The sequence below is a fragment of the Plectropomus leopardus genome, chromosome 5 (assembly GCF_008729295.1).
Source record: "Plectropomus leopardus isolate mb chromosome 5, YSFRI_Pleo_2.0, whole genome shotgun sequence".
NCBI lineage: Eukaryota > Metazoa > Chordata > Actinopteri > Perciformes > Serranidae > Plectropomus > Plectropomus leopardus.
The window spans coordinates 2528080-2600168 of record NC_056467.1 but is presented as its reverse complement, the minus strand read 5'-3'; the positions used below and the strand labels follow the sequence as shown (position 1 = coordinate 2600168).

At 40.3% G+C, this 72089-nt stretch overlaps 3 protein-coding genes across 3 annotated transcripts in view; 1 reads left to right on the top strand and 2 right to left on the bottom strand.

Moving 5' to 3' along the window:
* The window catches only part of zbtb44 (zinc finger and BTB domain containing 44), a 20510-nt gene extending 817 nt beyond the window's left edge, over window positions 1-19693 (bottom strand). Inside the window, exons 1-6 of the mRNA XM_042486350.1 lie at window positions 19581-19693; window positions 13769-14872; window positions 12297-12381; window positions 11651-11802; window positions 8874-9174; window positions 1-4062 (exon numbers count right to left, since the gene is read on the bottom strand). The exon at window positions 1-4062 is cut by the window's left edge and continues 817 nt beyond it. Coding sequence (XP_042342284.1) covers window positions 3660-4062; window positions 8874-9174; window positions 11651-11802; window positions 12297-12381; window positions 13769-14834 — 2007 coding nt within the window. The 5' untranslated portion in view covers window positions 14835-14872; window positions 19581-19693 and the 3' untranslated portion in view covers window positions 1-3659. The remainder of the gene's footprint in view (window positions 4063-8873; window positions 9175-11650; window positions 11803-12296; window positions 12382-13768; window positions 14873-19580) is intronic.
* Window positions 19694-25050: 5357 nt separating this feature from the next.
* Window positions 25051-45678, bottom strand: LOC121942985 (A disintegrin and metalloproteinase with thrombospondin motifs 8-like). Its single transcript, XM_042486324.1, has 9 exons — window positions 44663-45678; window positions 40905-41144; window positions 35181-35313; window positions 34447-34614; window positions 33318-33610; window positions 30450-30636; window positions 29152-29324; window positions 27814-27989; window positions 25051-26113 (listed from the first exon to the last, which is right to left on the bottom strand). Exons 1-9 carry the CDS (start codon window positions 45386-45388, stop codon window positions 25369-25371), a joined length of 2841 nt encoding a protein of 946 aa, XP_042342258.1. The 5' UTR covers window positions 45389-45678; the 3' UTR covers window positions 25051-25368.
* Window positions 45679-47855: 2177 nt separating this feature from the next.
* Window positions 47856-64572, top strand: LOC121942986 (A disintegrin and metalloproteinase with thrombospondin motifs 15-like). Its single transcript, XM_042486325.1, has 8 exons — window positions 47856-48764; window positions 50959-51091; window positions 54026-54193; window positions 56874-57157; window positions 57244-57427; window positions 59017-59192; window positions 61585-61760; window positions 63706-64572. Exons 1-8 carry the CDS (start codon window positions 47868-47870, stop codon window positions 64481-64483), a joined length of 2796 nt encoding a protein of 931 aa, XP_042342259.1. The 5' UTR covers window positions 47856-47867; the 3' UTR covers window positions 64484-64572.
* The last annotated feature ends 7517 nt before the right edge of the window (window positions 64573-72089 follow it).

Here is a 72089-nt window from a genome sequence, read left to right as displayed (position 1 = left end):
AACGATATGAACATGCAACTTTCGAAAAAAAACGAACAGAAAGGAGCTGAATAGAAGCAGTCGTTTGATATCAAAGCTTTGTTCCTCGTTTCACAGATCAAATGGGGTCCTCGCCTATTTGATTTCACCCTTCAGCCCAATTTGAAAAAAAAAAAAAAAAATTATACATTCTTTTTTTTAAATATATAATTCACCATTCCAAAGACAAAATCTTTTTTTCTTTTTTTCTTTTTAAAACAACACCTGTCCATTTATTGCACACCATTGGTTCACAAAAATATTTTGGGCACTTTTGCGTTTCAACAAACAGCAGCATTTTCATTATAAAAAAGTCGTTTGAATACAGACACCGAACACAACAGATGAAAAGCATGACGTACAAATGGAGAATAGAAAAACGTTTTTTAAAATTTTTGACATTGTGCAACTAGAGTTAATAGGTCCGTTTACTAAGGCTAGCCTCTTAAATGCACAACATCATACAGTGTTTTTAAGGGGCGAAACAGCAGGACCCCTTTGCTAAATAGCATGGACCACTTAGAAATGATTATCTCTTTCTTTTATTATGTGCAATTACTGATTGCCATGGCAAATCCCCAATGAGATAGAGAACATTTGGTCCTGTAGGAAAAAGCATGATTTATACCCCCCGATAAAAAGGGCAAATGGCACAACTTTGAAAAAAGTGACTGATAGGATGGCCCAGGGTGACGCAAGCTCTTATTAAGACAGCTCTCAGTGAATTTTAATGATCGGGACAAGGTTATATTAAAGACGCCCTCGTCACAACAGTATTCATCTTTACATTTACAATCAACCCTGTATATGAGGACTTCCATCCTGCTGGGAGAGTCCTCGGTGTTGGCTCTTTGTACTACTTTCACGGGGGCGACAGAAAATAAAAAAAACAACACACCCAGTCACAGTCAGTAGCATTCAACTCATGGGTTATCACCACGAGTGTCATTATCTTCTTAAAATACAGGCACGACAATGTCCAAGTAGACAATTACAACCATGTTGGCACAACACAGGTAAAACTAGTTGGAAGTTTGACCCCAAATCTGTGTTAAAAAAAAAAATAAAATAACTGCCAAACCGTGCTATCAGTTTAGAGATATAGTTCCGGTTCTTTTAAACAGGGTTGTACGGAGCACTTCTCTTAAGTCATCAATATCAGTCCGCACAGGCTGGAGTCCGACACAGCAGCTAAGCCACGTACTGGTGAAGTCAGCAGAAAAGTGTGATTTAGCCACCTTAAAAAGTCTGACCCAAGTGTGTGCAATGGTTTGAGTATTTTCACTTCATTATCGTTCTCTTAAACAGTTTTGACAGGCAAGCCAGTACTGGCTTTAGTTCTCTATCAATGCTCTCCACCAGACTCCATTCAAAAAAACAGTAATTTAAGCTCTCTGAACACAGGAGCTATTGGTCTGCCACTGCTCCAATCAGCTCGTTAGTTTGTGTTACTGTGTGATTCTGGTGAATTTGAACTAACCTTTCCGAACACCAACGTCACACAATAACACAAACAAACTAACTGATCGAGGCAGCTGTAGAGCAGCAGCTCCAGCGTTCAGCGATGGTAAATCACCGTTTTTCTAAATGGAGTCTGGCTTTGAAGAGAGAGATAAAATTGCTTCATTTTTCTGTTGGAAACCACTGTCTGGCATTTGGGTAAAGCAGTAAAAATACTCTCAGTAAAGCAGACACCATGTGGGACTCTTTTTAGGTGACTAAAACACATTTTTTTGCTGGACCCCATTGACATTAACTCGCTTCTGTGTCTGACTGCAGCCTGCTTCTCCAAACAGAATGCGTGCCGACCGCCAACTACTACATTTAATATATTGACTATGGATAAGTACCTCATACAGCACCACTTCAAAAAATATGAACTACCCCTTTAAGGTCAAAGATAAGCTCTTGCCTATCACAACATATTGATCATTTATAATGACTCAACTCACAGTATTTGCATTCACACATCAGCACACTCCTACTGCTTTTAAAGCAATATTATCACGTAACTCCAACATCCCGGTAATCTGCTCCGACTGTAAACTGGCCATCACAGAAAGCCGTCACAATCTGTTTGCATCACTTGCTGCTTCCCTGGCTGCAGACGTAGTTATTTTAAATTTTTCACAATGTAGTTTTCCCACTTCTGTGACAACTTAGGTTAAAAAAAAGAAGAATGCTGGTGGTTAATCCACACTTAAAACATAAAAGTTGTGGTTTTTCTCTCACAAAGTCACACGAGGAAAAAACTTTTAAAAAGACAATCATGTTGTACCTAAGTGAAACATCACTTCAACAGTCATGCAATAGAGTATAAGCAGTGTACCTGCTGATAAGTCAGGACGACCATAAACAGAAAGCCGTGTCAGATATTAATATTTAGCACACACGCCGACTTCAAAACCGAAAATAAAATCCATTTGACGAGTAGGCATACGTTCAACTGGGATGAAATGCTACATTATCATCTTTGAGCCCGTCTGGGAAAATAACACTGCCCTCCAAATTTGAAATTTGTGTATTACATAAATTTCAGTCTTATTTTTATTATTTATTGGATTTTGAAACAAAAGCTGCATCAGTGCTGATCCAAGTCTTACTAAACTCCTTGCGTTTAGTTTTTTTTTTTTTTTTTTTTTGGAGATGTGAGGTTTGATTTAACAACAGTGTTCGTTCAAAATAAAAAAAATGAAAAATAATAGGTTAGAAAAATGATATACTGCACAAATGTCTTAAGGGAATACTCTGTCGATATAATTTCAAGTTTTAAACATTTAAAAATGAAAAGTACTGTGTTCATGTAGATAAAAAGAAATGCACATACACACACCTGACGTATCATATTTCACAACACCCAACATACACAGCATTCAAATAGTAAAACTACAGTACAAGCTATTGCAATATAGATAATATTGACATTTAACAGTTTGCCTATAGCGACGGCACTGAAGGAATAACACAGTCTCTGCCCATACAAACTAGCATTATCACTACAAATGAAATACAATGTTTGTTTGTTGTTTTTTTAGTTAGCTCAGTTTGCAAAGACTTGATTTGTCACTGTTGGCAAAGTCAAGACCTCTTCTTCCTCTCTACGCGTTGCTTTGTTAAAATGGGAACTCTCAGGCACTTTCCAAAAAGTAGGGCAAGGCTTGGATTTAACAGACCTCAAATTGGCTAAGACAGAAATGACTTTAGCTAGTGCTGCGTTCACGTCATATGGGAAAAAAAAACAGCCTTCTTAAAAAAAACGACTCTTAAAAAACAACGTTCGCTTGCTTCACTTAAAAAATACTTATTTTGAATCTCAGGTTTCGGTTCCGACTGATTTTAGTCACCAACAAAGAAATTGCTTCGGTCGAGTTTAAGGGGGAAATTATTTCAAAATAAACAAAATAAACTTTTGTTGGATTTTGGTTTAAAACACGAACTTAAATAAGTGCAATCTGTGTTGCATGTGGAAAATCATCATCAAGGCAAACTGAAGTCTTCAGAAAACTTGGCGTCTTGATGGCTTCACATGAGGTTTCAACGCGAGTCCAAGTCGTCCCTTGTAGCCGCCGAGGCGTTTGGACAGATATTCCCATATGACATGACTGCAAAATAAGACATGGTGGGCAAGAAGAAGGCTTGAATCACTCGATGGTAATGGAAGCCAGCTCCTTGGCTTGGGCATGCTGCTGCTCTTCTTCAAACACCTCCGGGGAACTGCCTCCTCCACTTGTGTCCATCTTGGTCTCCTCTGTCATGGCGGCCGTCTCGTCGGCGTCCATCTTGAGGGAGGCTGGGGCTTCCAGGGGGTCCAGGGGCTCGGGTGAAAGGAAGCCGGAGGAACTCTCGCAATTCTGAGTAGAGGAGGAGACCTGGGAGATGACGGGCATCTGGACTGAGGAGGAGGACGAGGCTGCGGTGGAGGTGGAGGTGGAGGTGCTGCCCGGGTACACGGGGTGATGTTGGGACTCCTCTAGCTCATACTGGACTCCCAGCGCCTCCTCCTCCTCCTGTACCTGGCTCAGGTAGTCGGGCACGAGGAAATCACTGCAATGACGAGGACAACGAGAGGAGTTCAATGACCTTTCATTTGCTTCCCTCACGCAATTCTTTGATTTAACCCTTTAAAACCTGAACGAATTGGATTTCCATTTAAAAATGTAGAAAGAAGGCAATGAGCAATTAAAGACAAAATTTTCCAGAAATTAGCAAGAAATTATTAAATAAGCATACGAAATTTAGCGGAAAATTAGCAAAAAACAAAGTAAATAAATAAACAAGGAAAGTGCTAAAAATTATAACAATTCTGTAACATTATTTTAAATATGGGATTGTGATAACTCTAAATACAGTTTTCCCTAGCTATTTTTAAAATAATTTTCCAAATCTACATTGCTTACCGAGGTTGCTCATCCTTTTGAAAGAAATCTCACAAATTTGCGCAGGTTTCAAGGTTTAAACTCTTGAAAGGCGTCCGAAAGCACCACAGTCGCAACAGGTTTCAAAGGGTTAAACTGAACATGCTGACAATTTAAAACACGTTATATGAGCTAAGTTTAACATTTTACCAATTTTCACAAATAAACATGCCTCAGGATAAGAACAAACCCAGATTTGCATGTGACATTCAAAGTCTTCCAGGAAGAACTGCCTCAATCAAGGAAATGATATTATCGTCCCCGTTAGTTTGCCTCTTTTCACTGAATACCTAAAACAAATACGAACAGACTGACTGCTATGAAATTTGGTGGATTGACCAGCCTCAGACCAAGGAGCAACTAGAAACACAACTGGGTTTGGACATTTAAAATTTTTACCCTAAAAACGCTAAAACTGAACTGACAGGAGACGGTCGTGGCTCGTGGTAACCCTGGATTTGCAAAACTCTCACAAGCATCTTCATAATATTCTAGTCTCGCTGATGTAGAGTTTGTCAATGCTGCGGTTGAGTCCTAGTTAGGTTTCAGCCGAAAACCACTTGTTTAAGCGCAGCATACACTGTCTCAGACAAAAGATGGCCAACGTGAAAGAAACGATATCTTTGGTCGTGGCGCTAAAACGGCGTTCCTACGTCACAAAGTGAGAGATTCAAGGTTGGCTGTTGTCGAATTCTGACAGTGTGTGAAATTTGGGATGACTGTGTCACTCTGTGACTGCTGTTGCTACCTACGTCTAAAACAGAGCGACGTTACTAGTGAATGCTAGTAGATGCTAATACTTACTCCGAGCTCTCGTTGCAAAATTGGCGTGCCAAGTTGGCCTCTTTTCTCCAGCCAAGACCGCATCCAAATTCTCCTCCTCTTCTTCTTCAGACTTTTTCCGATGCATAAAAGCTACTATAGCGAAGGCTCCATTTGCTTGTCAACGTTTTGCTCCTACCGCTAAGGTGGCGTAGATGAATAAAACACGTCGAGGACGTTTGTGTTGTGTATTGACGTCGACGGACGTACGTCATAACCTGCAATTCAGCAGGCGCCGTCATCGGACGGTCTGCACACGTCAAACTCGATGTCGTACCCAAAGTTTATCAGATCCGTGTCACACAGTGTCGCTTGTGCTAAATTTATAAGATTTCTAAAATCTCTCAGTCTGCAGGAGGTTTTAGGGTCAGAGGAAGATCATGACCACTTGAAACATGGAACATCATATTTCACCAAAGATTTTGCAAATCTAAGGTTACCGTATAAACACGACCGAACGGGACTTCATTCCAAATAAAATATGGTATATATGGATGATTTCAACGAAAATGTTAACAGCAATTATTGTACCATGAAGTCAAACATATTATTTTAAAGACTTGCAATAAACAGCTGCTCCTCCCCAAAACTCCCCCGTTTATGTTTTGGTTTGGTTTGGTTGAGTTTTGTGTTTCTTAATTATATTTCTGATACTAATGCAACTTGTACAAAATGTATACAAGACTGAAGTCTAAAGAGGTCAAAACTGCAGCAACGTAGAGTATGTAGAGCAACGTTAAAGTAAAACCAACATGTGTTGGCTAAAAAAACGTCGACAATCTTTAAATGATACTCTATATGAAATACGTACTTCAGGTAATTTATACTGCTATTCTCCATGTGTCGCTTGTCTACATGTATTGTATTATTGCTACTATCTTTTTAGATCTTTGAGTAAATTTGAATGTTTTGAGTTTTAGATTAGTTAGGTTGCAGAATGAAATTTATTTTATTTATATTTGTAAACTTTCTATGCCATTTAATGTCTGGGCCCCTGTTTACGAGCTTCAAGCAGCTGATAAGATCGTCTCATTTCACTCGGAGAATTTTACTTGAAATTTTGTTTGTATCAACATTTTTATCAACTCCGAATAAACTGAACTGAACTGAACTGAACCTTTCGATCAGCCAGAGGTAAAAACTGAAGTGATTTATTTATTCATTTTTAAGTCAATCAACAGAAAATTAATCTGCAACCATTTTGATAATTGATTTTTGTTTAAGCCAGTTTAAAACAAAATTGCCGTCAGCTTCTAAATTATGAGAATCGGCAGCTTTCCTTAGTCCCAAATGAGAAAGTACAGAATATATTACGCTTTTGGACTATTGGTCAGGCAAAACAAGAAATTTAAAGGCATCACATTGTTTTTTTAAGAAGTAGTGATGGCCATATTTAAATATTTTTGGAGTAAAAGATAAATTGAGAAAATAATCAGCAGATTCGGACCTCATAATTTGACAGTTAAGAAGTACTTTTTACTTTTACTCCATCCATCCATCTACTCCTCCGTCAGTAAGTGATTTACTATATTTCCCAGAATGCAAGATGGATGCAAGTTTTGGTTCTTCAGATGTGAGTCAGACATGTCAATGAATCAAACTGCAATGCATTCTGGTCAATGGAGTCTACTGCTGTAACCCATGTTAGTATATTTACTTTGTTATTGGTGGATTTTTCACTGTATTTCTCGATTTTAAGAGCAACAAAAAGGATGCAGGTCCAAACAGCTTTTGCTTATCTAAAATCTTTTGCTCCACTACTGCTGGGATTTACATAGCTGATTATTTTGGCTATGATGAAACTCATCTTCGAGGCGAGCTACATCTGTGAGAAGGCAGGACAGGCTTAAGATGGGTTTTTTCCTTTTGTCTCCTGTTATCTCGAGGATATCAGTTTTGTCTCACAAAGTAATGATTTCAGTACATCTGAGCAGTTTCTCTCGTGAATAGACGTAAAGTTATTCCATGATCTTAAAATGTTTCCTAATGAATAAAGAATGTGTTTTGTTAACTTCAAATTAAGTCAGACCATTTCCTTTTCGTTGCATAACAACTATTTTGAAAACACCGGAAAAATAAACTTTTTTTTTTTTTTTAAATTCACAAACAAATTCCTCTTAAATCGCACTGCCCAAAGAAATTACACGCATGTTCTTTCCAACATTATTTACCTTTGACGCATGCCTGCGGATGTGCGTCAAAACAAAATTAACGAAGGAATCTAAGATGCAGTGGCAACAACTTTTGTGATGGCTTAAGTGTAATTATTTTGTTGCCATGGATATTTCCGTCTAATGCTGCCAACATATTAAGTGGACCAGAGGATGTTTGAAATAACCCACGTAGATATACACACATTTAAAGTCAACCGAGATGTTTGTTGCCTCAATTCTTAGATGATTTTAGATCTATACACGAAGTCTTGTTTGGTCACATGACAAGACCCTACACAAATACATTTAAACTTCGCTGACAGAGGCCTTTTAAAACGTGTGTGCACAGTGTGACCATGGCTGTATTAACAGAGCCCGCCGTCCTTAAGCTTAATAAACTGCCCTCACAGTGGGAATTAAAGTATCCAGACTAAAAAGTTTAGGTCAAGTGTAAGTGTCCTCAGACGAAAGCAGAATGTGACAAACTGTTCTGCAAATCAGCAACACAGAAAGAAAATACAGCGTGGTTAACATGTCTTTTTATGTGAAGACTGAGGATGGCAGTTAAGAGTCTGACTGGACTGCCAGAGAATTTTCCACACTGTTATGATCGCAGGCGTAGACTTTCTACTATAAAACTCTTGAGGAGTCAATGGCCCGTTTGAGTCCTGCCGACCTGTGAGGGCTTGAGTTGATTAAGAAGTGGAAAAGTCTGGGAAATAAAAACACTCTTCCACTTTATAAAGACACTGTGTTCTGACTTTCACGAGGCTTTGCGGGCTGAGCTGCTGATAAAAACAAACAACCCTCTCCATTTGGTTAAAACACAATGATTTCAGCTGTTTTCGCAGCTATTGTAAGGCCCAGCGTTAGAGAGACAAAGCTATGAGTGATTTAAGCAACACTGAAGTTATCCGAGGTGTGTTTTTGTTTTTGACTGGGTTTGAATATTGGCAGCTGATCAGCATATTTGAAAACACTTAATTCATTGAATAAAGTGTACTTGATAAACCCACTTTAACTTCACATCACAGAGCCAAGATGGACTTCAGGTATTTGCCATCTCTTGGCCATGTTAAATAAAAACTTCAACATTTTGGAAAATGCGCTTATTTGCATTCTTATATAACTATGTCTTGATGGTATTATCGTTCTCATCTACGTCTCACGGAGAAAATGAATAAGCATATTTCCCAAGATGTCAAACTAAGCCTTCAAATAAGTGAAATTAAATTAACCCCCCCCCACCACCACCACCACCATAAATACAGTCAAATACTTCAGGTACACTTGATCTGAGCACTCAAATCAATCGCAATCATCTCAAAACAATGCTACACAATCAAAGTCATGAAAGGAAAAACGATCAAATGAACCTCAGGTATTAGAATCTAAACTGAAGTTCTTATCTGATCCAGGTGAGATCTAAGTAAATGATGGGGGTCAGCGCCCCCGGACTCCTCACCTGCTCTGGAAGTAGTTTGCTAGTTCGGATGCCTCATGGTTCAGACTCCTCAGGTGTACAATTAAATTGCCAGAGTTGGTGAACATGGCCCCGCACGTTTTGCACTCGTAAATCCGCGGCTTGCGGATTATGTGTCGGGAGACCCTCATGTGGTGCTTATATTCACCGAAGGACGTGAATGTGGCGCTACAAATCTGGCACCGGAAACAGCGTTTACCTTCGTGCTTCAGCCGATGCATCTTTAGGGAGTAGGCCCGTGTGAACTTTTTCCCACAGCGGTCACACTGGAAAGGCTTAATGCCTGTGGGGGGAAAAAAAAAACACATTCAGCTGATTTTAATATTAGCAGCACACAAGTGTCAAAACTGCAGTTCCTCTAACGGCCACTTGAGGCTGACTCCAAGAGTGAGTCAATCCTCGAAGTCCTCCACGTTAACATGCACAACTTTACAGCAGAAATAAACATGTTTACAGCCTGGTGCAAGAACTCACTTTTGGTTAGGGATACACTTTAATATTGGCACATCATTGGTATTGGCCAATATTGGCTTTAAAATAAAATATTGGAATCTGCCATTTCATATCTGCCGATATCAGAAAGCATTTTCTTTATTGACAAAGTGAACATGTGCAAAACATCAATCCCAAGTTGAAGTATTCGTCTTTTTCTGCACAAAAAGTGAATACTGCATACACTGAAAAGCACTGTATTTTATGTCTCAATCTGCTGTTGGTCCATCACGATAATCGTACACATAAAATGATGTTAATTCAACTACAGAAGAGATGTGATGATCACTAACATTACGCAACCATAGCTCTTTTGCTCCTACACTGTTTTATAGCAGTTGCTGAAAGTTATGAAGATTTCTTGGCTTTTGTGTTGATGTGCACTTTAAACTGCCAAGCTTTGTGTCAACAGGTTTGTCTCTCACTAAATCACACAAAATTAATTACGTTCTCTACAGACAAACTGCAGTTAAGGTCTGAAGAAAATCCCAAAGATGATCAGAGGAAAAAAGGTTGCATTTCTTAATATAAGTGAATATTTATATGCTTCATTACCTCCTTCAGGGTGTTTCCAGGTTTCAGACACTTAATTTAATGCCTTTTCAGATCATTTTAAACTAAATTTAAGACAGATTTTTTGGACAAATGATCTTTTTCATTTTATTATTTTTGTAGCTTTTATTGTGTTTGCAGTGGTAGGATTTTTTCTGACTCTCGTTTTTTTAACAATGACAATAAAGATCTTATCTTATCTTGAAACACTTTAGGTAAGCACAAAGGTGCACAACATGATTTTGTCGATGGATCAACATCCACATTGCGACCAACCAATCACAGCCCTCTGACGTCGCCAGGGTGCTGTGCTTCTGTCAAACTGAACAAAAGTATAGTGTCCTGAAAGGAGTAGGCAGAAGTAAAACTTATATACCCCTACCCATTTCTTACTTTTCCCTTTTAACTCATATATCATTTTAACAAATTACTAAATTTATTTACAACTGATGCACGAATAACTGCAGTTTAATTACCACCCAATTAAATAAATAATGTCTGTGAACAATATTTTCGCCTACTGGCAAGCTTACTTGTTAATATATCCTATCTCGTTATCAAGCTTATTTGCAAACCCTGCAGTAACTCATAAGGATTTTGCACAGTATTAAAGGATTTTCTTTAATTGTAAAAACTTTTTTTTTGAAAAAAAGCTTTGCACTGAAGAAGCAAAAATGAATTTGGAAAGAAGCACAGACGCAGCACCCTGATGATGTCAGAGGGCTGTGATTGGTTGATGGCGGGGTTGGTCCGGGATCGCAATGTGGGATGTTGATCCAGGAACATGTCCTACTTGGCAAAATCCCTGCGTGTGAGTAAAGGTGACTAGTATATTGGTCCCATGCAGAGGCTGGTTTTATGTAAGAATGTGGTTATTAGAGTGAATGAGATTAATCTCCATTTCCCAACGGTGTTGTAACATGAGCAAAGAGCGCCAGCATAGCAATTTGTGAAATTTCTTCATGATCTAAAAATAAGCAATGACAGAACATCCAAAACAACTTAGGCGGGCATGCTTTCAAAAGTTTCCTCAAAATTTCCTAATATGTAAGATACACAGCCTGTAAAAGGCTTTCACCCCGATGGAGATGATTTTTTTTTACTCTTTTTTGTTTAAACACTGACTCACAGTGATTGTAATTTGGCTTTTTTACAGTAATAAATATATATAAAAAAGAAATTTCACTGTGAGAAAAAAACTTGATTGATCTTAAATAAATACAAGTAGAAAAGTTGAACAAAGCCCTGTGTGTCTCCAGAGAGCTGAGCGATGATGAAGTGATATCAGTGAATCAGGAGATCTGAGGACTATAACATTAAAAAGCGTAACACGCCAAATATCCTGTTCGGCTGTTTGAGGTCAAATAACATAATGGTACCAGTTTTTTTTTAACATCATTTTATCAACCACTTGTTTTCAGAACTTAAAATAGCTGTGTGATATTGACCAAACGGATTAAAACCTTAGACACTGGTCAGGTGTTTCCAGTGTCTGTATCTCTGCTGATCAGTGTCAAATAAGGTGACTGCGTCGGCTGTGAAACAGTGCTGTAATGCAAAAAAATTAAAGATGTCCTGAGGCGGGGTGAATGTAGGTGAATAACTGCTTGTTTAGACATCGCTTGCGCTCTACAGTGTTTCTAACTTAAACGTATGTTATATTCGAAAGTTGCCCAAGGTCAAAAGATTGAATTCAGCTTGAAGTTTTTACATACCGGAGTGTATCAGCATGTGCTGCTTCAGGTTTTGAATGCGTGTGAATCTGACTCCGCAGGTTGGACACTGGAAGGGCCTGTCGGGGCCATTGGTGCCGGGCCTGGCTGAGGGGCTGATATACAGGTGATACGGATACTGAATACCTTCTAACCTGCAACACAAAGAGAAGAAACATCCGAGTGATATCCATTCAAAAACAGCTCCATTTTTCATTGTTACGTACACAAACAATACTGAATACTTTACATCAACATGTCAAAACAGCCTGTGAGTTCTGAGTGGAAAAAGGGGCCACGATTAATTTCAAGTGACTGGTATATTAAAAAAATATGCTGGCAGGTGTTTTCGAACATTTGTTTAACACTGAGAAGTTGGTAATGACAGTTATATGCCTCAGATTGTTTGACGTACATGGATTTCCAGTTAGATGCCACGTTAACGTTCACATAAAATTCATCACTCATGTTTGTCGCTCGAGGCCTCCAGCGAGCAGCATTCATCACGTCTTTGACATTTCAAACATGACCTCGATATTTATTATCTAAACAGGCGTGACTCAGACACACAGTTATGAGGTTTGTGTGTATATATTCTTTACTGCTTACAACTTCTTGCCTTGCTGCAAGTTGAAACAAATCGCGATACCTTTCATCGTCCTCTGCGTGTCCTCCAGTGTTAGAGGTGCTCTGCATTGACGGCAAGCCCTCAGACACTCCCTCATCCATCGACCCTGCAAAGTGGAAGAAAGAAAATGACTTATAGGCAGCTGTCTGCAAAATATCCATTTACAGACTAAAGTCTGCTGGATGGGCTTAGACTGAAGGTCTTTGAGGGCTGATCCCACATTTAAGGACAGATGCTGCTAGATTCCAAGTTACTGTGCTATTCAACAGTTTAGGGAAAAAAACTGCAAGTGTTTCCATTTTGTTTTTATTTATGGCAGGGCAGAGAAGTTTTCAAACAGCATTTGGACCACTGGACAATGAAACTTTCCACTGAGGCTGATACAAATAATAAAATCAAGTAGGTGAGGTGTGAGGGCTGGGTGAGGTTAAGTGTCATAAAAGTGATAAATACAGTAACTGTGTTTTTTATCCAACATATACATGTAACTGCTAAATAAGTGCTGGCCACCCCCGTAGTTACTACACTTTACAGTCACACATGATTGCATGTAGTTTCTAACAACTGAGGCAGATAAATCATAAAAATGTTTACACCGCTTTTCTGTTTCAAATATTCAGAATCAATATCTATTGATAAAAAATGCTTAATTAGATAAATGTGTCGCTTTTACAAGGGAAAGTGTAGCAAACATGTTAGCTGAACGTGTTTACAGTTCATGTTACGGCAAAAAAAACCCTATGTTTCTTTCATTCCTTACACTAATGTTCTTGCAGTTTTGGTTTTGGACACGTCCCTAATAACTCTATAAGGTTTCCCACACATTCATTTAATTGTGGCGGCATGCAACAATTGAAACATCTGCCACCAAAAACAGATTTTCTATTTTTGGAGTTGGACTGTTCATTAGGAGTGCTGTTGGAATATAATGTTTTATTATAAATAACTCAAGACTCTTGGAGCGCAGAGCGTACTCAGGGCAGAGATGGAGCGGCTGAACGTCAAGCACAGTTGAAGTGAAACTTATAAGTTCATTAAGCCAGATCTAAAAGTTTGCTTTCACTAGCAGCAGCTGCTCCTCTTATCCATGCATCTGATTTGATCAGCTGTGATCAGATCTATAGATCAATTATCCACCGTGAGAGTCATAAACTGCTGGTTAAGGAAAAAAAATGATGAAGAGCTCCACCTGCTCTGCGTTCACGACCCACAAAAAACTCAGAATTTAGAGAGAGGACACAGAATGATACAAAGGGACACACTCACATTTAAAAAAACAAACAAACAAAGTCCACCAGCTACCATCACACACACTTTAATTCTGTGGGAAACACTGACAGTTCAAAGTTCAACCGCGTGAACAATAATTCAACCTGTGGACAAATCCAAACACTGACAGACCTGCGTTAATGACGGTACGTTATGATTGGACGTTGCTTTTCAGTTTTCAATATGCAACACTGTGGATCATTTAGGTAAAAAAATCGCCTCACCTATAGAGGAGGACTGTGGACTGATGAGGAGCTCCTCCTGGACCTGTTCGCTCCCGGGCACCGTCTGCTGGTCACTCAGCGAGCTCTGGGAGGCACTGACCGGCTGCGAGGACGCCTCTTGGACCTCCTCATCACTGAGACGCTCCACCTTCACCCTCACATCTTCCTCCTCTGCCGGCACTGGCGACGACACCGCCTTAGAGCTCTCACACGTTAGGAAGTCACTGAGCCGCCGGCCGACTACCACCTCCGACGTCCCCGCGGCGCCCTGCTCTAAACACCGAGGGCTCTCCGGGAGCTTCGATTTGTCTGAGTGGAACCTCCTGTCGATACCGAACGGGAAAGTCCACGGGAAGGCCAGGGAGGACTCCACGGGCTGGGCTGTGCTGTCTGAGAAGGACGGGGACGGGTTAGGGATCTGAGGGGAGGTGGTGACCATCTGTGTAGTGCATTTGAGCGGACTCTCCGGCGATGCCATTGTTACAAAGCTTTTGCGTTTCCGTCGCGATTCGCGGCATATAGGAACGTTTCTCTCCATCACGCTGCAGTCAGACGAAACGGGCGACACGCTGCCGTCCAGTGGCGTCAGGGCACAGTTTGATGAGGCGCTCTCTGGTGCGGATTCGTGCGGTTTATCTGCCGTTATGTTGTTATTGTTGCTGTTGTTCCCCGGGCCCCACAGAATACTGGACTTCATGAACTCTGAACATGTGCTAGCAACAGCAAACATCTGCATGTAACTGGCAGCAGCCAGAACGTCGATGATGTTCTCCGTGCTGATAGAGAGGGTGGACGTGTAGGCGTACTCCAACAGAGGAGCGAAGCCACTGACGGTCACGTGATGAAGGTCCAACACAAACTTGTCCTCCTCCTCTGGCCGGCCCACCAGCTTGGAGCGGAAGAATTCACTGCAGCAGGCCAGGACCACTTTGTGGGCCAGGAAGAGCTTGTCTTGGACCCGGATGGTGACATCACACAGGTGGCCCTCGTTGCGTAAAGCGTTGAGCTTCTCCAGCATCTCCTGGCTGTGGGAGGTCGAGCTGTGGGTGAAGGTTTTGACCCCCATGTTGGAGTCAGTTTATGACTGTGTCGAGGAAATGGGTCCTGCAGAGAGATGGGAAAAAAACATTTCAGTTTGCAAAAGCTGAACCATATGAGCTGCAAGAAAAACAGAACAATCAGATCACTGTTCAGAGAAATATAGTTTAAGCTTTGTTATTATTTTGTGTCAGATTCTTTACATCTCTTGGGTTTGTGTCTAATGATTAGCTAACTAAACAAAATCCAGGCTCAGCAGTTAACCCTTTCAAACCTGAGAAAACGGGCTTGATTTCTTTCAAAAACAATGGAAGGCAATGTAAGAAGAAATGAGCCAAACATTAGCAAGAAATTGGTGGAAAGAAGAAAATTACCTGAAAATTAGTTTAAAATGAAATGAAAAAAGTGCTGAAAAATTCTAATTTTATAAAATAATTTTAAAAATGTAATAACAATCATTATATAGTTTTCCCTAGCTTTTCCATTTTTATTTTTTTATTGTTTAGACATTTCCCGTAGCTTTTTAAAAACAATTTTCTAAATCTACCTTTTTCTTGCAATTTGCAGGACATTTCTTACAAAGCTGCCCCTTGCCTTTTTCCCCCATGTTTTTGAAAGAAATTGCACCAAACTGCTCAAAGCTCAAAGATTAAATGCTTTTGAAAGGCGTCTGAAAGCAGCACAGGAAAAGTGACGTCGCTCCGGGTTTCAAAGGGTTAAAGAACCAGGTGTGAAATAACAGATGTCACGGTGGACTCTCACTGAACCACAGGAAAGAAAAGTAAAGAGGATGTCAAATATCACTCTGCAAAACACCAGTCCCCCGGCAGAGACAGGATCAAAAAAAGCCCAGTGAAGGCTGCGAGTGTAGGTGGAGAAAAACACCGAGGTCCTCTCCGAGGGGGAAGGCAAGGTAAGGGGGGGTGAAAGCAGGGTAGGGAGCACGGAGGACGAAATGCCAAGTTATGTAACAACAATCAAAGCAGATGCGCAGCGATGCGAGCCAGACCCATGTGGAGGCCAGTGCACTACAGGATGCTCAGCAGCTGTCTGCGAGACATGTGGATCCTCTGAGGCATGAGATTTTCCATCAAACAAAAGCTCGAGTGAAGGGGCTCTCGCAGGGAGAGCGCGCTCCCCTTTACACACACGCAGACCACAGGAAAATACTCTTGGGCTATGTTGGCCCAGTAAAGGCAGCGTGAATTATAGACCTGGGCTGCGGAGGTGCAACAGGAGACGGCCTCGTCTGTACCAGCACACAGAGCCGAGAGAAAAGAGCTTAACTTCCACCCCGGGGTTTTCTAAAGGCTAAAACGTCTCCTGTTGGAGGGTTATTTAGCTACATGATCTCTATTAAGTTCTTCCTGACAAAAAGAAATTTACAGTACATGAGCCTGAGAGAGCAATGACGCATAAAAAATCTCATTTGGCCTGACTGTTCAATAAATTATTCTTAAACTGTCTGGCATGTATTACATCTCACAGAGAGGACATAATCAATTATTCTACTAAATTTAGGCACCATACTGGATTTTTTAGCTTCTAAGTGATACTCCAAAATATAACAACTTTTTTGGTCGATACCAAAATTGATATATCCACTTTTTTTCACCAACATAATGTTAGTTATTATCAAGTCTCTGTTGTTGTGGGACTAACATCATATTATTCACACTCTTATCACGATGGCCGAGCAGCAGATGAAGACGTAGAATACAATTCTTTTAAATGTTTGCAATGTTCATTTATTGTGCAAAATGAGAAAAAATAATTCAACTTGTGGTGGATTTTGTATATGTTCACTGTGTCAAAATCAATGAACGTAAGTTTGTAATAGCGGCCTAAAATTAACAGGTTGGTCGATTTCCGCACTTCATTTTAAAGCCAATATTTTCATGCTTCTTAACTATGAAGTTATACTGAAGGAATGTCGAGTACATGAACTTTAGAGAGCAATGATGCATTCAAAGTAAAATATGACCTTTCGTATATTTAAAAAAAAGAGAATGAAATAAAATATAATATAGTTAACACAAATATACAAATATATCCGAAAAGGAGTGGGAGGAAGTAAAAACATTAAATTCTACCCCTTCTCCATCAGTTATTGAAAAATAAAATGCTTCGCTTCCATTTTATACTGAAAATAAATTTCTAAACAATATTCTATGTGCAACATATTTACATTGTCAGTTTTGGTCTAATTCCTGGTTAAAGACAATGTTAAAGGCCACATGGTGACTTAAATATATATATACCTACATATACAGCCTTAAATTCATGAAACGACTATTTTGATCATAAAGTAATCAGGAAATATGATCAGCCCTTTAAATGTGATGATCTGCTGACTGTTTTTGTTTCACTTTATTGTACTGAACACATCTGCTTTGTTTTGTTTACTTCTAAGCAGACGAAGACATAAAATACAGTTATTTTAAATATGTGCAATATTCATCCACTGAGCAAAATAAGAAAAATACTTCAATTTATGGTGTTTTTTTGGACATGTTCACTGTGTCAAAATTAACAATTAAAATGTCTTGTGCGTTTGTCGTATTGGCAGAAAATTAACATGTTGGCCGATTCCGATGCTTCATTTTTGAAGCCAATATCTGCGGTGACGTGCCGATATTATCGTGCATCGCGCTATCAAGTTCTACTAACAAAAATGAATGTAGAGTACGAGAACTTTAGAGAGCAATGATGCATACAAATCAAATACAATCTGATTAAAAAAAAAACTTTACCATCCCACATAGATTATGTCTTATAGAGAGCATACAATCAATTATTCTACAAAAATATTTAAAGGTTTGCCATACAGATATCAAATTAGTGTCTAAATTTGCTCTAATTCCTAGTTAAAGAAAATCTTAAAGGCCACATTGACTCAAATATATATTTACATATATATATATTACTGTTAAGCACTTTTTAACCCCGTTTTGAAAAGTGCCAGTTATTATTATTATTATTATTATTATTATTATTATTATTATTATTATTATAGGTTATAGGCTATTATTATAGGGCCTTAAATTGACCACTGAATTCATTTGCTTTGTTTTGTTTACTTCTAAGTTGTGACAAAAAAGCTATTTGAGGACATCAGTGGGCCACTTAGTTATAAATAGTTTAATATACTCACGGATCGACTGATTGATCGACGATTATGCAACTAAGAGTCAACACCCACAGTTACAAACTACTCCAATTCATCGCAAAAATATTCATGATGGCGACAGAGCAGAGGAGGCGTAGCCGTCAACATGGTACTTTTACTGTGTTTACATCGCGTCAGCAGGTGACTCGAAACGCTGCGATCACGCACGCTGTCGCGTGCTGACACTCCTCGTGCACACCGAAAACAGAAACGCTGTTTGAGTGCGAGGCGCGAGGGCTAAGTGTCTGTCCAAAAAGATGCTGAACCAACATGTTTGCAACAATCACAGCTCAGCAAACAGCAGCTAACGGAGTCACGCTGATGCGTCAAGCCCGCCACGAGATTTACACCACATCCGCTTTGTCGCTGTCAAAATAAAAGAGGAGTGCCCGCGCTGATGCTTTTTAACTTCGTAATATCATTTAAGTTAAAACGAGGACAGTCGTGCTCTGATGTTGTGGTGCAAATTAACAAAAAATGTGTGTGGCTACCAAAGTTGAACTAAATTTACCGATCATGTGTTTTCGACCCATACAGCTCTGTTAAAAAAAACAACTTCTATTATAGTGTTTGATATTACAATTAGGCATCAACTGATTATCAGCCCGGCTGATTATCAGAGTCGATATCTGGCATTTTGCAATTATCTGAACTGGCTTTTTATTTTAATAATTTCCAATAAAATGAATGAATGAAAGAGTGTGCATGTTACACTAAATCAAGGCCACAGAAAGAAAAGCATGTGAGCATTCAGCATGGGAGCAACTTTTAAAAACTCTGTGCTCTTGGTATTTGGATTTTTTTAAATTAAATTTTCAGAGATTTTACTTTAAAAAGTTGCTGGGAACTTGCTGCATGACATGTTAAGATTTTTTGTTTTTAAACAAAAAAAAGCATTTAAAAGTTTTGTAATGAAGTTTTTTATATTTTCCAAATTTCAACGGAAATATTTTCATTGTTTATCGCAAAACCATATTGGCCCAAATATCAGTTATCGGTCTCATTATTATTAGAATAATGAGATTTTTTGGTCCCACAGTGGGGAAATTTGCAGTGTTACAAATGCAGAATACTTAAAAATACTAACACATACTTAAAAAAAAAAAAATAAGAAAAGCGCAGAGTAGATAAGACAAACAAGGTGCAAAATAGCAACATAAAGTTAAATGGAGCCAACAATTCAGTGTAGAAATATACATATATATATGTACAAACACAAACCTAATTAACTCCCAATAATCTGTATCGGCTCTAAAAAGAAAAACCAATATCGGTCGATCCATTATTACAATATATATTTTCCTTTCAAATTAATTGAAACATGAATCATCAATATGATAAACTTTACAATTAAGCGAAAAAATTATGTAGCGCATTTATTTTGAAGCCGGATCAGTCCCAGTTCCGGTTTGACCGTGAATAACCCTGGATACGTCGACGCAGCTGCTAGCACCGTTAGCTTCGAAGCTAGCGCTAGCCGACACAACAGAGCGCCCGTAGTTGTTTCCTTCGCCTTTATCGACACTTATTTAACAAAGTAGCGGGATTAAAGTGCTCACAGCGGGGGCTGCGGTTATTCTTCGGCCCGTACGGAGGGGGTTTTACCTTCCGGGACGAGGCCCGCGATGTCGGCCGGGGCCTCGGGATGCTAACAGCTCAGCTGACAAAAGCAGCGTCGGAGACAGACAGCGGTGCGCCGTGCCGCCTTCACTGCGTCCTCTCACACATTCCCCGCGCCTCCCCGGCAGTTGTCAGCCTGCCAGCCGCCTGAAGTCACGGTTTAACTAGCGCTCTCGGGGATTCACATCACCGCAGGCGGAGGCTGAAAGTTTCCGTGGCGCTGTTTTCATCCCTTTGTGCTCCGCGCGCCGTCCTCTCTCTGCGCTCTGTTTGTGTCCCCACAATGCAACGCGCACCTCACGCTCCCGGACGGTGAGAAACAGGAAGTGTGACACTCAGCAAAACTCTGAAAACCTCCCAAATACTTGGAAAAAATGATGAAAAATTATAATTCATTCATACAGGGTTAGGGGTATGTGCATGGATTTTATGATGCTTTGTTACTACTTTTTAATTTTTTTTTTGTTAATTGTCATTTATTTGTTATTTATGTTTTTTTATCGTTGTTTTATCCCCTCTGATGTCTTCTTACACTACCTCTTATATTTATTAATTTTATTAGTTTATTTTCTTAAATCGATTATTTCTTTAACTGCTGTTTGAGATCTGATATTTGGAATTTTGCAATTATCTGAATTGTTGTTTTTTTTTTTTTATTTTAATCTCCAATAAAATTAATGAATGAAAAAGTGTACATGTTACACTAAATCAAGGCCACAGAAAGAAAAGCATGATGTGAGCATTCAGCATGGGAGAAACTTTTAAAAACTCTGTGCTTTTGGTATTTGATGGATTTTTTAAATTAAAATTTTCACAGATTTTACTTTAAAAAGTTGCTGGGAACAAACACTAAAAGCATTTGTGCTGTTTTGTGCTGAAGTTTTTTATATTTTTTTTATATTTTTATTTATTTATTTTCTTAAATTGATTATTTCTTTAACTGCCGTTTGAGATCTGTTTTTATCACTTTTATTCCTTTTAGTGCTGTAATCTTTTTGACCTTTTGTCAACACATTTTGTTCCTAGTTTGACTGTTTTCATCCTTTCTCTGTTTGGCGTGTTTGTTTATGTTTATTTTATTGTTCTGCCTTTGCTTTGTTTGTCAAAGCACATGTAAACAACTGTTTTTAAAGGTGCTATATAAATAAAGTTATTATTATTATTATTTGTTAAAAAACATTTTTTATATCTCCCTCATACACTTGAATTGTTTTTACATTGTTTTTATTCTGTCCTTTTAATTTAATGTATTGTAATTTTATTTATTATGGATTCTTTTTTCTGATTTTGTTTTTTATTATTTAGATTCTTTATTTTATTTTATATTTCATGATTTTTTTGATGTTGTTTGACATGTACCTGTTAAAATGGTCACGGTTCCTATACAATGTATTGCAGTAAGAAAAGTTCTCAATAAAGAGTTGGGAAAAAAGGACAACAAAACTCTAATTTGTCAAATTCTGCCGTGACAATCTTTTCGTGAATTATAGAGAAATCAACTGGCACAAAGTGTGCCTGGTTGGTGAGAAGTTTTGTCTTGGTAATAAAGTTAAGCAAGTGTCATTTAAAATCTTACATAAATTTTACCCAAAATTGATAATGAGCACTTGTGGTTTTTGTGGACGAGAGGACAAGGACACAGAAGGACACAGAGACTCATTAAACCCATCTCTCCGCCTTCACAGCTTTACGGTGTCGCACTCGAACTTGTAGATTCATCTGTTTATATTATCTCTCGGTTGTGTTTTACCGTGTTTTTACAGCGTTCGTCGTGATGATGTACTTCGTTTATAGCCTAACAATAGTTTTTTTCTTCTGGTGACTTCATTTACGCTTAAAAACACAAAAGCGGCGTTCATCTGTGAAGATTATCACGCTGAACAAAACCTGTAAGTCTCATAAACTTGTGTTCGCCAGAGAGCTTATTTTTGGCGATAATCGAAAATCCCGTAAGGTTTTTGACGAGAAAACCAGTGCGATGCTGTCGTCGGGGTTGGCCTTAAACACATCGACCCTTCATGGCTTTATTGAGGCCTTTTGGTATTTGTAACCCAAAAGGTTTCACATCCACCGATCTCAGCCAGCTGAGAATAGACCGGCATTAAACAGGATATTATTAAGTCGCTGCTGTTGCCCGTTAAACGGAGGTTCCTCCCAAACCGCTGCTGCTGAGTAGGTTTTATACAGCTGTCTTTATTTCAGAGGAGTTATTCCACTGTGGGAGGATTTTACTGAACATCTTAAGGGCTTTCAGTTTGTAAAACCAGCAATGAAATCTGCCTCGCCCTGCTTTTATAAGCTGCCTGCCCGCCTAAAAGAATTCCATTAGTCCCGCCTTCACTGGTGGGTTTTAGGAGCCCACAACGGTCCAAAAGAGCTCTCTGGAAAACATGGAAAACTTGAACACTGGAATTTATGGCTCATTTTGAAGCATGGCTCTTCCTGAAATTAGTGATTGTTGATATGTAGTCACCAGAGGATCCCCAAATAATGAAGAGAAGGAAAAGGCTTGCACAAAGTTTCCTTTTCGCTCTCGTGGAGGCTGAGCTGCAGTAACAGAGACTCTTACACTGACATAAATGTGTTTATTTAACCATTTTTTATACACAAAAATCTCAAAGACAGCAGCACCTGCCATGTTAATTACATGTCCAAGGTAAAAATCTTACAAAAATAAATAGCTTAAAAAGGAAGCTGTAATAATAAAATAGTATGGTCCTTCACTGAAGGGATATAGGCCTAATGCTCCATCTCTTTTGTTTTATGACATAATGTAAATTAACAACAGGAATGAAGAGATCAAATATACAAACAAGAGTCTGGAAACAACTGTGAGCATTTGCATATGATGCATCAAGAAATAAAAGTCTGGAAATGAATAAAATTAATGTTATTTTTCATATACATGATAGATAGTATGCTTATCATTTAGGTTAGTAATATCTCCTCCAAAGAAACATTTGTTGTATTTCAGATTTCAGCTGCTTTAAAACGCACCTGGGGAAAGGCTAAAATTAAACTACCGGGCAGAGGAATATTCCCTGTCTGTGTTTCTCTTGTCATTATCTAGGCTAATTCATTTCACACACCGTGGAAACTCAAAATATATATTTCAGTATTTCTATCTAACAAATCTGTATGTCTAGTCACGACAGAGTTTTAGAGCCAAATTATGGAAAAAGTTTTTTTTTTAAAGAAAGTCAGAATATTATGAGAGTCGTAGTTTAACGAAAAAAAGTCAAAATTTTACGATAAAAAAGTGGCGATTTTTTGAGAATAAAAATGACGTAATTTTCCGAGAATTACGTCGTAGTATTATGAGAAAAAAAGTCGGAATATAACGAGAACAAAGTCTAGTTTTACGCTAAAAAAGGTGAAATTTTACGTTAAAAAAAGTTGTGATTTTATTAGAATAAAGTTGTAATTTCAGGAGAAAAATGTCATAATTTTAAGAGCATTAAGTCGGAATTTTCCGAGAATAAAATTGCAATATTACGAGATAAAGTCGGAATTTTACGAGAAAAAAAAAGTCATAATTTTACGAGAATTAAGTCGTAATTTTACGAGAAAGGGTTTTTTATACTACAGAAATAAACATATTGCCAGCAAATTAGAAAACAGGCGGTCTCCTTGGCAACTACTGTCCCCGGTGACATACCGTGAGAAAACCAAAACGGTCTAGTTTCCTATCTAGGTCGGCACTGAAACATCCTGTTCTGATAGAGCTTTTAACTATCACATTTTTAAAGTCCAATAAATTGTAGGATTTAGTGTCACTGAATGTTTTTTCCAGAGGCTTAAAATTTCAATGCATCACTCATACGTCGCGACCTCGATGAAAGGTCAATGGCTCGATCAGTTTTACAGGGGTTCGAGTTCTGTGGAGGACAATAGGAGGTATATTTACACACTGTGCTGGTGTTTGACAGCAGGTTTCATGCCATTGTTCTCGCCCCACTTTAAACGACAGCTAACGGACGTCATCCGGAAAGTTAGTTTTCGTTTTTTTGTTCAAAGTGGGACGAGACACAACTTCTCTTTCTGGAGAAAACACACACGCAGCACCTTCATCTCGCATCTATACATAGCATCACATGTACATCCTGAGGTAGATTTCCACCGTTTCAAATCTCTATAGTGGTTGTCAAATGTCAACAAAAAAAAAGACCAAACAATATTCAGGCGAATGCCCCTGATGTGACTTGATGTGACCAGTTGGTAACATGGACGGATTATGAGGCGATGGGCCCCTGGGCACAGACATGTAAAAGCCCCCCCACCACCCCTCCTACATAGAAGCAAGACCTCCGGACTGAAAGAGACACAAAACCAAAAAAAGGTAAGACGCACCTGAACAGCATCTTACAGCCGGACCAGAACGCACAAAAACAATGAAAAGATGTTGTTTGTAGTTGTTCTGCAGCTTTTGTAGTCTTTCTGTGTGTCTTTGTGGTCATTTTATCTCAATTTGCGTACGTTTTGTGTCTCCTTGCAATTGTTTTTTGTCTCTTTGTGGGTGTTCTCTGTCTCTTTGTGGTCATTTGTGTCTATTTATGGTAATTTTATGTCAATTTGTGGAGGTTTTGTGTGTCTTTGCAGTTGTTTTGTGTTTCTTTGTGGTCGATATGTGTCTCTTTTTGGATGTATTTTTTTTTTCCTTTTTATGGTTGTTCTCTGTCTCTTTGTGGTCATTTGTGTGTCTTTATGATAATTTCATGTCAATTTGTGGAAGTTTTATGTGTCTTTTCAGTTGTTTAGTGTCTCTTTGTGGTTGTTCTCTTGGTCTTTGTGGTCAATATGTGTCTCTTTGTAGTTATTTGTGTCTCTTTATGGTCATTTTATGTCAATTTGTGGAAGTTTTGTGTCTGTGGTTATTTTTTGTCTCTTAGTGCTTGCTTTTTGTTTCTTGTGGTTGTTTGTGTCTCTTTGTGGTAATTTTATGTCATTTTGTGGAGGTCATGTGTGTCTTTGCAGCTGTTTTGTGTTTCTTTGTGGTTGTTCTGTGTCTCTTTGTAGTCATTTGCGTCTCTTATGGTCATTTTATTTTATTTGTGAAAGTTAAGTGTCTCTTTGCAGTTATTTTTTGTTGTATTTTTGTAGTTTTGCATCTCTTGATGCTTGCTTTTTGTCTGTTTGCAGTTATGTGTCTCTTTGTAGTTATTTGTGTCTCTTGTGGTCGTTTTATGTCAATTTGCAGAAGTTTTGCATCTGTTTGTGGTTATTTTTTGTCTCTGTTGTTTTGCGTCTCTTAGTGCTTGCTTTTTGTTTGCGGTTGTTATGTGTCTCTTTGTGGTCATTTAATGGAAAAGTTTTATGTCTCTTGGTTTTTGCTTTGTGTCTCTTTGTGGTTGTTTTTTTTGTGTGTTCTCTCTGTTTCTCTTTACAGTCATTTTTGAAGTTTTGCGGTTGTTTTATGTCTCAGTGCTAACTTTTTGTCTCTTTGTGGTCATTTTGTGTCTTTATATGTTTGTTTTGTGTCTCTTGGTGGGCTTTTTGTGTCTCGGTGTGTGTCTTTGTGTTTATTTTATGACAATTTGCAGGAGTTTTGTGTCCCTTGGTGTTAGCTTTGTGTCTCTGTGGTTGTTTTGTGTCTCTAGGTGTTTGCTTTGTCTCTCTTTATGGTTGCTATGTGTCTCTTGGTGGTCATTTTGTGTCTCCGCCCCCTGCCCCCTCGGGTCCCTGGGCCTGTGCCCGTTGTGCCCGTTCAGTAATCCATCCATGGTTGGTAAGTGCAGTCAGACCAAAAAGGGAAAGTTCACTATACTCATGTTCTTCATAAGCACTCTTGGTTGAGACATTCTGCGGAGACGGGCTCTGGGATTTTGTTCGGATCGCATTTCTCCGGCTCAACAGTCTTCCCAGTGTAGTCTATGCAGACGACGCTGCGGCGGCGTTCCCCCTGACCACAAGTTCGTGAGCAAACGGACCAAGGTCCCATCTGCCAAATGGGGCACGGCAGATCGCCGCAAGGCTTGATGTCTATGGGCTTCAGGTCTTTGTCACACTGGCTGGACAGGAAGCCCGCATTGTCTCGGCATTCAACGTTCCTCCTGGACCATCCGGAGCCGCAGCTCTTGGAGCACTCGGACCACTCCCCCAGCACCCAGTCGGGCACGCCGAAAGGATGGATCATATGCAAAGATGGTGACGAGACCTTCCTCTCCTTGGACTTGTTGAAGGTAACATCTCTCGGGATGAAAAAGGTATATTTGACCTTGGGGGGGTTGGCGTCCCCTGCAGTGGCAAGCAGTTGGATAGTGATGGCTTCCTTCAGCTGCCTGAAGCTCTGGATCCTCTCCAGCGTGGTGGAGGAGCCGCTGTACTTTAGGACAGCACCCAGCACGGGAATGTCCTGCTCCACCGTGGACACGGAGAAGTTACCGTTGAGTATGTAACCGCCACTTTCTCTCTTTATAGCCAGGTAGTTCCCATCATGCTTTATTCCTCTGTGGCTCCGCTGTTTGATGTCAATATTTGTGGCACCAATAGGAATCGTGACAATATCGCTGTATCCATAGCTGCGAGAGAAAACAAAAAAAAGGTGAGATATATAACATCCTTTTTCCATGACTATTGAGCTTTTTGGATATTAAATATGCTTTTTTTGCTTTCCTCTCAGGAGTTAGATGATAAGTTGATAAAGTCTTACTCACAGAGCTAAAGCTCAGAGGTGGTGACTTAGCTTAGCGTAACAATTCAAGAAAGAGGAGTGCAGATAGCCTAGCTCTCTCAAGATCAAAAATTTGCCAAACCAGCACCTGTAAAGCTCAGTGCAACAGTCTGGCATTTTGGGTAATCTGCTTACAAACAGGGCTAGCTTTTCCCTGTTTTCAGTCTGCGTCTAATGCTGAAATGTTAATGCTGTTTGGGTCAACGACTCACAAGTGGCCTTAGCGACTCTGAAACTCAGAGTCCACATGTGACCTTAATGACCCTGTAGGACACACCTCCACAGGGGTTAAAAACTTGCAGCTAGCTTCTTGGATGAGAGTCGAAACGTCTTCAAGGAACTGAAACAAGTTCATTTGCCACGAAATAGCACTTATGGGTACCATGACCTAATGACTGAGAACCTTCCTCAACACGTCTAAGAAAAATTGGAAAATACTGCCGCTGCTTTGACAGTGCTCTTGGCGTAAGATCTCGAAGCCAAAAGCCACCTTTTGTGTCTGAACAATACGCCACTGGACAGAACCAGCAGACGGCCGGACAGCACCTTGCCGCATCTGCATTATACATGGACGGGCCTGCCGCGTCTGCATGATACATGGACGGGCCTGCCACGTCTGCATGATACGCAGCAGGAGCAGGACGGCGTTGGTTTGCAAGTTTGCATAATATAAGGAGCACGAAGGTCCCTGTACGACGGGCGGGGTGGTGGATGGATCGAATAAATCCTGGATGTTCAAACGGTAGTCCAATGTTAAATAAATTAATAAAATATGTAGTGTTTTTTTACGCATTTTTGGACTTTATATTTAGAAAACAAAAAGGGTTCATATCATTTTTGCTATTTTCGATGAAAAACTGTGAAGCTCAACATCTCAGAAAGCAGATGAAATCTTATATTTCTAAAGTGGTGATATGTGAGGCTAGCTGTGGCTCAGGCGGTAGATTAGTCGTCTATCGGTTGGAAAGTTAGTGGTTTGATCGCTGGCCCTTTCTTATGTGGCCACAAAAACCTTTATATACAATCATATAATAACATGACAGCCAGTATATGAAGTACAACCCCAATTTCAAAATAGGTTGGGGCCAAAAACCAGAATGTAAATCCTTATTTTCAAACTATATTTAGCACAATGCAGCACAAAGACAAAATATTTAATGTTCGCTTGAAACTGGTGCGGAAAAAGGGCACACTGTCAAAACACTGAAGGCCACAAAAACTGCACAATAAACTGAAAGTACACTGAATGGAAAACTCTTTAGGCATTTGATTCTAAACCATTTACAAGCAGAATTACAGTATTTTGCCTGATTTAAAGTAACTGCTTTCATTGCTCTAAAATTTAGACATCAAGATCAGCAAGAGGAAGCAAGGGTTTTCCATTCTGCAGTCTCTCATCAGATAAGAGGATGGTAGCGTTACAAAGAGGCTCAAATATGTCCCTGGACTTGTCTTACAGCTGAATTCACTCTGCAGACGCATAAATACATTTCACTGAATCTGAACTTTATCATTTTCACATGTTGGTGATTATTTCGGAGCACTTACGTTGCTCTGTTGTAGGAGCCGTTGATCTTTCTACAGGTGAGCCCACTTCCTCCACACACCCCACACTTGTCCACTCTCTTGTTGGATCCGATCACCTGGTCGCAGCCCGCCTTCACACACTGGCCTTGGACACACACTGACGTGGTGTCAGGGCCGCAGGTCGTCCCGTCAATCACCTGCAGGGACACAGCGTGAGGTGTTGTCACTTTCACCTGGATCTTATTTCGAGTTTTTTAAAGTTCTGTAAGCGACATTTACACAGAAGCAAATGTAAAGATGATGAGGAGTGATGGCGTCACGCTCCCTCTGAGTGTGTTAATCTGAGCTTCTCTGTGGTTTGTTGCGGTCCGACCACATGAGCATGTTAGTGAGTTAGAGGTCTGCAGCCCGACCCGAACCCGACAGAACCTGATTTTTAAGTCTTTTATGCAGTTTTTAATTGTGTGCAAATAAAGTGAAGTGAAGTGAAGTGAAGTGAAGTGAAGTGAAGTGAAGTGAAGTGAAGTGAAGTAAAGTAAAGTAAAGTAAAGTAAAGTGAAGTGAAGTGAGGTGAATTAAAGTAAAGTGAAGTTAAGTGAAGTAAAGTCAAGTCAAGTCAACTGAGATGAAGCAAAGTAAAGTGAAGTGAAGTGAAGTGAAGTGAAGTGAAGTGAAGTAAAGTGAAGTAAAGTGAGGTGAGGTGAAGTGAAGTGAAGTGAAGTGAAGTGAAGTGAAGTGAAGTGAGGTGAGGTGAGGTGAAATGAAGTGAAGTCAAGTCAAGTCAAGTCAAGTCAAGTAAAGTAAGGTGAGGTGAAGTGAAGTGAAATGAAGTAAAGTGAAGTAAAGTGAGGTGAGGTGAAGTGAGGTGAAGTGAGGTGTGGTGAGGTAAAGTAAAGTGAAGTAAAGTGAAGTGAGGTGAAGTAAAGTGAAGTGAGGTAAGGTGAGGCAAGGTGAGGTGAAGTGAAGTGAAGTAAACTTTTTTCAAGGTCAAAAATAACTTTTATACTGAAGTGAAGTTTTAAGAGTACCACGTGTGTCTCACTGACTTGAGGCATGTTTACAAATGCTACATATTCGGCTTTAATTCCAGTTATTCTCCATGCTAATATTCATTTAAGAAGACTGGCAGACTTCCTACGTGTCATATGTGTATATAGGGACACACTGTCACCCTCGTTATCCGTTTTTTCATTTTTTTTATTTGAGCACAAAATCGGGAAAAAAATCTTTTTTTTCCTCTCTTGGTTTAATTTTGAAAAAAAAATGAACGGATGATACACAGATTTGTTGTGAAACGTAACGTGTATGTTGCATGTTAGCAAAATGTTTGTATTTAAGCTGTGAGTGTGTAAACTGTACCTTGGATTCAAACACTTTGAATTCACTGCTGCCTCTGGCCCTGCAGAACAGCTTACATCTGTCTCTGGGAGAAACACCCGCGTACTTTGGGATCCACTGCTTCACGTTACCGTTGTAGTCCAGGTAGTTTGGGCTGTTGTACTTCTCGCACTGCTCTTCTCTGAAACTCTTCCCTGTGGTGAGAGATGCAGTAAAGCTTAGTGTACGATACACTCAACTCTTAAAAATTCAGTCATTCCTAAAATATGAAGCAAAATGTATTGACATAGAAACAGTCATACAGTTAAATATGTTGAATATGTCAATAATTATATTTATATATCAGTAGAAATTTCAGTTACACATTTGGATGGACTGCCTGTGCTGTTTATGAAGAGAAGTCAACAGAAAATCTATTTGCAAGAATCTTGATGACCAATTCATAATCTGGGTCAATTTTTAAAACAAAACACCAAACGGGTCATTACGGGAACAAACTGTATCAGGCTGTTCCTTGGTGATTTTTTTTTTTAAATAAACTGGTTTGTATCACACTGTGTTTGAATCCGCCTAGATTTCAGGTTTCTAACTTCAAACAGCAAGTATCCATTTCTTATTTTATAAATTATTATTCCAAATACAAATGAAACGTTTGGTGGCCTACTAGAGGAATAAAATGAACAGATTTGTGTTTGTGAGATGAAAACAATTTTTTTCCTCGTGGCCAACTGCCGGTCGGTAGGTGAAAAGCTGACAAACCCATGACGGATATTTGCATAATTAAGGTGGAAATGTAGGAGGAATAGGAAAACGAGAGGTAAATGTGTCTGAGGAAATAAATGGAGAGGAAGGCAAATAGGAAAAATTATACATAAATAAATGCATAAATAATTACACAAATAAATAAATAAATACATTTGAAAATGAATAATTAAATATGTAAAATGGGAAATCAAATGGGAAATTAAATAAATAGGGGAATTTATACGCAAAGTGGAAAATACCACATAAATAAATAAGCTTATAAATATGAAAATGAATAAATTGAAAAAAAAATGGAAAATTAAGTGGGAAAATGAATAAACTGATACATAAAATGGAAAGTTAAATGGGAAATTTAATAAATATTGGCATTTTCATTCAATTATAGACACATTTATTTATTTATTCTTGATTTTGTTGGTTTTAGTCCTCCATATTCTTCCCATGGCTGAGAAAAAAATGAATTATCTCAGGTTTCGAAGGTTTAAAATATATTATCAAGACAATCAGCAGCTTCAAGTAAAATTTTTTGAAGACTGCAAAGCGCTTTTGCTCACCGTCGTTGTCGTCGCACGGCTGCGTGTTGCAGGACTGGTACTGCACCCTCTGCCCCTCGCAGTACTTGCCTCCGTTCTGAGGTACAGGGTTAGTGCACTCCCTGTAGGAGAACTCCACCCCGCCTCCACACGTCCTGGAGCACTGCTGCCACGGCCCCCACAAACTCCAGCCGCCGTCCACAACCACCTGCGGCAGAACACAGCGAGGGAAGAGGAGGAAAAAGAGCAGAGTAGCTGGTTAGAGCTCGGTGCCAAAGGCAATCTCAGCTGTGTAGCCTAAACCGCAGTCTGGGCCTCTGGGTTTGGGGCCGCACAGTGTGCTGGCGCGCCGATACTCCAGGCTAAATCTGTGTTGAAGTTCGGCACGCGCCCGCTGTCTGCCTCTACCCACATTCCTGCCACATGTGTCACTCACCACTCGTGGAACCTGCCATGCTGCAGCTTTGTACGGCACAATTCAAAGTGTGTGTGCATGTGAGTGTGTGTGTATGCATGTGAGCGTGTGTGTGTGCATGTGAGTGAATGTGTGTGTGTGTGTGTGTGTGTGTTAGTCGCGCGAGTGTCCTTTCCAGAAGTTTTATGAGTTTGGAGCAGCTAACATCCCAACTGCCAGCACGTCTGGCTTCATAAACAGATGTGTGATCATAACACAAGGAGAAGATATCAGGGCGAGCGAGCTGAAGCGAAACACTGAGATGTAAAAACGCTCTTTAAGGAAATATAAACAGGCGTGATGCAGCAGCCGGATTTAAACTCACCCAATTCAAATGATGCTGTAATCCATACTTTTACACTAGCCTGTACTTTTCATTCATGTATTCTTAATTATGACCGCTAACAGCTGCAGAACTGAAGAAATGTCCTGTGTCCACTAACTGAGACGCTGGACGACCACGTCCCTCCGCAGGCTAACCTGCAAGCTTTTCCCTAAACAGCAGATTTCTTATGGAAGTTTTGTATTGGGACACTGATTTTAAAAAAGGTCTGAATCAAACATCATATATGTAGGATGTTTCTAGGATTTTAGGACATTTTGAGGATTTTATGACATTTCTAGAATTTTTGGACATTTCTAGATTTGAGGATATTTCTTGGATTTTAGGACATTTCTTGGATTTTAGGATGTTTCTAGGATTTTAGGACATTTCTAGGATTTTAGGACATTTCTAGGATTTTAGGACATTTCTAGGATTTTAGGACGTTTCTAGATTTTCAAGGTACAAGGTACTAGGTAGAATTTTAGTTGTTTAAATTTCCTTTTTTCTGAGCATCTAAAGGATTTCTCAGCCCTGCTGGCTTTAAAGTTAAAGTTGAAGTAATGACAGTCTAACTCCAAGGTTCATGTCGGAGCTGCTGTGGAGCTTTTCTTCAAAAATGACACTTAAAATCTTCTGATGTTTTTGACCAAGAAGAAAGCAGGCACTTCAGCACGTGTAAAGCTGATGAATCAAAAGATAACTTAAGAAATGTATATGATTTCTGTTGCAGAACAAATCATGAAATATTTTTTCCTGCATATTAGAAAAAAACGACAAAAAACAACAACTTTTATACACAAAAAAATGAAAATCTGCTGTGGAATATCGTCTCAACATTGCTGACACAAACGTTTTATGATTACAAACTTGATAACACTATTTCTGAGTAAATGAGCAGTTCACTTCAGGGAAGTGACTCATCGAAACCTCCGGGAATCTCTAAGCAAATCAGCATCGTCAGCGTGAAACGTGGAACGAGAAGTAAACCGTTAACCGACTTTTGCAGCCTTTCAAGGTTGATGAGGTCAAAACTTTACAAAAAAAAGCTGACTGCCACTCAAGAAACTTACTTTACTCTTACTTTCCATCAACATGGAGCCGGTTCAGCTCTGGTTCTCATACCTCATTTCCAACCGTTCACAGCATTTCAACCAAAGATAAACTGATTCAGAACCAGGTTTTTCTTTTTCTTGACTTTTGCAAACCACGACAACAGTACGCATGTCGTATTCTCCAGGTTGTAAAGAGAGGATGAAGAAGGCAGCGATGGAGAAGTCAAGTTAGGAGTTGTCAGACAAAATCAAGCATGCAGTGGTCTCAGTAATATTTAGCTTTCAGTTTTTTGGGTAAAAAAATATCTGTAATGACGGAACAAAAGTTTGCGGTGCAACAACCTTCACTGGTGACACATCCTTGATTACAAAACTGGTGGAAACGCAAGTTGGCTCGCTAGATAGCTCCGAGGTTCCAAAAATCCTGACCAGAACCAACTCAAGAATCACTAAATCACCTCTTAAAACCCATTTTTATAGACTTGCTTTTCTGCTATGTTGTTATAATTTATGTAATTTATTTTAATTTTTTAAATCTCTTTTATCTGTTAATTGTATGTTTTATCTACTTTATTCACTTTTATTTGTGGTTTTATTGTTTCTGTTGTTGTTTTTGGTCCATTTTTTGTATTATTTTATAATGATATTATGCATCCTGCATCTTGCATTAGTTGTCCTCTGGTTTTAATTTTATTCTGACTCTACTCTAGTTTCTTCTCGCTTGAGTTCAATAAAGCTGTTTCTGTTGTTGTATCTTCGTCTGTGTATCCCATTTCTGCTTTGTAAACTCTGTTTTTAAAGCTGCTATATAAAGTTATTATTATAGTTAAAGTTATATTAGTTATTATTATTATTATTATTATTATTATTATTATTATTGGCCATAACAGACCAACTAAAGATGTGGCCGCGCTGCTTTAAGCAAGGATGCATTTCATTGCTAATGTATGCAACTCTTCATTTGAAGGAAGAAAACCTTGGCATTTTTTCTTTTGTTATACAGTCTCACTTTGATGGCGTATGAGCCACTGCCTTCATCGATAAAGACGCGGTCTTACCAGCGGCTGCATCACGTCCTCAGTGGGCACGCACGCTCCGTGGAGGCAGGTCCCGTTGAGGCCACAGGGGGTGCCGTCGGCCCAGGGCAAGCTGCCGTTCTTGGTGGAGCACTGCTGCGTCCCGTCCTCCTGACACCACAGCTGGCTGCACACATCAGTGTCTGAGGAGTTGGGGCACTGGACAAACTCCTCCCCGAACATCTGCTGGCACTGCTGGTCCAGGCTGTACGCGGTGCCTGGCAGCTCTCTTGGTAAAGGAATGGTGCTCTCGGGGACATCCAGCAGGCAGTCCCCTGTGGGTCCCAACACAAAGCAACAGTGTATGAGAGTGATTATATTGTGGTTTATGGAGATTGTGGACACTGTGACAATTGTTACTGTGTTGCTCTTTGTGTGTGGCATGACACCAGTGGAAAAATATTCAGGGCAAGTCCTGTCCTGACTATAAAAATGAATAAATGGAACTAATGCAGTGTGTTTTTACAGGCAGCCGGGCGCTCTGAATCTGGACATTTGACAGCTATTCCAAATCTGAATTTATTTACTATCCTCTAATGATCCTTTATTACATTCAATAAGCTTTCTGTCTGGAGTTGTCAATGACGTCCGCGCTCGGGAATGAACATTCTCAGCCGCGAACGTTTTTTTTTTTTTTTTTCAAACTGATAAAGAAAAAATTTTGCTGACACCAGCTGTTGCTTTTGGCTGCGGAGGTAAGGAACAGGAAGAGGTCCATTGTATGACTCAGTGGAAAAGAAGGTTCACTGATAGGTCTAGTAAGGATACAAACAATACAAGATGCACAACACGAGATGAAGAGGAGGGGGCGGGAGGCAACACAGAGGGAGGAGAAGAGGATGTGGAAAAAGAAAGATGTGGAAATCTAAGGGCGATATAAACTTTCCCTACAACCCATAATTTGAAGGCAGCGACATGTTTAAGCAGGAAAGCCATAGTTAGAGGAATAACAGTATGTTTTATTCATCTCTGAATCAGCCCTAATAACAGAGCCGCAGCGTGGTGGCAGACGTCCATGTTGGCAGAAGGTCTCTGCAGAGCTGCTTACTTTCTGATTTACTCCATGTGTAATTTCTAACACGCTGGGGCGACAACCTGGAATATTTCCTACCGTGTCCGTTGTCAAAGAACTCGGTGATGTAGAGAGCGCTGCAGGGAGACCACGGCGCAGTCTTGTTGAGGCTGACGAACAGAGGGGCCATCAGGTGATGTCCGCCCAGATCGCCAAACAGCCGCTCGCAGGTCTTGGAGTCGTCATGAGGCATGCTCAAAACGTGACCTGCAGCGTGGAGAGACGCAACGATAACAACGTGAAGAAGACTTTAGCCCTTTGATACTTAGACTGACATCAGCTTTCTCGTGTTGCGTTCAGGTGACTTTCGCAAGCATAAACGTATTAAACTGGTTTGATTTATTTAGAAAATCATGGGACGAAGGCAATGTGCAACTTCACAAGAAATGTCCTGAAATTTAGTTAAATTTAATAAAATGATGAGAAAACTAAGTGACAAGTAAAATTACCTAAAAAAAAGGAAAGAGAGAAAGAAAGACATTTTTTCCATTTTTTGAAAAAAATGTCTTTTTACATTATTATTCTTTTTTTGTTTTTCAGCATTTTCTTACTTTTTGTTTATTCTTCTTCTTTTTTATTTCTTTTATTGCAAACTTTTGGGTGATTTTCTTGTAACTTTAATTTCTTAATAAAATATTGTGCCAATTTCCCTGGGTTTCAAGAGGTTAAAGCCCCATATTCAGGACCTTTACTATTATATTCAATTTTAGATGTTTTTTCATAAATCCTACGCCCCAATCAGCCCACCCATGTGACAACAAACATGATCTAACCCAGCTCGTGTGCAGCTGTGAAGGCAGCTTGCAGGCCGTTATCCTCGATGACCGAGCAGCTTCTCTTGGGGTCGCACATCGTCCCGACATCGGCCACACCCAGCGTGTCGCAGCTCTTCTGTCCGCAGATGTCCTGCAACACAAACAAACAGAGAAAACACTGAAGCTGGAGTGCCAAGGTCGAGATGAGGATAATGTGAGATTAATTTTCAGTAAATTATGCAAAAACAACCTTCTTTTGCTATTTTTACCTGCTGATTACTGGAAGCAATATTTGCAAAATGAGTCATTTAAAAAGTGCAAAGAAAGCGTCTGCATGGGAAGAACGTTTACTTTGTAAAACCTCAGGAAGCTGTTTTTATTCATTTAAATTCTATTGAAATTTGCTGCAGCAAGTTACAGTAAATTGCTGGGAACTTGCTGTATATGATGTTGAAGGTTTCAGCACATTCGCTAAAGACATTTAAACAAAGTTTTGTGTTGGAGTTTGTTATATTACAAATTCTAAATACTCACTTAAAGATTATTATTTTTATTGTAAATGCATATTGGTTGCAAATATTGATTACTGGTGTCATTAACTACTGATAATCGGCATCAGTCAACCCCTATTGTAATCTTTTGAAAAAGCTGGTGTGAATCAGGCATTTTAGACCACAACATAGCCCAAAAAAGCTTATGAAATACAGGAGGTACTTGTAAGGAACAACTGTATTTAGTCAACATAACAGCAATGACATATGCCAGTAAGGATCATCATATTCCAGTGTGGAAGGTATGAGCCATCCAAACAGCAGCAACATACTACTGCGAGTATATCTACTTACTACTAAGAATCTGGGTAAAACACTAGTAACAATTCACACACACAGCAGCACATCATAATCACCAGTGGTATACAGTATGTCAGCTATAATCAGTATGCAGTGGTGGAGAGTTGTATCTGCCAGTGGAACATGAGTGGCATACCATTCATAAGTGCCATAAGCCAGCAGAGCCACAGCGGCATACCAGAAACCAGCAGTGACACGCCACTCACGATACAACAAGAGCCGTATACCACCGGCCGCTGTGTGATCTCGCCACACGTTCAGTGTCATGCAACACTTAAAACTCTCCGCTGAAACCACGAAAATGCATGCTTGTTTTGAAATCAGCTGTTTCATGTAACCCTTTTAAAACCCTGACGGACATCAGTTTTTCTTGTGCTGCATTCAGACGCTCCTCACAGGTATTTATACCTTTGAAACCTGAGCAAAAAAGTTTATTTCTCCTCACAAACATAAGAAGAAAGAAAAAAGCTGACAAGAAAACAATCTGAAAATTAATGTTTAACCTCTTAAAAAATAATAATGATAAATGGTATTACTCCATCACAGTAATGTAACCACTCGGTTAATTACCCTGCTTTTCTAACAGATTTTTTTGCTGGGCAATAAAGCGTAAAATTATGTCAAAAGACAGCATTCCTGCACGGCTAAAAACAAAAACAAGCAAAGCAACAGAATGACTGTTAAAAACGGTTTTATATTTGAATGTAATCCCTTCGTGATCACCAACATTTTGATCAGTAACTGTATTATAATTTCAGATTTATCTCAGTGACTGTTACTGATTAAGAAAGGGGGGCAGAAACAATATTTATGAATATATTATTATAAATTCAAATTATGTTACAGATTTTTTTTTATTTACAGCATTTTTTCATGTCATTTCCATTTTTTAACTTGTTTTCTTTTGCTAAATTTCAGGTCATTCTCTTGTAACTTTTTACCAATTTTGTTGCAATTTTTTGGGGTAATTTCCTGTTAAGTTGCTCATTGCCTTCCGCCCGTGTTTTTGGAAGAAATGAAGCTGATTTGCTCGGGTTTCACAGGGTTAAATCAGTCCAGGTTTTTAGTTTAGCATTGAGCATCATTGGCTCCTTACAAAGCTCTTAACTCAGATGAGGACCATTTCTCTTGAAAAGAAGACACTGTTTGTTTAGGAACAGCTGGCTTTTTGGACTATCAAAGAGTTTCTTGACATTATTCTGTCAAAAAAGTAAATATATTGTGTGTATGGGCAGCCCTGAGTGACATTAATCATGTCACATGGCAAACTTTCACCGTTTCTATTTATGTCCAGTTGTTTTTCTGCAACTTTTCGAGAAACAAATCAAAAACATGTTGCTCAGTGTTTCCGTCGTAAAACAAAGCAAATAAATATCCTCAGCATGCAGCTGGAAAATTAACAATGTGGTGTATCAGAAATCTTTCCCTGCTGGAGAAGACGCCTGGCTGTGTGGGACAGAGACGGACGCGTCCACGGGCTCAGCCCCCCAAAAAAACAACAAGGCAGAACCCTCCGTGATTCAAAACCCATCTGGACTTGGAGCTGCTGTTTGAACGCAGCTCAGCGTGCGTTTGTACACCTTGTTCCACAATAGCATCATCACTCATGCATGCAGGCGCGCAGTAAGACGTGCGTCCGAGCACAAGCCAAAGTGCGGCGTTGCAGAAAAGACAAACACATACAGTACAAGACCAAAAAAATGCACGAGAAAAAGTTTCCACTACATCCAACAGAGAGAAAGTTTTCAGTGTCACAATAGCCTTCTGACTGTGGCACACACTTTCAGCCCAGATCCCGGCCGCACACTCCGGCTGACCATTTTAAGTGTCCCAATCATGTCAGAGCTGATTTGTGGCGACACTAAAGTTAGTTCATCCACGAGGAGCCTTCCGTCCTCTGCATTTCAAAGCATATCTCTCCGCTGAAATGGAAAAACAAACACAAACCGAGTTCGCGTGAATGATGGTTTCCACAATCGAAAGCTGCCTCAGCAGATCCAACGCACGACATGTGCTCTATTCATCATCGCCCTGATCCAGGGTCAGATTTACATGCTATCGTCAGTCAGTAGGCAGATAAATGGTACGCCGGATACCAAATCACATAGCTACTGAAATGTAATAATAGAGGAGTTACTCGTCTAATGTATTCTCTGCTAACACCTTGTCAACATACACATACCAGAAGGAAGAAGGACGCCAAATACAGCAGAGCAAGCCAATATCATCTCAAACTCAAAGGACTTTTGGACTTATTTCCTTTCGAAGCATCCATAAAGCACAGTTTGTTTGCTGTCTGTTGACACTGGAAAAGATGACTCCATCTCAACGAACCCTTTTCTGCATCTTTCATTTACCCAAAGAGCTACAAAGGCTTTCCTTTACCTCACATAGTTTCATTTTTCCCTCTAATCTCACCCATGTGCTCCAGAGTTGCCTAAACATTTGAAACCAGAGCAAACTGGCTTGATTTCCTTCAAAAACAAGGAAATAAGACAAAAGGCAACTTTGCAAGAAATAGGCCCAAAATTAGGTTTGCAAGATATTGGGTTTTTGGTGATAGCCGTTATGCCGATATACAACAACTTATTTGGCCGATAACAATACCGATATCGACATATATCCACTCCCCCCCGACCTAATTTCAGTGATCATCAAGTCGCTTCTGTAGTGGAATTAACATCATATTATGTGTACTTTCATCCCGACGGCCCACCTGCAGATGGAGACATAATATAAAATTCATTTCAAAGTAATTAACAGCCATTCATTGTGCGAAATAATAAAAAATACATTGTACGTTTTCACTTTGTCAATTAACAAAAAATTGGTTTGTGATATCAGCAGAAATACACACATCTTGCCAAGAGTGTAAAGGTTTTCTTCACCAGTTTTCTCAAGTTTCGAAGGTAAAATACTTGTGAAAGCGTCTCAATGCAGCACAAGAGAAACACATGTTGGTCCAGGTTTCAGAGGGTTTAAAGAGCAAGATATACAATAAATGTCTCAAAGCAAGTGACTCTTTTTCAGCTGGGACATCCCATCATAAACACATCTGGCCCTCAGATGCACCTGTGTTACTGTAAGACACTCTGGTTTTAAGTAAATGTTGTGTGGTTGAGTCTGCTGCTCAGAAACCACATTATGTACCGCAGCTGGCCCGAGACTGAATTCCACCAGGGCTTAATTCATGACTCATCCTTTCTGGATTATTGCCTTCGGAGCGGAGAACAAAATATACCAGACAATCATGGGTAAGTGGACTGTCCGTTCTAATAATACCCTGTAAAGCACTTGCAACATTTGAGTAGTTGCTTGCACCAAACAGCCCAAACCATGCTCTAAAGTAAAGCTGCACGCTCATAATCTGAAACCACTTTGAGTCGTAAAGCCTGACACCAGATACTTTCTGCTCAGACTGGAGTTTTAAGGCTGCATTATTCACACGTGGTTGATATATTGCGGGCCTTACGAAGTTCTTGTGGCTAATGTGTTAGCTGTTTCTAGCCACCTGAAGAATGTGAGTCCAGCACTCTCCTTTTTTGTTATGTTTTAGACTCCACCAACTCCGAAGGGAAATATCTGTGTCCTAGACTGATAAATGTTTTACTATGTTCAGCAGTTGGTATCTAACTTTGTAGGGTTGCCGTTTGGTTCTGGGCAGGCAGTATGCAGTCCGTTTATCGCTTCTTTTATACTGAAAATTGGTTCCTACTGCTGCTGGAAAAAAGTTGATTGGCAGCGAGACCAAAACAAAGCAAAATGAGCAGAAATTGGTAAACCATCTTATGGTGCTGAGGGGATTTGCAGAGTTGGTCATAATTCTTGATGGGTTGATCATTAGCAATACTTTCCAAAATACACACATATTTAACCCATTGTTGATATAAAATTATTTTTAAACTTAGCTTTAAATTATGGTTCATAACAAAATATTGTAAACATTCAGCAGTTCCTGTAGCAAAAATGCAATGAAACACATAATTCTGCTGCTTTAAATATGAAATTTGGTGTTCCCCAAGGATCAATTCTAGAGCCACTGCTGTTTTAAGTTTAAATGTACAGTGCGTAGGATTTAGGAGGATATATTAGCAGAAATGTTTTGTCACCTCAAAGTGAGCAGTCTATATCTACATACTCTCTTCCACGGAGTCCGAGATCTTGTTTCTACAGTAGCCCAGAGCAGTCAAATTAAACACAGGCTCTATGTAGGGCCATTTGGATTCTCACATTTTCGCGTTAGCCACTGTAGTTCTCCTACACGCTTGGCACCTGGGAGAAGTTTCTAATGGTTGCAATCTGCAACCTCACTGCTAGGTGGCACTAAATCCTAAACGCTGGACCTTTAAATAATCTAGCAAATGTGAAAAAAATCTTATCTCAAAGTCCATTTATTGGTATTTTCTCCTCAGTGGATGATTTTGCTCAGAGGTCTTACAGATGGCATAGTTGGCATCAAGTATAGAAATCTGATCACATGATTACATGTTAGATGCAAATGAGCTTCTTGATCTTTCTCAGACTGTTTACTGACTTCTGGTTGATGACCTTTGACCTTTCTTTGCTCTGGTGTTCATTGAAAGCTGACGTTATCTGTTTCCAATGTTGTCATTTCACAGTCTTTGTGACAGCTGAGCAAGCCCCATCCACTGAAGAAGACTGAGCTGCAGATGAAAGCTCTGGAAAGCTGGTAAGTGGACCTTGAGTTAAGTCTTTTTTTTGGTCAAACTACTGCCTCTGAGGTGAATAATTAAGATTTGTGCTCAATTTATCCAAAAATGTCTCTGTTTAAAACACTGTATATAGACGACGGTATGCTTTACTGTAAAGACCTCGACAACGGTCCTGCAGCTGCAGCACGAGCTAAACCCGCCGTGTGCTCGGCCCTCACCTCTCTGGTGAAGAGCATGGCAGTGTCGTAGTGCTCCGGATGCCTCTGGCTTGGTGGGTTAAAGAGCTGCTGCCAGGAGCAGAAGTTCCTCAGAGCCACGCCTCCGTTGCTGGATACCTCCGGGCCGACCTCCTCGTCCTCCACCATCAACATCTTCACCACCACCATGTTGACTGAGTTCTTTATGCTGGGGTGCTTGTAAAGCTGCGCAGCCATCGACATCAGGGTGAGAATGTAGTGCTGTGGAGGGGAAGAGACAAGACATTTAAAAACTTCGAACTTCTGCTGCCTTCACGTGCTCCTCGGAAATACTGTATTTATCGTGTTAACGAGTTAGTAACGAGCACATGAACAGCCTTTCAATGTCGTGATTACAAGTGGGAAGTTGGGAAATTTTGATGATACCCGAGTTGCTGAGTTGTGACGTTTGCGTGACGTTTCAGAACAACAGAAATGGCGGAAAGCATGGAAACAGTGTCAACAACTGATGGTAAAAAAAAATATATTTGGTTATTTTGTTCCTAGTAGCTATTATTTACTTAACTAGATGCCCATATTAGTATCTGCATCTATTAGCTGCAACAACATTATTTTATTACATGAGTTGCCGACTGATGTCATAAATGCATAAACATGGCAGGCAAAAGTCAATATTTGGTCAATGGTAAGAAATTTTTTTTTAATTCTCGTATTAAATATTATTTTTTGATCACATGTAAAATGTAATATGGTATTGATGTTATCTGCTGTCCATGTGGTGAAAATTAAATATAAAAAAATTTAAAAATATATAAAAATATAAATAAACCGAGAACAGCAGTCATTCTCAGGTTTAAACGCTTGTGGCATTAAAATGCCACAACAAAGTCGGAAGAACGACTTCCCAAAACCGAAACTACAACCTTCCAACATCACATGAACTCAGCAAAAGACACAGTAGAGGATAAAAGAGAGCTAAGCCAAAAGGCAGAAGGTAACTCAGTGTAGGTACCAACATTTGCCTTAAATGATGTTTGTCTCTGCCTGTAGTAATGAGAGTCCGAACAATATAGTGACATTCGAGCGTAAAACTACCTGCAAACACTTCATTGGCAGATAATTTTTTGCAACAAACCTGCATGACATTAACAAACGTTTTGTTTCTTAAGATCTTTTAAAATTGTCTTTTTTTTTTACCAATACATGTAACAAGCTGGACATGTGCTCTCTGCTGGACAGCCTATGTAACGACAACACACAATGTTTCGAAATGATTACAAACATAGCTTTTGTCTCCTTGGTACTGCAGTTTCTTGTTTAATATTGGACGATACCACAGTCAGCTGATATGTTTTCGGTAGCAGTCTGGCTCGAGCACACACCGCCTCTTATCAAACATTTTTTATGCAAAAAGTCAATTTTGATAACTTTGGTTAACGTGCATGGAAATCTCCTTAAGATCACAATAAAAACGACCTTTATGTGAAGTTTTTTCTCACTTTGATGACTCTGCATGACAGAAAAACTGGTACAAACGTTAAGACCTTTTACTACCAGTCTGACACCACCTGTGTTTCTCCCACATGATGTACGGTTTTGGTGACTTCACCAGGATTGCGTCTGAGGTTTTCCACTTTCGGGAAAACAGAAGCAGTATTACTCATTATTCAGAGCTGACTGTAAGTGTAAAGAGCTGCCTCAAATAGTTCTGGTTATCATTATGTCATGGGAGGTGGGGAAAGGCGGAGTTTCCACAGCGCTGTCACAGTGTTGTGTTTGAGTGGAGAGCTGGTAAGTCAATTGTATCTATATAGCAGTCGCCAAATCCTAAAAAAAGTCATCTCATGACACTTTTCATAGAAAAGGTCTAGATCATACTGTTTAACCCTTTGACACCCGAGCAAATTGGCTTTATTTCTTCTTTTAAAAACATGGGAAGAAGGCAATGAGCGACGAAAAAAGAAATGACCCAAAAAAATGTGTTAAAAGTACAAGAAAATCTCCTGGAAATTAGTTAAAAGAAAGAAAAAGACGAAAGTTTAACAAACACATGGAAAAAGTGTTAACAAAATGTAAAAAAAAAAAATTAAAAACATAATTTAAAATGTGTAGTTATGATCACTTTATGGTTTTCCCTTAGGTCTTTTTCTTTTTCCCTAGACTTAATGTTTTAGAATAATTTTCTAAATCTACTACTTTCTTGCAGTTTGTGGAACATTTCTTACCATGTTGCTCATTGCATTTTTCCCCCATGTTTTTAAAAGAAATTGCAGTTTTCTCAGGGTTCAAAGGGTTAAATACTGTAAAAGGCGCCTGAAATCAGCACTAAAAAGTGGCGTTGCTGCAGGTTTCAGAGGGTTAGTTTACTTTTAAGTTTTACGTGTATATCAAACCGTTCCGTCTACCCAGATGAAATCACTTTTTCTAGGGTGGGATGATATTCCCACATATAAAGTTTTTCCACCTGTATGCGCTCTCACTCTCCAGAACCACCTGGTGATTTTAGTGGAATCACTGACACCGCACCAGCTTACAGAAAACCACAGTAATGACATTTGAAAATCCAATATTAGCCAGATTTATCAGTCTAACCTTTGTCCACTTGACTCTGGAGCTCTGACTCCTTCAGATACTCACTGTGGAATAAGGCAGAGATTTTGGCAGCTGAGAAGCTTGTTAACTACAAACAGACTAGAATTTGGCTGCTCCAGATTGTGGCAGGATCATGGATTGTCCTACTTTTTGTTTTAAATAAGTCTTTAGTTCAGCTCTGGATAAAAACAGGACCGGTATTATTAGGTTGAGAGGATGATTTCAAGAGTTTTTTAACCCCTCGAAACTTGAGCAAATTGGCTTTTCCCTCAAAAACATGGAAAGAAGGCAATAAGCAACTTAATATAATATATAATAACCAAATATTAGCAAAAAAACATTCTTAAGGAAACTAAAGATAACTAAAAGGACAAAAACAAGGAATAGCCCGAAAAAGTGCTTAAATAAAACCAATATATAAATTATAAGAATTAATATTTTTTCTGAAACCTTTATAATAGTTATAATAATTACTTTTGTTTTAAAAAATATATATTTTCCCTAGTTATCTGATTTTTAAAAAGTTATTTCCCCTCTCTCTCTTTTCAATTTTTTTTAAGCTAAGGTCTGTTGCTGACTGCCGTTTTCCCAATGTTTTGAAAAAAATTAAACCGGTTTTCTCATGTTTCAAAGGTTTAAATGCTTGTAAAAGGCGTTCAAACGCTGCACAAAAAGTGGTGACAATCCAGTTTTAAAAGGGTTTATACACTATCTGCATCCATCAAATTTAATCCTGTTTAAATATTGTCTGTTTTGTATGATGCAGAGCAGGGAAGGGTCCATAAAATGACTTTTTAATAAAGACAGGACAGGACAGATAGTGTAAGCCTCGTGAATCCTCCCGGGATGATGCTGAGTCTCTGCTGCCAAATCGTGACCAAGTCCTAAGGAATGTGGTTCAGCATTGCTCGCATTTCTGTTGCCTGACCCTCTTTCTCAGCCTGTGGAAAACAGGGAGCCCACCGACTTCCTCCCAAACTGCCCTCACTGCCAAAACATGTTTTACGAAGCATCACAGAAAAACAAATCCCTGCCTCTATGTGTCTGTGAATCTTTGCGAGCAGGAAAAAGAAAAAAAGATGACGTCTTCGGGGGTTTGTTTATGGGACAGTTTAAAATTAAACTTTAGTTTGTTTAAGTTCCTATCAACAGTGTGTGCAGGAAAGAGTGAGTTCATCGTGTCTGACCTTTATTTCATCTCCATAGAAGTGGGTCATGGTTGAGTCTGCCACCACCAGGGTCTCTATGAACCGTGGCGCGGAAACAAAGCGTCTCCGGCGAGGTTCCCTCCGTGCGTCACTGTCTTCATGCGTAAAACTTTCCCCATTGTGCTTCTCCGCTCGGCTCTCCGCCGCAGCGTGATCAAACAGGAGGGGGACACCGCGGCTCTGGGCGAATGTCCTCCTCTTGATGACATGCAGCTGCTCGGCAGAGTCTGGCCCCAAGCCGCCGCCGAGTTTGGGCTCAATTGAATACTCTTTCCCCTCCGCGATGAAGGAGCCAAAGATGCCTGAGCACAAACTGACAGCCACCACCGAGCTCTGATCGTGATCTACGTTCCCCGAGTAGAAGCAGCTCCTCAGCTGCCCTTCACTCTCCTCCGTCTGGTTCATAGATTTCCGGAGCTCCGAGGCACCTGAAGCGCTGCGTAAAGCGCCAACATCTCTGGCTCTGATGCGCTGTATGGTGAAGGTCGGCGCCATAAAGCTGGTATCTGGTATGAGGTTCAGAGTCATGTCCTTGCCAAACGCGCTGAGCTTAAACCGAGGCAGCTCCTCGCTTCTTTTCCAAAAGCGACCGCTGATTCTTCCATTTATCCGAACAGGTACAATATCCTCTGATTCAAATGGAGTGGAGAGCGCCGCGTTCATTACGCACAGGAGTAAAAAGATTAAACACAAAGTGGAACACATCTTCTGCAATGGAAAATTGCATTCAAGAGTGGTAAAAAAAAATAAAATAAAGAATTTATTACAATATATGTCCTTTATCTGTGGTTAGTGGCGCGTCTTTCCAGTCAGAGGAGAATCTTCTCGAATCAGAGAAATTAAAAGTGATTTTCCAGAAGTGAAGCCAGTCTCAGTCAAGTATGTCTGGTATTTAATTTCAGTCTGTCTGAGTTTCTAATTCCCAAACCAAAGCTTAAGTCTTGTTGTACCACTCACCAGCACCGCTGCAGTCTGGACATATCGGGGGTATTTATACTTTCTGCTCTTCCCTGGACATGAGGGGGTTTATTTTTGATATCCTCCGTTGCTGGAAATTCTCCTCCCACTCGCACTTCACGAGATACTCGCGGATAAAACGGATCCAATGAGAATAGGCCGACACTCCCCCCTTCTGAAATAGCTTGACAACCGTGCTCCTATTATTAACCCAGCGTGCTATATGGCAGCGGCAGGACATCTATACTACGCATAGCTGGAAGTCCGCTACTCGGGTTATTTCGGAGCCGCGTGTGAGTGGCAGGCCCCCACAGAGCCGGGAGCCCCCCCAAGGCCGAGCTGCTTTATCCGTGCACAAAGGACCACCGCTGGACACTGAGAGGCACTGTGTGTGCTTGGAGCTGACCGCCACCAAGAACACTGGGAAATGTTTAATCACATTAGTGAAGCTATAATGAGAATATTATCATTTAATTGTGCGTTTTTGCACCATTTACGTCTGCGGAGACACTTTCTTTGAATATAAAAAAAAGCTTTAAGTAGAAAAAACAAAGAATTTAAATAATTTAAAGTATAAGGGAGCCTTAAAATAACTCAAATAAACTTTTTTTTAAATTTCAAATGTTAAAACAAACTCCATATGTCCAGATCTGAATCATTATTTTGAATATGTATGTCTGAGTTCTTTTTTCCAGCATCATACCCATTAGAGGCATTTTATGCATGGTGTTACAGAGGGCTTTTCTGAAAGGCTTCTGCTGTATTACAAGACTAAACACATGTTCTGCCAGGCACCATGTAAATCACTTTATTAAGCCTGTGTGCCAGCAGAATGCCAGCTCTTTAAACAATGAAAATCATCCCGGAGCCGCAGTTTCACACTTTTGGCGCCACATGGCGCCAGAGTACAACAAACTTGTTCAGGGCGCTTTGACGCGCTGAAGCTCCCAAAAACTTCATGTGCGAACAGGTGTCGCTCTTTGCCTGCATTTCAATCCGCACTTTATCTTTAAACTCTTCTTCATGCAGGATGAGGATGCTCAGAAAAGTAAGTGTGATTAGGAGAACTTCCCTGATTAATTTAGGTGTTTTCTTTATCCATTCTGCTTATTTAACCCCTTGAAACCCGAGGAAAAGGGTTGATTTCACTCAAAAACACGTGGCAACAAGTAACTGAACTAAAATGGCCCAAATTAAGCAAAATATGAGTAAAAAAAATAACAAGAAAATTACCTGAAAAAAGCAAATAAAGAAATAGATTAATAGATTATTTAATTAATAAAAGTAAAAAACAACAAATACACTTAAGTGCTAAAAATTCAAGAATAAAAAATGTGTATCTATACATTATATATATATATATATATATATATATATATATATAGGCAAGGTAAGGAGCAACTTGACAAGTGACAAGAAATGTTTTATTTCTTTCTCTTTTTGAAAGAAATTAAACCTTTTTTTTTTTTTTGCTCTGTCAAACGCTCGTGAAAGGCATCTGAATGCAGAACAAGAAAGCTGATACCAGTCCAGGTTTGAAAGGGTTAATGTGTTTGCTTGTTTTTAACTTTTACGAAACACAAAAAATATGTACACAAAAAGGGGAACTGCATAAGTTTTTTGGAGACACTGTGGAGGAATATGTTGCATTATTAGATTCACAGTTTGGAGGTGACAGTGCGGTTGCACAAGTTTCAAACTGAAGTCAAAAAGCTCCAAATGAAAGCAGCCCGTGCGGCTTTTGTTCCTGCGCTGTCTGTTCGCCTCGCAGTGAGTCTGGCCGGTGGGAGGGGGTGATGCTCCTGCTCCTGTCACACATGCCGTACAGCAACAATAATATTTGGAGAGTTACAAGTGGCTGCGGTCTGCAGCACAAACCCAGACGCATGACCAATGAGCTCTCTCTTGCGCGCAGATTTCAGCTGACAGCGATCGTCGGTGTATGCGCGCGACTTTAAAGCTCAGCAGCTGAGATAAAGTTGGTGGTCAGAGTGGAAACGGTGCAAGACGAGAGAGAAGCTGGAAGGAAGGCAGTGCGGATGCTTGGCTTTCTGAGGACGCACAAGCGGCGCGCCGTGCCATTGCGCACAACTTCTTCACTGCATGCAAACGCACCGAGGCTGAATTACAGAGTGGACTTTCCTGAGCAGGAACAAAAATGGCTATACTCATCAGTTCTTTGATTATTTTAACAAAGTTCGTGCTTTATTTCAAGGTAACACACTGCATGGAGGTAGATTTCTGCATACCTGTTCGCGTGGATCACCAAAAGCATGACAAGCATTTGAACCGGCGCGCGGAGCAGATGAATGAAAGGCAGATGATTTTTAGACTGAGCGCATTCAAACAGGAATTTTACCTCCACCTCACGCCGGATTCTAGTTTCCTTGCACCGGGCAGCTTGCCGGCTGAGAGCGCCTCCGCAGCATCCAACGACTCTGCAGCCGCTGACTTGCGGGGATGCTTTTACTCCGGTAATGTCAATGCAGAACCGGACTCATTCGCTGCGCTCAGCCTGTGTAAAGGTCTCCACGGGGGTTTCTCCTACGACGGTATGGAGTATTTCATCAGCCAGACCAGGAGTGAAGACGCAGCAGCCACGTCTGGAAACTCTTTCGACAGGACGCATGTGATCCGCCGCCGGAGACGCGCTGCACACTCCGGCGGCAACTTCACCAGCAGGTGTGGAGTTACACCTGACACCAACTTCAACATCTCCCTGGAGAAATACAAGCACATGAGCGATCTGGAGATCGACGGCTTAACTGAAACTGTGTTAAAAACTCTGGGGAGGTCCAAGAGGTTTGCCTCCATCCCCCGGTTTGTGGAGGTGCTGGTGGTGGCAGATGAATCGATGGCTAAATTTCACGGGGATGACCTGAAGCATTACCTCCTGACCCTGATGTCAGTGGCAGCCAGGCTTTACAAGCACCCCAGCATTCTCAACTCCATAAACATAGTGGTGGTGGGCTTCATGGTGATAAATGAAGCTGACAAGGGACCAAAGGTTTCCAGTAATGCAGCTCTGACTCTGCGCAACTTCTGCTCCTGGCAGAAGAAGCTGAATAAGCACAGCGACAAGCACGCAGAGTACTGGGACACTGCCATACTGTTCACCAAACAGGTAAGCAGGGAATAAAATCACAAAGCTGCACTCACAGACAACCTGAGGATTATGACACAAGTGGCCCCCAGGGCACAGACATGTAAAATCCCCCCCAGACCGACAGATTGACTTTACAACAAATATTAACGGTCACTTCATACAGAGGCATGTGTCCTGCACGCCCGTCTGTCATCCATTCATGAAGGTGTGTGTTGGTGCAGCGACTGCACAGCTCTGCTGGTCCCCGTCATGAGTCACTGGAAAACAGCAACTGAGCCAGTTCTTTCCATAAAAGACCTCACCTCCGTCTGCAGCCACAGAATAAGAACTGGGTCACTATCTGCTCATAAAGGCACCTTCATAATCAGAAAATCTGATAAGAATTCAAATTATTCATTCACTCCAGCTGGTGTAAGTTTTCACCCTCTAAGGCAAGAAAACTCAACTTGCTTTGCTTAGGGGCCACTTTGGCAAAAAGACAGGGGCCGATCGCAGCAGCTCCGCATATGTTTCTAGGATTTTACGACATTTATTGGATTTTAGGATGTTTCTTGGATTTTAAAACATTTCTCAGATTTTTATGCCGTTTCTAGGATTTTAAGACATTTCTAGGACTTTAGGATGTTTCTCTGATTTTAGGATGTTTCTAGAACTTTAGGAAATTTCTAGGATTTAAGCACATTTCCTGGATTTTAGGACATTTCTCTGCAGTTAGAACATTTCTAGGACTACAGGATGTTTCTAAGATTTAAGGGCGTTTCCCAGATTTTTCTAGGATTTCAGTTCTGGAATTTTAGGACATTTCTAGGTTTTTAGGAAGTTTCTAGTATTTTAGAACATTTTTAAGATTTTACGACATTCTGGGGATGTGGGGGATCCTCCATGAGCATTTTTTCTAAACTATGGGGGGGGGCACTCAGCACCCTATCAAGGGCCACATTTGGCCCACGGGCAGTAAGCTGAGTATCACTGCTCTTGAGCATTCAGCATGGTCACGGCTGTCCCATAGTCCGATGTGGCCACTGTCGAGTAAATCCTTCTCCACAGTCACTAACTTCTCTCCTGATGCCTGCTTGTCTGTGCCTGCTTTCAATTAGGTCCAGTTTGGCTCCTGCTGGCCATCTGATACACGGCCGCTATCCTTCACTGCGTAGCAACATACAAAAACACTTCAAGGTCAAAATGGCTTATAAAGCACCTCAGTGCTGCAGGAAAGATCTCTTATTTACACTGAGGGCAATTATATGTAGGAAAGTCCAGGTCCGGTGTTGTCCTTGTAGGGCACAATGAGTGCAGCTGCTGAGATGGAAAAAATCTTGTAATAGGTTATGGAGAGCAAGTGGTGTGGAATACACATGGCTGGCAGAGGCTGCTTCTGGCATCGCTGGGCCTCACTGTTACACTGGGTTACCAAGTTCATCGTCCACTCTGTGTTTGTATATACTCCGAACACTACAAATAATTCCTGCCCAGAAATATTAAGACAAAATGAGGTTTGGACACAAAAGCCTTCCCAGTGAGCCTTGGGACAGAGGCAGCTGTCTTCCTCATAATCAAAGAGTCATGGCCATTTTCAGCTGGAGCCCACTTAGGCAAAGTGGTGCTTTAAGCTAAATGCTAACATGCTCAAAATGATAATGCTTGTTGATGTTAAGCAGATATCACGTTTACAACGCAGCCCCTGCAGCTGATCCCAGACGAGATTCGTAAACACTTCTTGGCCATCAAGCAAGAATCAGAACTCAAAATCTTTTCCTGCCATCTACAGATTACAGATTATGGATTTATCCATCTCAACATAGCCAATGCACAGACGGGCGAGTGCGAGAAAGTTCGTGGTAAACATGCAGAGACGGCGCTGGAGTTGTCATGGTTTTACTTTGCCTCAGTTGCGTGCTGCAGGTGGGACTCATCTTGTCCTCCTAAACTCTTTTCTTACCTCTTTAATTAAACACCAAGCGGACACGTGAGTTGGTTTATCTCCACTGACCCTCTGCTTCAATGTGTTTTAAGAAGAGAGCAACAATAAACGAACCAGAGCCCCATGTGCTTGGTATTACTGTTCTTCATGGTCTGTTCAGTCTCTAGCTCCAGGCACAGCCACACAACACACGTTGGGAACATGCCCATATCCTAAATGATTTTTTAAGATTTCTATGAGAATAAAATGAAAGGTTTGCCACAATAAACACTTATGTCTGTGTGTTACCAGGATCTTTGCGGGGCCACAACCTGCGACACACTGGGGATGGCTGACGTCGGGACCATGTGTGACCCGAAAAGGAGCTGCTCTGTCATTGAAGATGACGGCTTGCCCTCCGCGTTCACAACTGCCCACGAACTTGGTGAGAAGGTTGTTTACGTTTGTAAAATGCGAGGAACATGTTCATCATCAGGGACTGAACTCTCACATTATGCATTTTAGATTTATGCTAATGCACGTTTGGCTTCAGAGTGAGATCCGCTCAGAGCCAGAGCTGCACATTATGTTAGATTGAAATGTCAAAGCAATTCTGCAGTCAGATTTGACGGACGTATATGTACATAATCAGCGCGGAAACCGGCCTGGCCAGAGGGCTGTGCAACTTTCATGATGATCCATGTGGCTGTGGTTCTCAGTTTTGGTCCCACAGCACCGCTGGGTTTCAAACCCACCAGCTACTTAATTGCATTCACCTGATGTTCAGTTTGTAAATCAGTCCCTCGTTAGATGGCTGCAATCAAAACCAGCAGGTCTGCGGGTCGGGATCTGGATATGTTCGACATTACAGCTGCACAACATAACTCTGCACCACTGGCAGCTGCAAATGTCAAGTGAGAGATAACAGTTAGAAAAATCTCAAGTTCAGTTACCATGAATTATTTCATGTGATAACATACTAACAAATGTACACTTATCTTTGACATTCCAGCTCGTCTGCGATGCATTTGTGAAGCGGAGGATGTCTTTCTTTCTCTGAACAGAGCCCTCACTCACAGCTCTTTAGAAGGCACTTTGCATTTCAGACTAAAATGTCCAATTATGAAACACCAGTGTCATGTTTGTGCATCAAGCAGGCTACAGAGCTGGAGCCGGGCACGCTTAGCCTAGCTTAGCATAAAGACTGAGGGAAGAGAAAAGACATGCTGCTTTGTCAAAAGTTTAGAAAGAGCCTGCTAAGACCTCTGAAGCTCAACAATTTGCAAGGTTGTAAAGACAAACATGCTCACCAACTGTATCTCAAGCCTGTCTCATTGCAAAGTCATCAAATAGAGACACTTTTGCAGTGATTTCGGTGGAAGATCCCGACGCCAAAAGCCATTTTTCATCATGGCAGTATGATATGTTGCCAGGCGACATCAGCTGAGAATAGGGCCACACATAACCATTCGCAGTGTTATGACGCCGTCAGACGGCCGGTCAGCACCTGCCACAGCAGCATGATACATGGACGGCGGCACCTGACCTGAAACTGTCTTAACCTGTTGCGGCAGATGCAGAAGAATACCCAGTGCGTAATATGTAAACACTTAAGTCCACTGACAAAGCTGAAATATGTGACATCTTGGGATGAGTGTGTTGGTATCTCGCTACCTAAGCTTTAGCAAGTCCTCACCTGCAAAATGCCACTCAAATCAATACTAGAAGATTCAAAATTACCATAAAATAACGACAAAAAGAGGCAAAACAACCACAGAGGGACACAAAATAACCCATAAATACAAAATTAAATTCCCTCAAAGAGACACAAAATGACAACAAAGAGCTGGAAAACCTACAAAGATGCATTACGACTACAAACAAGCAAAATCGCACAAAACAAGGCTTACCAACTATAAAGGGACATAAAATAACAAAAAAATACACTAAATGACTTTAAAGAGACACTAAATAAACCCAAATAACAAAAATGACTACAAAGACATACAAAACCCCAAAAAGATGTATTACAGCCAAAAAGAGACGCAAAACAAAGAAACATAACAAAGACTAAACAGCTATAAAATGTGACTTTTGCATATCTGGGCCCGTTGTCTAATAATGTGCCTCTAACTGCAACATAAATCTTCTCTATTCCTCCAGTCTCTGTGATTTGTGCTGATAAATTGATTGTAGTTTTATCCAAAAAGAGAAATCTTCTCATTGCAGCTTGAGACTACCTGTTTTAGTCGGTCGAAGGCGAAAATGAAAAAGGAGCTTAAGTTGAACACTGCTAAACCTTTTTTTGTCAATTTAATGCGCGGTACTAAACTGCATAACTAAATTTGTATTTCAGCAAACTCCATAAACTTAGCCAAAACCAATCAATAATGCAAGTGACATTTCTCCTCCCATTTCCAATAAGCAGTGATTCAGAAAGCTTTAAAAGAAGCGAGACTCACGCCTGAAACCAGATGCACAAGTCACTCCCGAGGCCCCAGGAGAGGCATTGGTTTACACTGTCCTCTCATATGTTAAGTAATCACATAATTTCCTCTCGGTATGGTTCAGTCTCATGATTGAAATGCCGAAGCACATTTTAAAAAAATGCTTTTTATCTTTTGGAAAGTACTACATGTCCGTATTTAGGGAATGAAATGATTTCCTTGGGAACTAAATTCCCCTGTCAGGCCTGGTTGAGAACATGGACATACGCCACGCTGTAAGTTCCCATGCATAACTGCATTCCTGTCTGCGATGACATCACCTTCAAATCGCTCCAAGTTCAGTGTGCTTTGCCTCATGCGTACGTGTGCTGTGATGTCTGGTTTCTCTTGTGTTAATAATTATCTCCATGGAAACATATCTGCCCAGTGACTTTTTTTTAAAAATTTTTTTTACTGAGATGTTTTGATACGATGCTTTTTAAGTATTTTGATAATACTGCAATTCCATTTTTATTAAACTAAAATTTAACATTTTTTTGTATTTATTTTATTTCTTTTATGCTGTTCATTTGTTTATTTCCTGAAAGTACTTTTATTTAATTTTTTTTATTAATTAACATTGACAATTTGTTTTTTACTGTATATTTTATACCATACTTATATTGTTTTTTGTTTATTTGTTTCCATTTGTTTACTGCATAAAGGTACCATTATTTTTTGTTAATTTCTATTATATGACATTGACTCTTGCACTTTTTACAATGCAAAACACTGGGAGATGTTTTTTTCTTACTAAATTAATGCATTTTATCATTTTTTGCGAAGGCATTTCTTGGTGTGACTGTTAAAGGGTTAAATCATGATTGAAAATAGAAGTACTTGATTCCAACATGACCTTCTGCCTCTTTTTGCACCCTCCCCTCACCCCTAAGGTCACGTCTTCAACATGCCCCACGACAATGTGAAGGCATGTGAGGAGGTATTTGGGAAACTAAAGGACAACCACATGATGTCTCCCACACTGATTCAGATCGACAGGAGCCGGCCCTGGTCCGTGTGCAGCGCAGCCATCATTACCGAGTTCCTGGACAGAGGTCACGGTTAGTAAACACTTCCTGTATATGTCTCTGGACTCAGATGGACGACTAATTCTGTCCAGGCTTCATGCTCTCAGCTGGTTGTAATCTAATTGTACCCACAAAAAAAGACCTTGGCTCTATTTTGACATGGTTTCATTTGCAATTTCCATTTCAGTTTCAACATGCAAGTGATCACACATTCTTGCTTTATGGTTTGCGGTGATAGAAGCCCAAAGAAATATTCTTATTGTTTTTTCTAGTTTTGTTTCTTAACATTTATTTGGATGAAACTGATTTTTTTTCTTCTCCTTTTAAGTAGGTGAGTGTCAATTCTTGAGTGACATTTTTTCACATTTTGTGCCTAAAATCTGCACAAAATGGGGGTCAAAGTCGATATAACTAGGGTCAACACTTTAATAATGCTCAAATAAATTCAATAGCATGAGGATAAAACCTTAAAACAACATAAGGTCATCAAAACTAACATGTCTAAATTGACGAGGGAATAGACGGAGCAAATAGATCACACTGTAGTCTATGCGTTAACTTCCACCGGCTCTGCTGCGTTGTGAATCGACTCTGAATCGACCCGTTACAGCGCCGGCAGTCTGGCTTGTTTTTTTGCCGAATGCCGGAGCACTTTGCATTAATTCAGCCAAATTAAGCACAGAGCAGACAGGAAGTCAGACAGCGACACCACATTAAAACATCCTGTTAATTTCAGAATAAAATACTGTGTTGACGCCAAATCGCAATTCATGTAACTACAACAACAAAACATCCCAATGAGCAGATTCAGGCCTGAAGTCAACAGGTCAGAGGTTTTCAGAGGTCACGACCGACCGACGGACAAGGAGAAGCTAATTATGGGAAACCACAAAAAGATTTATGACACTACGCAACCATAGAAGGAAATACAGTGATACACCATATCAGGAGTTATGGGAGTGGATGGTGAGTTATTACTAATTAGCTTCTTTACTGATATAATGGTCGTGATTCTGTAATTGCTGCGGGAACTCCTCAGTCTTGCCACCCCGGCTGATCTTCCAGTGCTGCTCCGTGCTGCACTCAAACCACAACCGGCGGGAGCACGGTGCAAAACCACAGCTGAGCTGTTCCTTAATGCACATGCAAGCAGTGCAAATCCACCGCAAGACAGTGGCTTGTAAAATGTACAAAATGTACTCAGCTAAGAGTACATTTTGTTGTATTTTGATGTTGTCACATCCAGATATCCAGCATCTACTACACAGCGTTGGATGAGAGCAGGAAAAGAATTATTTAAAACAGTTTGTGTATGATTTTTTAAGTAAGAAAATGAAAGTTCATTGCAGAAGTGGTACGCATCAGATTCATCGATATTCCTCAACTGACTGCATCCAGAAGAAATGCAGGAATGTGAAAACACTTCGCTGCAGAATTACACTCAATAGCAATAACCTTTATCCTCAAGAGAAACAGAGCAAGTGTATCTGAGGAAGTTTATTTTTTTGAGATGTTATATCATATGCTGATGATGACCTGCTATATCCACTTCCAGTATTCACATTTAACATAACATTTATAAGTGTATTTATATATCATTTGGCTTTTTCTCCTCTGGGTCTTCTTTGTGCCGAGTCTTTTTCTGTCTCTCTGTAAACTCTCATAAGTGACTCAGAGTGGATTCTCTGTTACAGACAGAATTAAACACCAATTTATGGCCTCCTCTCCGACAGCCCACTAACTGTAACAAGCAAATGAGCATTTATTAAGTTTAGCACTCCAACAGCTAACACCACTGTCTCTTCTACATGAGTTATTTGCTTAATCTAAACATTATCCGGTGCCTGCGCTGTCTCATATAGGCAGCTTGCTGTCTGCTTTTGTACAGACTCAAGACAACCTGATTTAAACCCGCAGTACAGAAACAAGGGTTCAAAAAGGGTTTCTCATGAAGGGCTGAGGTTCTACCAAAAAACATTTGCTTCTGAAGAACCCATTTTTGAGGAAAGGGTTTTTTGTAAGACTAATGGTTCTATTAGACGCCCTTTTCACCCGAAAACCATTATAAGAAGGTTCCTCAAGGATTGTTGATAGTGCGGCTGTTACAAGATTCACACATATTTTCGTCCATGTTTCAAGAGGTAAATGTACCTGGAATCACCTTTATCAATTCATTTTACTCGTGTTCTCCCATATTTGATATGTGTACAAAGAACCCTGTAAAATGGTTTCAGGTGGAACCTTTATAAAAAGTTCGACCAGATATCAATAAGGGTTCTCCAATAGAGACAAGCCATAGAACCACATATGGTTTTAGTTAGCATCTTTTTTTCCTCAGACTGTACGTAAAGTTTTAAGATCAATCACTATGTTGTTTTAATGCTACAATCCATTGTTTTATAGTAATACAATTTTGCACAACCGGTTGTCATTACCTTACTAATACCTCATAACACACAACAGGTTTGAAGAACAAAATCAGTTCCCTTCCTCTGTTACAAATACAAAAACATTGATAAGTTCAGCTTAAGTTTTAAGTGTTTAAAAAAGGTTATCAGGAGAAGCCAAAGGCCACAACACGTACCAGTCAAGGTGGCTTTGACAAGAATGTTTGAACAGTTCGAATCATAAAGTCAACTTAATTTTAATATCCGTTTGAGTGAATGCAGCTGCGGTGTGATTGTTCGTGATTTTTTTTGGTTTGTCTCTGCAGGAGACTGTTTGCTGGACCAGCCTCAAAGGCAGCTGTCCCTCTCAGACAACCTGCCTGGTTCCAGCTACAGCCTGCACCGACAGTGTGAGCTTGCCTTCGGCCCCGGCTCCAAGCCCTGTCCGTACATGCAGCCCTGCTCCAAGCTGTGGTGCACGGGGAAGGCCCGCGGTCAGCTGGTCTGCCAAACCCGACACTTCCCCTGGGCGGACGGCACCAGCTGCGGTAACGGCAAAGTCTGCTACCGAGGAACCTGCTCTGATAAGAACACCACCATACACGTCAAGGTGAGAGCCGGCGGAAAGAAAGCCCTCCCTGCTTGTTCTTTTTTTTAATCACAGATTGATGTACCAATATTTTTCTTTTTTCCCAGGTGGATGGCAGGTGGGGAAAGTGGGGCGCATTTGGAGACTGTTCCCGAAGTTGTGGTGGAGGAGTTCAGCTAGCCAAGAGAGAGTGTAACAACCCCGTTCCCGAGAATGGAGGCAAATACTGCTACGGCCTTCGCATCAAATATCGCTCCTGTAACCTCAATCCATGTCCTGAAACAGGTAGTTGTACAGTACACTGCTTGAGCACATTCACACAGGAAGACACACCTTAAGGGCTAAAACTTACCAAAAATTAACCTTTCCACCAAACGGCAATCGTCCAATCTTACCGTAGCATTTGTAACAAGTCCTGTCCAAGTTTGGCTGCCTCTGAATATTGAAGCACACTTTTTAGGAAGTAAGCTGCAATTGCAAGCCAAGCTAAGTAGCTTCCCTGCTGGAGAAAAACAGCTTAAACCCAGCTTATACTGGTAGCTGGTTTTAGTTGGTTTTAACTGGTCAAAGATGGTTTTAGATGGTCCTGACCCAGTTCTTGCTGGTCTTTGATGGTTTATAGCTGGGTGGGTCACTGACTGGACCAGCTGCTGTGACCAGTCTGGTCATGCCAAAGGGGTGTTTGATGGTCATTTGCCAGTTAATTGTTTTTATCATATAAAAAAAAATCTTATATATCCCATGACAAAAGACTTAACTGATTTATGCCCTTCACTTTGCATACTTCCCCCTCATGATACTGTTATTTCTCCAGAATCAAGGACATTGATTTGGTTTGGATTTTGTAGGAACTTCAGAGGATAAACCAGCTAGAGTGACCATCACAAGATGGTATGACCAGCTAAACCACCAAAAATTATGCAAAAACATACCTTAAGCTGGTCAAACGAGCTGGTCAACCAGCTTAACCATCTTAAACTGGTCACGCAGATTTTTCTCAGCAGGGTTCCTACCTATAAAACTATCCTAACCCGGTGGTACTTGCAAGCCAGGGAGTTAAATGTAGGGTTAATTTCTAGCACTTGTTTTGTGACCGGAAAACTCGCAGACTACTGCATCCGTTCAATCATCTCATGTGTAGCTATTCAGAGACGAGAGACAACAGCCTGAGAAATAACTGAGTCAAAGTTAAGTAATTTCACATGGTGTGTTTTAAAGAGAGTCGAGTAATAAGCAAAAGCAGAGCTTTTAACCAAGAATGGACAGACTCTTGTTAAAAATTGACAAAGTGCCTGGATGACATCAGTTACTTATTAGCAGCTGTGTCCTGCTCTTTACCAGTTTTGGGAAAAGTTGACCCACTAGGAAACCCAGCTACAGTTACCCAAGATAGTGCTATACATTCGCTTAACACATCCTTTTCTCTTATGATGGTAAAAGTCAAACATACTGTTTCATAATGCAATCAAGTATGTAAGTTAGGGAGCAGCAAATGCATATTTTAGACCTCTTTTTCAAAAGAGTCAGCAGGAAACATTAAAATGTCTGCTGGAATGGAGTAAACTTTATCTTAAAAACCTCTCTAGCTACAACTGATGAAAAAAGTCATTCAATAAATTGTCAGTTGCTGGCTATAAATAAGAAGCTGCTGATGTCTACTTTTGTCTGAAATCAAGAACTATTTTTCTGAAAATGATCAGACACCATTTTCATGGTAAAAATGCGCATATGTTGTGTAAGAAAAGAAAGCGTGACATGCATAGCGACTGGGCCGGGGCTTAGTGAACAGTCTTGCAAAACTACAATCACTCTGTACGTCCAACAGTGTCGAGTCACCAATCTAATCTGAGATTTTTTTTTTTTTTTTTTAACATCTCCAGGTAAGAGTTTCCGGGAGGAGCAGTGTGAGGCATTCAATGGCTTAAACCTGAACACCAACAGACTGGGTTCCTCTGTGGTTTGGGTTCCCAAATATTCGGGCATCTCTCCCAAGGACAAATGCAAGCTCATCTGCCGTGCCAACGGGACTGGGTACTTCTATGTCCTCGCTCCAAAGGTATGTAGATGATTTGCTTTGTTCTTAAGATGTTTTCACATTTTGCACGATTGTTTCTTATAGTGCACATGGACAATTGCTCCCCCCTCCCCTCTCTCCTGCCGGTCACATTAGTATCGTTATTACGTGTCCAAGTACACTTGCCTGTGTACACACTCCGATACAGTAGGTAATGGTATGCATGTAGTTGGTTTGCAATCTGCCAATACACACAAAGAAGAAACAACTTGCATCTTCAACTAGGGCCCAATGCTGCGAGGGTGAGAAGGTGTCGGAAGAGTCCGGAGGTGTTGAGGAATGCATGTACAGCTCTACTTGCTGACTGCAAGCTGAGAAACAGACCAGATGATAACTAGAATATTCTCTTTTGATTTCCATGGTGCATTTAAAAAGCAGGGACAAGCTACCTAACCAGCGACATAAGTTATGTTAGTACAATGGCAATGACTGCCGCACACACATAGCACGGCAAGGTTACTTTCACACCTCCCGCGGACTATACTCAATTACACATGAATTGTGACTGAGACCAGTTTTTCAAGAGGACTGCAGCATGGTTCACAAACTGTGCTGGAGCCCAGTACACTTGTGATCACACTAATCAAATGACCTGGACTTCTGGGTCAAGTGTACGGCTAATAATCTGGACTAGGGTCCTTAACGTGAAACCACCCTTAACCATATGTTTGTTTCTGTTTTATTGAACTGCTCCCTTCCTCTACTCACATAGAAAAACTGAAATAAGTTTAAGAACTGTTTCCTAATTGCTGAAAAAGTGGAATTAGTTCGAGAACATAAATTAGATTTATTAGACACTCCTGTGGGAACTTTGTGTTACCAAAGTAGAGAAACTACGTCTAGCCAAATGACATATTGACTGCTTTCACATTACCAGCAGCAAAACATAATTACCCAACCATCTGGAGGTTGAGTTGAGTCTGATAATTGCTAGCTGTAGTGCATATGTGGCTGCAGTCTGTAGACGATACATAGAGCAATGCTGTCAGCTTTCATTATGATAATGTGAATTAAAAACAAAGGCTTGTCACACTTAGAACTTAGAAAAAGCTAAGAAATGGCATTGGGGAATTCTGTTAATATTCTAAGCTAAATGGTTATCAACTTTTGTACTTGCTAATGCAATCTGAGCTCTTTGTAATTGTGCACGTCAACTGGGCTCACTACCTCATGGGAGGCTTAGTTGAAACATTTAAGTAGAAATATCAAGCAACTCTGTTCACAAAGGTTTGGCGTGTAGCTTTGTCCCTTATCTGCAATGCAAGAAGTGCTGCTTCCATCAGCAGCAAAGCAGTGAGAGGTGGTGTGTTAGTGACAGCGTAGAGAGAGGCTGCTGCTGCAGGATGGATGGCGTGGTGAGAAAGGGAAACATGCAGGGACAGTATCACTTCACAGCTGTGGCTTGTCAGCAACTATTTATGCAACCATAAAGGAAACAAAGCTTGTAGCAGCAATCCAGGCCAACATCTCGTTTACACTACAGGACACTGTACTCTCGCTCTGGTGCTTCTTTTGACATTCTACTTGTATGGCTTTTGGGGTCATTATACAAGATACAAGGTAGATTTATTCGTCACTTTTTAAACATAGTTGAAAATGCAAATTGTCTTTGATCCTGCTACATCTTTGGAGTTGAAGGTTGAGTTGATTAATATCAGCAGCTACTATGAAAATTCAATCCAGTTGCTTGGGCATGTTGCTGCTGGTGGCATCATTCAGTCCTGCATTTTTTAAATTTGCATCAGTCTTGTGTCCTGTTGGCTCTTAACAAGGTTCGCCCATCCAGTGCAACAGGTTGTTCCAGGATGTTAGGGGTTAACCATGTCTCTGTAAAGATGTGACAAGAGGAGTCTCTGATCTCCCGTTGCTGAGTGAGCCTTAATCACATCTCATCCACTTTATTCTCCTGCGACCGGACATTAGCCAGAAGAAGGCTTGGTTAAGGAACAGCTCTCGGTCCAAGTCGGGTCAGCCTCGCCCTGATGTCGGCTCTCCTCCCCCTCTTCATTTGGTGCTTTTGGTTTCGTTTCTCCCCTCTGGTCTGACTGGCCACTCGGTGTAGGCTGTTGGTGGAGATCCTCTCGTGGTCTGCTGCATTCAGTCCAAACTCCACACAACTTTTCATGATGTTGATAAGTTTTTCTCATAGAAAACTTGTGCTTCAGTCGAAATAAAATAGGAAAATATAATGAAAAAAGTAGCAAGGATTGGAGGAGCTACCAGCTGCTGCATCTATATGGGCCACTGTCAATGCTTATATGTTTCATGTATGTTTATTTAGACATAAGAATGAAGTATGCAAAGATGCTGGCTCATATATGTGGCAACCACTTTCTGTCTTGATCGGAATAATGCCATGTTTCTCACTTTGCAGGTTGTGGATGGGACGCCCTGCTCTCCGGACACCTCAGCCGTATGTGTTCAAGGAAAGTGCATCAAGGCAGGCTGCGATGGCAAGCTGGACTCTAACAGGAAGTTTGACAAGTGTGGCGTGTGTGGCGGCGACAACCAGGGCTGCAAGAAGGTCTCAGGAATGTTCACAAAACCTATGTAAGTAGGATGTCAGCAGATACGGCATTACTCTTTCATGTCACATCAAAATAAATCGAGGTCAACGACATGTCAACTTAAGACTGCGGACAGTATAAGTTTTGCAATGGAGATTTCTTTTTTAGATGTGTGTTACTGAAAAAGAAGAGGAACTGAGCTTTTTCAACCTGCTGCATGCTGCCCTCACCCTTAGTAGTCTAGTGGCATCAGAAGTTTGTAAAAGAAAAGCAACCAAACAATCACAGTTTTCCAATGTGATATCCTTTTACCTGTCACACCTAAAGAGCCCAAGGGCAATGCCACAAAAGGTACAGCCTCCAAATGCAGAACTATAAATTAAGCTTTAGAAATAGCCTTGAGATAGGTATACATGGACAACACAGTCATTCTTTGGCAGCATGTCCTGTAAATATGCAGTGATTGCCAATATGTTCATGGAAATAAATAATCTTGTGGAGTCCTTTCAAAACACTAATGAACAATGGTTTGAGGATATTTTAGGCAAACTGTATCTGGCTCTGGAGACTGGATGAATCAAAAACATACTTAGTTTAGCTTTTAGCTCAAAATCTTGGAGCAGAGGGAAGCAGCTGACCAAGTGAACTTACTGAGGCCTAAACTGCATTATGTTTTCGGTTTATCCATCCATATGTCCGTCTGTCTAACCCATTTTTTGAGAAAGCTATCTCAGAATTTCCTCAAATATGGCACAAACATCCACTTGGACTCAACAATGAACTGATAAAAATTTTAGCAGTCAAGGGCCAAGCTCACTGTGACCCTCTCCGTTGCATTCTTGTGAACCCGATATGTCAAGAACTCCCTGAGGGAGTTTCCTAAAATTTGGCACAAACATCCACTTGGACTCAAGACTGATCTTATTAGAATTTGGTGGTCGAAGTTCAAGGTCAGCGTCCTCAAAAAACATGCTTTGGGCCATAACTCATAATTTGAATTTGTATGCTTAATATGACAAAAATTCACACGTCTAGAAGGATAAAATGATGAAGGGATGGCATTTTTAAAAAAGTCACATAGTCAGAAAAGTAAAAAAAGTCAAAAATGAACTTCTTTTTGAAATTAATATGTTTTGCAAAAACATTTTAGGGCATTAATCGACACCATAACTCAGGAACAGAGAGGTTTGGATGGACATGGACGTTAACTCTTAGTGCAACTCAACTGGGTTGCATCACACTGCAAGGCAGTAATTCTTGTGTATTTTATGCACAAATACAAAACATTGTGGTTGAATGAGCTACCTTGCACAGTGGAGCATCATTTTTAAATGAATTGTTGGGTAGCTTGTGATTTACCAAGATTAAATATCTAAGTGAATTTTAGAACTAACTGTTTTCCCTGCCTAAAGTCTTTGTGCTAAGCTCGGCCAACAATGCCTTGGATTAGTCTTTCTGCTGGAAGCACAGAAATTACACTGATGTTCTCATTTAACTCTTGGTAAGAAAGCAAAGAACTGTTTCCCAAAATATTACAGTGTTCCTTTAGTTGGAAACAATCATGTAAAGTATCATTCAGCCTTGACAAGTGATATCTTGTTTACCACCAAATCATCTTGGATTATGAAGGAAATTTTCTTCATTTACCTTACTAGGCAAAGCAATACAGTATAAACATGCAGTGATCAACTCCAGAATTACCAATCCTTGTTGTATTGTGGCTCATGAGAAATTGATAGTCAGGATGAGCATAAAGACGGCTTGTGCATCTGAAGGCAACATATCACCTTGGCTATGGTCCTAATGATTGATTCAACAAGATGGCACCAATGTTCAGTGACAAGCCATGATCTACTCTTTCTCTGAAATCCTTTAAGTTAATGATGTTTAAGAGTAAATTAAGCGCTTTTAAGTTTTCATCAATTGTCTTGAAAAACATTGGCGGCTCAGCATTATTAATGCTCTACATCTCCACATTTTCTTTTCAGTCATGGCTACAACTTTGTGGTGATGCTGCCCGTTGGAGCTTCCAACATTGACATCCGTCAGCGTGGCTACCGGGGAATGGTCAGCGACGAAAACTACTTAGCAGTGAAGAACGGGCATGGCAAGTACCTGCTGAACGGCAACTATGTGGTGTCAGCTGTGGAGCGTGACCTGCTGGTGAAGGGCAGCTTACTGCGCTACAGCGGCACATCAACATCTGTGGAGATTCTTCAGGCCACCAGACCTCTGCAGGAGCCTCTGACTGTGGAGGTGCTCTCTGTGGGGAAGATGACTCCTCCTAGGGTGCGTTACTCTTTCTACATTACCAAAGAGAGCAAAGAGGAGAAGACTCTGCGTAAAGAGGAGAGAAGCCACGCAGCACATAATAGCGTCTTGGCCGACAGTAATAGGGTAGAAGCTAAGAAGCAGATGATGGGAAAGAGGCCAGTCAGTCACTGGGTGACAGGAAGTTGGGATTCGTGCACGGTGACTTGTGGGAATGGTCTGCAGAAGAGACTGGTGCAGTGCCAGAGCATGGAGGGACGCCCTGCAGTGGACTGTGACAGTGCTGACAGGCCAGTAGCAGTGAGAGCATGTGGGGATCCATGTCCCATGTGGGATGTAGGGGCCTGGTCTCACTGCTCCAAGTCCTGTGGAAGGGGCTTTAAAAGGCGTCCAGTGCGCTGCATGACCGAGAATGGTCTGAATCTACCCAGAGACCACTGCTCTGGAAGGAGGAAGCCTCAAGAACTGGACCTCTGCAATCTGAAACCATGTTAGAGCAGAAAAGGCACAGCCCAAGGACTTCATTTTGCCGGTCAAAGTTACAATTTGACATGAACCTTCGCCCAAATCTGCATGATAATGACCCTTGGCTGTGTTGGGTAAAAATACTCTCAAATGCAGTCTGGCAATGTCTGAAGCGGCGTCTGCCTTACGGAGGAAAGCCAATGGAGACAGAGAGGGTCTTCCTCCATTGTTTGAAAAAGACAGACTTCTGCTTGAATTAGAGAAAAGAAGGAAAGCTGTCTTTTTGAAAACTGTCAAACCACCTGCCTCAGGTTTGACTTGTGGTTAGTCTACCTCTACCAGGAAAGATGACACAATGCCTGAGCATTGACAGAGAGGAACAGGAGAGAAAGATGCAGAGACACATACATCTGCACACAAACATAACTTCTTCATACGGTTAGCTGCATGGGATGAAACCGCAAAAGCAGAGAGAAATGAAAGTCCAGGACAAACACATAAAGCACAGTGAGGTAGAACCTCAGCGATCAGACTGTGCAGCATCAGAAGCAGATATCTCACCTGTGAATTGACATTTTTCTCATTTAACTGAAGAACTAATGAAAATGTGAAATGCAGTACTGTATTATTCACGGTAAATTCAAGACCTGATTGGTCCGTGCAGTTTCTACAGCTTTTTTTGTTGTAATTTTCTGCTGCTGTCTTATGTAGAATAATCAAAGCCAGCATCCTATTTCACTGCCAGTCACAGCTTTACATGCTTTATATTCTTCCAAAATGAGAAAACAAACAATATCCTACACTCTTGATCCACACTTTGTGAATTCGATCATTATCAAAGAATTCCTGAATTTTACTAGCAACCAAAATAGTAAAAATATTTTTATGAGGAAAATTAATTTAGAGCTAAGATACTAGCGTATTCTATACAGTGAATGTAGGCTGTTTGTATGGTGCAGTCATACTATGTCTGTGTCCGTTCTGTGTTAATCAAACCGACCAATGCTCAGCTGTTTGTTCTATGTTGCCAAAGAATTATAACCTTAAAAAAAGCCTTAGTACTGTGAGAGAAAACTCTCTTACTGAACTTTTTTGTCTGCTTCAACATGCACATAAACATAAACCATTTGTTTTAACTTTAAAACAAAAGTGTCTTGGCTGCTTTAAACTTGTCTTTCCAAATTCTGTCAACTGACAAATTTAAGGCAACACAGACACTAATTTTTAAAGTTAAAACGAGTAGTTTGGTTTTATAGTGCATGTTCTCCTTTGCAAAACAATCTGAAACCACAAGGGAGAAATTAGCATTTACTATTTTGCTTTGTGATGTTGCTCCCTTGTTTTATATCTATTCAATGCAATCCCATTATGTATCTGTCTTTGTAGATAGAGATTTTATTTTGATACAACCGATCAATCTTTGTATAAAGCAGTAACGCTGGCATTTTATCAGACAGCAGCCTGCAACAAAACACACATTCATCACATTAGCTTTGCTGCTAAAGTCTCCTTAACATCCAACTTAAAAACATCAACCCAGCTTAGTGTGTTGAATGAGCCACCAAACAAACATTCATTGAGAAAAACGTACCGCTAGCATCAGTTTGCAGGCTAGGTAGCTAATTAGCTGCTCAGCTGAAGCACATTAAACAGCATGCAAAAGCTACCTTCAAATGTCACCTGGGTCCAGTTAAATGCTGGTGTGCTCCTTTCTCTTCAATAACAACACCCCGTCCGCTCATTACATGTAGGCTACAGCACAAATTAGTTTACTTTGTCTCCAGTTTCCGACAGTGCCACACCAGCAATCTGGCAGCCTGCCAAAGATGACGATGTCATGCTGGGGTCGAGGAAATTTTGATGGGCTTTTTTCTTTTTTTTACTATTTTCTGATATTTTGCAGCTTTTAAAGGAAGTATCGATCTATAGGTAACAAATTTTTCCACCAATTCTCCACCGAGTATCCACACGTTTATAAGCTATATTCCTTCTTAATTAGCAAAAATGGGACTGAAAATAATAATAGTTTATTCATACTTTTGAAGTACAAAAATGCAAAAGTGCTTTCCACAGTCAGAACGATAATGGACAACTGCAGGACTTAAGCAGCATGGCATACAGAAGCAGTTAACAATTTAATACAAAGTAATGGTAGAAGGTAGTAGAAAATATAAAAAGACTTAAAAATATATATATATCAATTAAAAGATACTTAAAAACATTGGCAATCGGTGCAATGAAGGCAAGGTTACTGAGATACTGGGAAATGATTTGCTTCAGCTCAATCATTTGACTTCTGAATTTTGTACGATTCGAAGGTTTTCAATACCTTAAATGCTAAGACAAATAAACAAGGCATTACATTAGTCTAGGCAGTAAGATTGCTTAATATATACACCACTTGTTTTGTGCTCAAAAGATGTATCATTTTAATATTCTACAAAAAAGTGAATGTTTGCTTTGCTGCTCTGGATAAAATTCATGTTGGTTGGTTGGTTGGTTGGTTTTTCCCCCAAAATTCACAGGCTTCTGTCCTGCTGCGTTGCTACTTTACCACCTTTTGCCCTTCATGAGCAGATATATTGCATCATTTCAGCCTATCGTTGTACTGCCTCAACCAGGAAAATGTACATGGTTTGATCATTTGCTCTGGTGTTACTTATTCTCATTAGTGAGCTGTTTCATATCTTCTCTATGAAACATTCATGGGGAAATTAACGGGACAATTCACACTAAAACTCAATCAAACACCTATTGGTTTACACTACATCATGGCATTGTATTTTGTCGTACTGAAGGAACTGTTTTTATTTCATTGGATAAAACTGCATTTCAAACACAGCTGGAAATATCTTTGGTTAAATACAAAAACCTTCTCAAACCCAACTGGTCAAATACAGTGGCTTGGTCAGTGCCCCTACGCTTCAACCTTTGATGCTCTAGGCACTCTTCTAGCATTAGGATTGGATGCTCAGAGACGGCGTGTTAATTTCCACTTGTTACATGTATAGTGTCTTTTCAAAAATAGTTCTGTGTTCACAGGAAATGTAGATTTTATTAGAAAAACTAATTTAGATTTAGGTAACAAAACTAGTTGGTTAGGTTAAAAAAAGGCAGTGATTTTGGTGTAGGAACGTACATTTATTACAGAACTTTAGTAAGCTGATTATATTAATGTGATGTCACAACTCCACATTTCAAACAGGACACATACAAGGGTCTCCTGGGTGAAAGTCCGGTATCCACCACCCTTCTCTCCCGCCCTACTCGGACGTTCTCACTTTTCATACTGTGTCATTGCTGTTGATGGCTTTACATTGGGATTTTTTGAAAGCCCGGTTTGTATCACATACCCCTTTAACACCAAAATTAGCACGTGCACACAGGTTTTTTTAACACGGGTAAACCTGCTCAATATGACCGATTGGCAGTAGAGACAGTTGCCGCTGGAGAGGGACTCGGCCTTTCTGTGTGTGTGTTGTTTTGTTGGTGTGTCCGTGTGATGTCACAGACAAGCAGGAAAACAGGTAAACAGTAGTAAGCAGCAGGATCAGAGGTCTTTGAAATTTTTTCAGTGGTTTCTCCTCTTAAGGCTATTTATGTCTTACTTATTAAGTCTCCCTTTCAAACTCGGCGCAGACTAGTTTGGAACAATATTTTAGGGCTGCTTAGGAGGAGACAGAGAGTAATAAGTGACAGTGCGTCATTTCATCTCGCCGGTTGAAGAGATGAAATTACTGCATTCAGCTGTTGTGTTCCCCTCAATGCTGATCGGGGCTGGAGGCAATAAAAACATGTGAATGCCGATTGTACGCATTCTCATTGCAGGTGTTTGCAGGTTTTTTGCAGTGGTAATTAGGCTATACAGAGACTAAGGTTGCCTTGTGCGTAGGAGTCAGACGTCAATGGCCACTGACTAAGCCGCCGTATTTGACGCCCTGGTAGTGAGAACAAGCTGTAAATAGAAAGGGATCAGCAGTCTTAAAAATACTTGACAGAAGTCCAGTTTTGGTGTCACACCCTTCGTTGTGAAGCCAAAGGCATCTGTGTGGACTCATCATTTTACATGTTTACAGTGTTCGATAATCAAACAGACGGAAATTCACTGAAAGATAGGAATTTGACCATCTCTGGGATTAAAAACCCTCAACACTTCCAATGTCGACATTCTTTATAAAACACCTGGAACGCATCAGACATCACAAAATAATACATAACTGTTACTCTTTGTTTTTGGAATTGTCCTTTGAACTGGTGTCTACAATACCAACGCGTCCTTTTAACAGAAAACTGATTTCACTCTTCATTTTCAGTCTGATTTGGTTCCGAGGACCAGTTACACCATCTAAAAGATGGCACTGTACAGTTGTGTTATTTTTGTGTAATGTTATTTTTTATCACTTGCCTTTTGTATTGTATACTATGTATACATTTATCTAGCTGTATAAAATAAAGTATATATATATATATATATATATACAGTGAATATATAAGAATATATGCTGAATCATGATCGATGGTCTGTCTGATGTTTCAACAATCATCCAGATATTTAGCTCAAAGACAGCACGGAAATATTACTTTCTCACTGTCCCACATGGTTGGATGACAGACTGGATGGATATCTGTTGTCTCTTGAACGTCTCCCTTTGCTCCGACAGCATCTGTTACAGCAGATTTCTGCTGTGCCACGCACTCTTCCATCACATGAGATGAGGCAGTCTTGATACCTCAGCTCTTCTCCAACTGAAGCATGACCGCAGACGAAAACACGTTCATTCATCCTCTTTGGTATTCTGCTGATTCAAGCTCTGTTGTCCCGGCCGTCCTGTAATAACACACCCAGCTTGACCCGCGCTTGCCCGGTAAGCCTGATGCATTGTTGAACAGACGTCTCTCAGACTTGGACACAATCACCCCAAGGATTTGACCTATATAAGGGTTTAAAGGTCAATGCTGATATATTTTTGGATCCATGCGGATGGTTTGCACTTTGCTGTGCTGTATGACAAAATATATCATCTGACGATTAAAAAAAAGAAAAAGTCTATTGTTTCATATTATGCTATATTGTTTATTTCGTTTACATCATCTGATAATGCTTTGCGTCCTTCCACATGGCCAAGGGGGTGTCTACTCAATGCACGGCACCAAAAATAACAAACATGGAGGAGCTGAGAAGCGATACTAAAGGTGGGGTTCAGCACAAGACACCGTCACCAGCATTACGTTTGCCCCTCTCTCTCCCACAGACACACACACAGAGCAATGCTTTTGCAGAGCTCCACACTTTGACTTTATTTAGTCACATTTTTCAACCTTTGAGCACTATTATGACTTGTAAATACCATTAATATCTGAACTAAAGAGTTGTTAGTTTGTTTCCAGCTCACAGAGGAAAACCCTCACACCACGGTTACAGTTTAACTGCCTGCTAACGCAAATATCCAACTGCTGACTGGTAGCTTTGGGTTGACAGCAAAAACATCAACACTTGTGGCCTGAGACAGGATGGGTCCTTTAAAGTAAAAGTTACATGGGTGCGTCTTTGATTTATTTAATTATAACTTATAATTTGCTTAACTTTACTAAACAGTACTTTATTTAACTTTATACTTTATGTAATTTAACATTGTAACAGTATTTTATTAAACTTTATTATAACAGTAGTGTATGTAGCTTTATTTTAAGGCAGTAGCTACTTTATTTTTAACTGGTTCATTTAATATTTATTTATTTTAGTAGTTTACATCAGTTTAGAGGAGATTTCAAAATATCAAGATATATATTGTGTATTGTGATATACTCTAAAAAGCATTGTGATGTTATTTTAAAGCCATATCACCCAGCCCTACTAGCTTGTATGCATCTTATTGGATTTGAAAGGTCAGTTGAAAACCTGAAAACCTCATGAGGCCTTGAAACCATACTGATGGTTAAGAACCAATGGATATGCTGCTGAATGCTTACATAAATTATTGAGAGTTTTCTCCTTTACTTAAGATATCAACATTAACTCTTCCTCATTGGATAAGTGATGTCACTTGACTTTCAGACTTGAAATAGCCCCGCCAGAGCCACAGTGCATGTTTCCTATGGCTAAACCTGAGAACTAACACTGATTAATGAACTCAGCAGAGTTTCCCTTTAACTTCATGATCCACGTACAGCCCATTCTCATTCCAAAGTCTGCAAATACTGCCACTTTTTGCAGTGATTTCGACATAAGATCCCGATGCTAAAAGCCACCTTTTGTGCCTTTATGATAGGCTACTGAGCGGCGTCAGCTGAGAACACGGCTGGTCAATACCAATCACAGTGCCGGCTGACAGCTGGACAGCACCTGCTGAATCCACAAAGCCGGACGCAACCTATAACGTCAGCATGATACGCCGCTGGATGGCGTCAGGTTGAAAAGCTGCCGTTCACAATGTAATATAAGGAGCATAGAGGTGGGAGGAGCTGTGGATGGATCCAAGAAACCTGAACTTTCATGCGAGAGTCAGATGTTCGTTTCCACGTTCAAGTTTATCAATACTCATACCATCCGTATCAATAAGAACACATGCAGTGGAGCGAAATACTGTTTCTCTGGACCAGTATGCAAAAAATTAAAAATAAAAACAGAGACCGTTAAAAGACACTGAGCAGCAGTTAAAAGGAGAAAAGTGTAATAGATAATAAAGTGCAGAACTTATAAAGTGCAATCAAGTGCCTGAAAGTTAAAATGCTTAATAAATACTACTAAAAAACGCAATGTTTTTTTCTAACCATGTTGCAGATTTCAACCAGCTCCTGCTTAGATTACTTTCAGTGTTCATTGTTCAGAAGGTTTTGACCAGAAACTGAATTATCCACAATGGTCTCTTCCTCTCCAAAACAAACAGACTAGGTCATTTAAACAGCTGAAAACACTGAATAAAGTAGTTTCACATTAAAAAAATTGGTGTTTTTCTGATACTGCTTATCACGATGGGGCTGCTAACGGCAGTGGCTGACACGAAAGCGCAAATGGCCTTATCTAGAGCCAGTGGTTGTTTGGTTATTCTGGTCTAACTTAGAAACATCGTGCGGCAACATGGCTAACCCACAAGACAAGGACTTCCTCCCTGTGTATCAGCTCACTCTGAGAGAATGGAAACTCAACAATACTTATTTTCATGTGATTACACACTAAAGAAAATATACTTATTACATTATATTCAATTCCTGCCAATATATCCCCCTGAATCCTACAAACTGGACCTTCAAGTTCACAAACGCTTTGTATGTTTTCATCAGCAAGTGAGTTTGAAGGAGATTGAGGTGGACATGTAGGGTTACGAGACTGAAGCCCAGAGTCTTCATGTTCAGCCCTTTAAATGTTCAACTAAACCCAGTATCCACATGCTCCAAATTCCACGAGATCTCACCTGAAAAGCCGAAACCCCTGAGCCAGTAAACCAGATGTGCTTTGTTTTTATAGATGATATCTCATGGAGACGGTTTAGTCTGTCTGTCAGTGCAGTCTGTGAGGGCAGTTTGCTAAACATTCAACACAATTTCCCAGTCATCTAAAGGCCGTCTCTTAAAACTGCACTGGGATAATTATCCAAAACACACTTGTCAGCCTGAATCACTGAGTACCACAGAAGAG

Bases quoted from the DNA above. Each gene is read 5' to 3' on its own strand.
- LOC121942986 (XM_042486325.1), top strand. From the start codon at position 47,868: ATGGAGGTAGATTTCTGCATACCTGTTCGCGTGGATCACCAAAAGCAT. The intron at 51,092-54,025 runs GTGAGAAGGTTG...CTCACCCCTAAG, and splicing joins CACAACTGCCCACGAACTTG to GTCACGTCTTCAACATGCCC. The intron at 59,193-61,584 runs GTATGTAGATGA...CTCACTTTGCAG, and splicing joins TCTATGTCCTCGCTCCAAAG to GTTGTGGATGGGACGCCCTG.
- LOC121942985 (XM_042486324.1), bottom strand. From the start codon at position 45,388: ATGTGTTCCACTTTGTGTTTAATCTTTTTACTCCTGTGCGTAATGAAC. The intron at 29,325-30,449 runs GTGAGCAAAAGC...CTCTCACCACAG, and splicing joins GCCGTGCGACGACAACGACG to GGAAGAGTTTCAGAGAAGAG. The intron at 27,990-29,151 runs GTACAGTTTACA...GTGTCCCTGCAG, and splicing joins TCAAAGTGTTTGAATCCAAG to GTGATTGACGGGACGACCTG.